The sequence below is a fragment of the Bidens hawaiensis genome, unplaced genomic scaffold (assembly GCF_021521415.1).
Source record: "Bidens hawaiensis isolate Kalapana, Puna unplaced genomic scaffold, B.hawaiensis_p1.1 tig00029788_1, whole genome shotgun sequence".
NCBI lineage: Eukaryota > Viridiplantae > Streptophyta > Magnoliopsida > Asterales > Asteraceae > Bidens > Bidens hawaiensis.
The window spans coordinates 5,935-78,023 of record NW_027494944.1 but is presented as its reverse complement, the minus strand read 5'-3'; the positions used below and the strand labels follow the sequence as shown (position 1 = coordinate 78,023).

The window sequence follows — 72,089 nt, the reverse complement described above, 5'->3', positions numbered from 1 at the left end:
ATTGCACAGAGAAAATATAATTGATCCAGACATAGCAGAAGTTGAATCTGTGAAGAATGCTATGAGATTGATAAATGAAGAGTTAGAATCTTTGGATCAAGAGGAGGAGGAGGAAATACCTCAGGATGTGCTTGAAGCACTTATAAACATGAAAGAAAAAGAAGAGGCACATGAGAGGAGGCTAAAAGAAGCAGATGAGGCAATAAAGGCAACAATTGATGCTCTGAGAGAAAGTATGAATGTTGATGAACCTGAAAAGGACAAAACTGAAGAATCTGTGACAAGTTACCACGAAGAGCATGTGGAAATTGAAAGTAAACTACCTAAAACAGAACCTGTAAATACTGATATGGAAACTAACAATGATCAAGAAACTGGTCTGGGCCTAAGGGATGAGCCTGAGAAGGATGAAGGACCAAAGATACCACGGAATGTATATGTCAAATTCATTGCACAATTGGTAATGCTCAGAACATATTATGATATTCTTCTACATCCTGAAGAATACAGTTCAGCAACTGTGGCTGTAGCCAGGAGGGCTCAAGAGGAGCAAAGACAAGAGCAGTGGGAGAAAAGCTAATTCTTGCTGACAGACACATCTGAACCAATCATAGAAGAATTTGGTAATGAAGATAACCATGAATCAGAAGAGTCTATGACCTCAGAATCAGTTGATGAGGAAATTATACTAGAAGGACCCGAAGTTGAAATACATCAGCGTAACACTCCCACTCCATCTCAATCAAATTTGAAAAGAAAAGATACATCTGAAATAGAAACACCAAAGTCCAAAAGACAGAAATCCGTAAAGAAAATGGTGTATAAATTACGATTGGAAAAAATGGAAGAAAGAAGGAGAACTCAATTTGAAAAAATTGAAGAACCAATGATTGAGGCTCTTCATAACCTTGAAGAAGTAATTGACATAGAAGATGAAAATGAAGATGAGGAGGGTTTAAAGGACACTAAAAAGGAAAATGAAGATAGAGCTTACCTGATAAACCTTGAATATGATGAAACGTATCTTCAAAGACTGACAAAAGAACAAATGGCCAAAGAAGCAGAAGGTTGGAGACAGAGAGACACACGAAGAGAATTTCTGATAAAGGCTGGGTATAAGCCTGCATTTTCGAATTTGCAGTCGTTTGACTCAATTGACAAGTTGTACAAAAAGGCTTTAGTAGATGATGTGGCAAGCATGGTTGAGAAAGTGAACAAAAGAAGAAAGTAAAATGAGGACAAGGACTATGAATCCATGAAAAAGAAACATAAAGATATTCAATTCCATCAAATTCATGGTTTTGAGTATGAGTCATTAATCAAACTCACTCTAGAGGAATTGAAGAAGAAAGTGAAAAATGTGAAAGACTCTCATGCAAGAAAACAGACAGCTGCAAATTTTGAAAGAGAGAAAAAGCAAAATAAGCATAAAGAAAAAGAGAGAATTGAATCTGAGAAGAAAGAAACTGAGGCAAAAGAATGGTTTGAAGACCCACAGAGAGTCCAAAATTTAAAAGATCTAGTAATGGACAACGGTATGACTGAAGAGGAAATAGAATGCCCCATGCTCAACTACTAGAGATATACAAAAGAGAGCAAAGAATGTATATGGAGACAGAAAGAAGGTTGTAGGAAGAAAGAAGGAAAATGGAAGAATTCGTCAGATAAATCAATCTGACGAAACCTTGAAGAGATGGTATGAAGAAGAGGGGCTCGACAAAGTCAAGAAAACTCAGCAAGGAAGCTCGAGTAGAACCCCAAGGTCTAAGAGTGTGAGGCCTGAGCCACCAAGGAACTTAAACTTGCCCACACATCTCTACTTCGACAAAAGATCAAAGACCTTGAGGGTTATAACTGAGGACAAAGAGAAAACTCTCATAATATTCAGAGATGACTTGAGGAAGTTTTCAGAAGAACAATTGATGAAGATGGCTGAACTGACACTGTATGACAATCAAATCAGAAGTTAGCCATCTGGTCAGCAAAGAAATGATCTCTCAAGATTTATTAAAGAACAAGCAGAAAGGGGGTTCCCATTCTTGCAACAAAAGAGAAGAGAAATACGAAGCGAAGCAGAGAGGGAGAAGAGGAAGAAGAGAATTAGTGAAGTGCACATCTAAGAACTCTCCCTCTTTGATTCCAAAAAACGAAAGTCTCAAGCAAGCCGCTCACACTATAAAAGGAAGACCTTGAAGGAGTGCTTGGCTATGAGAGAAGTGATGCAGGAACCAAACTCAATGGTGCAACAACTTGGAAGAATCACGTACATAACGTACAATCAGCATAATGATTCAATCACGTTGAGAAATGAGTCCGGAATACCCATTACTGTGATAAAACATGATGAAGATCTCAAGTTTATGCATCCACAGGACCTTCAGGACTTGATCACTGCCAAATTTTCGTTTGACTCCTCTGATTCCGTAGAGCTAGACATGATTAAACAAAAGGCAGCCTACATAAAGAAAATGAAAGAAAATGCCGATACAGGGAGGAGGAGAAGAAGATAGAAGAATGGAGTTCAAAGAGAATCAATTTGTTTCTGTTTATCTTTGTATTTTTGTTTAATTTGAACTTAATGTAAAAACTTTAATTTGTAAAGCTCTAGTAGCAGAATTCCTACTTATGTAATGAAATGACATGTTCTCAAATGATATATTTTTGATGTCTGATACATGTGTAACTCTATGCAGGTATATTTTGGTGCATCTGAGCTTGTTCCAATCTAGGGGGAGATTGTTGGGTCAGATTTATGATAAGGACGATTGGAATCTTCTCAACCTCCTCAGAAAATGGCTAAGAATGGACTTCGAGCAAGCCTAGACGATCGAGCATGGTTTTACTACTTCGAGCAAGGTCTTCAGAACCTTAAATGGTTAATTCTTCTAAGTGTTAAGGCTTCGAGCAAGCTACACTTCAATGAGCAAGAGCATTCTTCTATCGAGTATGGATTGCCAATCGAGCAAACAGCTTGATCATACAAGTTTTAACCAAGTGTTACAAGCACAGGATGATCGAGCACATGGGGACAAGCATAGATAAAATAAGAAGATGTCACGTGATCAAAGCAAGGACTTCGAGCACAGTTCAGTTCCCGAGCAAGATTTACATCCGCGCATGCTAAAGATTGCTGAATAAGTATAACTAAAGACATCAAGAAGAATGTCTTGCTCGATGGACTAGTTCGAGCAAAGCATGGACCAGTAAAGAAGGATGAAGTCTGCTGGAAGGGAATATCTTCACTGAAGATATTTTAAGTAAAGTATGCTCGAGGAGACTCATCGAGCATACCTAGTGTAGTGAGTTTGCTCGAGCAAGATTGTTACCTTACTCGAGGACTTAACACTTGTATTATTTTGTATTTCATTATGTAATGTTTAGGAACTTCTAGAAGGAATGTCAGGGTCTATAAATAGGGGTCCTAGGATACCTTTTAGGAAACGGATTTCCAGACGGAATTACAGGCTGGCACACACTGAATACAAAAAACATTCCAAAGAATATTCCCTTTGTTTTTCCCCCGTACAGCCGCCGCAGCTGTCACACGAAACCCTAGACATCCTTTCACTGTTCCATTAATGATATATTTAATACAGTGAATCTTTGTCTTTGAATGAGCTTTTACTGATTATCTATTGTTGTTTTGTGTTTGCTATTTTTTACTCCTTCGTTCCCACTCGTTGGATATCCTGATTTCGCCGGGATATTCAACAGGCCTTTTGGGTATTCGAGTCGGTGTGTTCTTGTCAACCTCTAGAGGGTTTCAACCGATTCACGGTCCTGACAGAGAACTTGTGATGACTGACTTGGTTTTGTATGCCAATTATCAGTTATGTATGGATCCATACACGTTTAATCGGTCTAAGTTGCTTTTTATTATCTATTTTGTATGTAACAATTTTAGAGATAACATCTCATGCAAACATTTACCAAACTCTTTGTAATAAACAACCCGTCTATTACAAGAGTAAAATCAGTTCAGACAGTAAAAGGTTAACGTGTTCACCTTGTATTATCAGTTGGTGATATCAGACTCCTTAGCTTCAGTATGCTATTAACTTATATATCATAATAGGTATGCATAAGTACCTAGTTGGTAATATTCAGCAGACTTTAAGTCTGTTTTAGTTCAGCAGACTCGAGGTCTGATCAGCAGACTCTTAGGACTGATTTAGTTCAGCAGACTCGAGGTCTGATCATCAGGCTCTTAGGTCTGACCTAACCTTAGTATAGTTATAGTCGTTTTATAAAAATACTTTGTATTTACATATGACGTTCGGAATGGCACACTTAGTCTTAATAAAGGATATCACGTTGGCAAAATTCTCCAGGTAAGCAAATGGGTCTCGCGGTTGATTGGGATTTGTACGAATTACTTTCCTTAGTCAAGAAGCGTCTACTAATGATATCCCCCTTACATTTACTACGTGCCCGTCAAAATAATAGTTTTGATAGCTTTACTTCACATGGAAGCAACGTCTTTACTTTGCAAAACATTTGTTTGGAAAACTTTTATAGTTTAACGACTATACCTTTAACTAGATTCTAATAACTATTTAGTAGAGTAACTTAACCATAATCCTACCTTAATCAGCTAGTCGTAAGTAAGAACTAAGAGAATCAGCAGCGGTTCAGCTTGTGCTTCGTTTATCAGCGCAACAGATTGTTTACAGTGTCTTAACACCTTGTTTCTTCACGGAATCGGACCTTCAGAACCCCGGAACACCCTAGCACATACTTCTAGGTTAACTATGTGAAGATGAGTGTGAAATTGAGATGAAGGAGGCTGAACCCGTAGCTGCCCTTTTATAGTTGAGTTTTGTAGACCTTCACGTAGCGCGATGGTCCTTTACCAGGGCCGTCGCGTAGCGCGACGCCGCAATTTACCAGAATCTGCCACGTGGTTGGCCACGTGTCCCGGGTTACTTAATATGGGCATCGCGTAGCGTGATGATCCCTTGGGTTTGGCCGTCGCGTAGCGCGGCGCCCCCTTTTTTCTTAAACTGTGTGGCACTCTGTGGCGTAGCGCGATGAGGTCTAACCGGAGACCATCGCGTAGTGCGATGAGTCTCAAAACTCAAAATTTTCATTTTAGTCCCTCAACTTTCAGATTTGACATTTTTAGCCAAAAATTAGATGGGGTATTTTCACGGTGTTACATCCTCCCCACCTTTAGAAAAATCTTGTCCTCGAGATTTATGTAAAGAGATGTGGATACTTTCTTTTCATTTCAGACTCCGGTTCCAAAGTGAATTCCGGACCGCGACGGAATTCCATCTAACTTTTACTAACTTCAATCTTTTACGCTTAAGGAATTTGGTCTGACTATCTTTGATTTGTATTGGTTCCTTTACAAACTTGAGTTTTTCATTTACTTGTACATCTTTTAAAGGCATTGTGAGTATTTCATCAGCTAATCATTTACGAAGATTTAACACATGAAATATGTCATGAATTCCTTACATTTCTTCAGGTAATTCTAATCGATAAGCTACAGGGCCTATTCTTTCAATAATCTTAAATGGTCCAACAAAACGTGGACTTAACTTACCCTTCTTTCCAAAACGAACAACACCTTTCCAATGTGATACTTTTAGCAACACTTTATAACCTTCTTTAAACTCTAGCGGTTTTCGTCTCACGTCAGCATAACTCTTTTGTCTATCTCGTGCTGCCCTCAGTCTTTCTCGAATTTGAATTACTTGGTCCGTTGTTCTTTGGACAATTTCGGGTCCTGATAACTGATTATCACCGATTTCTGACCAACATACGGGTGTTCTGCATTTCCATCCGTATAATGCTTCATATGGAGCCATTTGTATACTTGTGTGATAACTATTATTGTACAAAAATTCCATTAGAGATAGGTGAGTATCCCAACTTCCACCTAAGTCTATAACACAAGCACAAAGCATGTCTTCCAATGTTTGAATTGTCCTTTCACTTTGTCCGTCGGTTTGTGGGTAGTAAGGAATACTTAGATTCAAGCGCGTACCCATTGCCTTTTGAAAACTTCTCCAAAAATTGGAGGTGAAACGACTATCTCTATCTGATATAATGGATAATGGCACGCCGTCCAGTGAATACAATATTTTCCACATATAATTATGCCAACTTTTCCATGCTAAATGTTTCTTGAATAGGAATGAAGTGAGCAGAATTGGTCAGTCTATCAACAATAACCCATATAGCATCATTTTGCCGAGAAGTCCTAGGTAACTTCATAATGAAATCCATAGTGATCATATCCCATTTCCAGATAGGGATTTCTGGTTGCTGCAACAAACCTAACGGCTTTTGATGCTCAGCCTTAACCTTTGAACATGTCAAACACTTAGCCACATACAAGGCAATTTCTTTCTTCATTTCGATCCACCAGTATTCATCTTTAAAGTTATGATACATATTATCGCTTCCCGGATGCATCATATACTTTGACTTGTGAGCTTCTTCCAATATCTTTTCTCGTAAATTTCCAACCATTAGTACCCAGATTCTTTTCCCTAACCTGAGTATTTCATCATCACCTTTAACTAATTGATCTATTGTACCATTTTCTTTTTCAGCCTTTACATTATCTTGTTCTAGTGCCAACTTCTAGGCTTCTTTAATTTCAGTTAATAGATCAATCTTGAGTTCCAACCTCAGAGCTCTTACTCTTTTCGGCTTCTCGTCTTCTTTTCTACTTAAAGCGTCAGCCACCAAATTAGCTTTTCCTTCATGATAGACGATTTCGCATTCATAATCGTTAAGTGTTTCCATCCATATCCTTCGCCTCATGTTCAATTCTTTTTGATCAAATATGTGTTTTAAACTTTTATGATAAGTATAAACAGTAAATTTTACACCATACATATAGTGTCGCCATAACTTCAATACGAAAACTATAGCTCCCAACTCAAGATCATGTATGGTGTAATTCTTCTCACGAACTTTCAATTGCCTAGAAGCATATGGCAATTACCTTCTTATATTGCATTAAAACACACCCCATACCTATGTATGAAGAATCATAGTATACGGTAAATTTATCTTGACCTTCAGGTAAGGCTAAGATAGGTGCATTTGTCAATTTCTGCTTGAGAGTTTCAAAAGCTTCTTCTTGCTTTGGTCCCCATTCAAATTTAACAGATTTTCGGGTAAGTGAAGTCAACGGAATCGCTATTCTTGAAAAATTTTGAATAAATCTCAGGTAGTAACAAGCTAACCCTAGAAAACTTCTAACTTGCGTCGGGGTCTTGGGCTTTTCCCATTTCGTAATGGCTTTAATCTTTGCTGGATCAACTTGAATTCCTTTCTCGTTTACGATATGTCCAAGGAATTGTACTTCGAACAACCAGAACTCGCATTTTGAGAATTTGGCATAAAGCTTTTCTTTCCTTAATGTTTCCAATATGGTCTTTAAATGTGCTTAATGTTCTTTTGTCTTGGAATAGATAAGAATGTCATCAATGAAGACGATAACAAACTTGTCCAAATATGGCTTGCAGATTCGGTTCATCATATCCATGAAAGCTGTCGGAGCATTAGTGAGTCCAAAAGGCATAACAGTGAACTCATAATGTCTGTATCGGGTTCTGAATGCTGTCTTGGACATATCTTCTTCTTAAACCTTTAGTTGATGATACCCGGATCTTAGATTAATCTTGGAGAAGCAACTCGCCCCTTGTAGTTGATCGAAAATATCATCAATTCTTGGTAACGGATATTGGTTCTTGATCGTCACTTTATTCAATTCTCGGTAGTCAATACACATTCTCATTGACCCATCTTTCTTCTTTACAAACAAAATCGGAGCTCCCCATGGCGAAGAACTTGGTCGTATAAATTCTTTCTCTAATAGTTCATCCAATTGCTTCTTCAGCTCTTTCATTTCAGTTGGTGCTAGTCGATAAGGAGACTTAGTAATAGGAGTTGTTCCCGTAATCAGATCGATTCTAAACTCAACTTCTCGGTTAGGTGGGATTCCAGGCAATTCATTGGGAAATACATCCTTGAATTCAGAGACAATCGGAACTTCTTCAATATTTTTAGGTTCAGGTTCTTTAGTTACGTATGCCATAAAAGCTAAGCAACCTTTACCTACACAATGACTTGCCTTGATTTTGGAGATAATTCCAATTCTACCAGATTCTTTTTCTCCAGCTATTCGAATGACTTTCTTATTTGGAATCAGTAGGTCTATCGCTTTTTCATTACACAATATACGAGCTTAGTTGGCGGCTAGCCAATCCATTCCTAGTATAACATCAAATCCAGCTAACTCCATAGGTAATAGTTTTACTGGCATATCATGTCCGGCTAAAGAAATATAGCTACTTAATACTTCAGAGATTTTGATTAAATTTCCATTAGCCGTTTCTACTACATAATAGTTGTTCAGTTTAGCTAGACATTCATTTAACAGATTACAACACTTATAATCTATAAAACTTTGATTGGCTCCTGAATCGAATAAAACTCTGGCATAAACATTGTTAATAGGTAACGTACCAGTAATTGTCTGGTAATTCTCCTGCCTTCTGGGTGTTCAACATAAACGAGCGGGCATTTCCCTTTTTCCCATCATTTCTGGCACCACTACCACTGGCGCCTCCAGCTACCTATTTCTTCTTCATGCACTCAGCACTGAAGTGTCCTTTCTCACCACATTCAAAACAAACGATCAATTTCTTCCTACAATCTTCTTCTTTATGACCCAATCTCTTGCAAAAGTTGCAAGTTGAATATGGATCGAACTTGCGAACATCAACCTTGGGAGTAGGCTTTAAACATCTCCCATCATGTCGTTTTCCACAATTTTTACACAGTGGTTGATTAAACATACTCGACCTTTCCTTTCCCTTTTCAAACTTTCTCTTCTCATCCACCTCATGCTTTCTTTCAACCACAACCTTTCTCTCCTCCTCTCTATTCCTGAACATACTCTCCATCAAATACCCAGCAAGTTCAATAGCAGACTCAATGGTTGTTGGCATATGTGACCTCACATGATCACGGATCTCCTTAGGTAAACCATATATATACCGTGTCACCTTGTTATATTTTGGAGTAACAAGATGAGGCACGAGTCGACAATATTCAAGGAATTTGGTGTTGTATTTGTCACACCCCGACTAGCACAATGCGGAAGCATAAAACGGGAATGTAACAGACACCTCTGGTATCAACAACATTGTTTATAAAAAACATTACAAACTAATTTACATTATATTACATTGGTCCATCTTTGTTTACAAACTAGGTGTTACAACAAAATATGTTCGTTAAACTATTTTATTCATGTTAATAACCTTGCGTCTATTCACATAGCACCAAGCACGTTCCACAATAAATAGCACTAAATCATTTTACTCCAACTTTGGTAATCCCGAAAAGCAATTTAAAAATAGGTCAACTACTGGAGTTGGTGAGTTTCACGAGTTTCAAGAAAACAGTTATGAATATTCACAAGTTCACACTTGTAATTATGATATAAATATGTATGTATGTAGATGATATAATTATGCTAAGCTACAGTGAAGCCTTGACTGTATGTGCTGCGTGCATCCATTTCCCACACTCAATCAACCACTGTGGCTCCCCTTCCGCCCACAACATGCCCCGGTAGCTATGTCTAACACTACATAGCCTGTTTGTATAAATATGGTCATGTGCAAACGGCGCTATGTGACACGGCAACCAGGCCGATTCCGTTTGGGTTTGTCAAACCAATAGTGCTATTCACAAGCCACCGGCTCGAAGTTAATCCTTGTGATCGTGGGAACTTTCGTGTGTTAGCACTTAGATAATTCACATCGTTACAAGTTTCAGATATGTATACGTAATCAAACATGATTTTCACCCTAAAAGTTCGTAAAACAGTTCAGAAAGTGGGGTCATGAAACTCACTATTTAGTAGATAATCAGCACTGTGTCAGCTCGCGGTTTGTTCGATTCGCTATCACTATTTCCTATAATCAATATTATAATAATATTAATATTTTAATATTATTATAATCTCAATACTAAACTGGGCTGTATGTCTAATCAGGGTATAGCTGGAACGCCCAGAAAGTGTCAATAGGCTTAGGTTGTGATGTTGTAAATTGTCTAATACTTAAAACCAAATTGGCTCAGTTTCCCCGTTTTTCCAGCTGGGCCAAGTTGTTCGTTTATGCATTCAGAAAACAGTTGTGGGGAAGTAAGCTTGGTTAAATGTGTTGGTCGATAAAATGATTAAGTTATAAAGAAAGATCATACGCTGGGGTCCCGGATTAGCTACGGGGCCCATTTCCGTTTATTCAGTTTGATTTGAGAATAAACGCGCACAATCTATCCAGATTGTTCTGGTTTCTCATAAAAAGTTCGTTTTTACTTAATTCATCCAAAAATATGATTTTTGATCACCCTTGGTGTTCTGATATTCCCGCAGGTACGTTAATCGCGAACTTGCCGGTTTTTATCATAATTGAACTTGTTTAAATTTTCAAATTAGCATAATTAATTAAACGTTAATCATTAAATTATGGAAATTTAGCCACTTATCAATTAAAATATGTAGATTTATATAAAAATATTTATGGAATTATTTACTGATTAATTAATTTATAAAAATTTATTTTACATGCTATATTTAGCCTAAAAATTATCCGTTTATCCCAAACGATTTCCAAAAATTCCATAAAAATTCCTAGATGTTCAATTTATATCTCATAATCAGCTGTGTCAATTACATAATGTAAAAAGCTTGTTCAATATTCTTTTCGGCCTAAATTCGGCTATAAAAATTAATATGAACGCATATGCACAAAACATCCTTAGACTTTTCCAAATGATCCCAACTTTCATATGTGATCAAAATATACCAATTCTAAGTTCCCAACCAAATTTCATAATTTTTCAAGTATTTTAAATATTTTTCCCAATTAAACATCCCAATTCGGTAATAAATTCACCAAATATTCTCGGATTGTCGAAAAATTACCAAATTTGAACAGGGACTCAATGATATGGTCCCTGATGTTCCTGAGAATTTTTAAGACCTAAAAATATGCACATCACAACCTTAACCTAAACAGCCCGTAAACGAGTGTGTCGGTATTACCTTAGCGGGTTTGGTTCGTTTCCGCCTTTCTAATCAAGTTTTCAAGATCTTGTACTTCTATGCAGTCTAGGTACAAGTCCTATATCACAAACCAAGCTAGTTTCATCAACCGAACAGCCCCTTAACCTAGGGTTTCGGTTCGGGTACAAAACCGAACTTTTTAACTGTAAAAATGTCGTTTCAACCTTCTAATCCGTGTCTATGACCAAAAAACTGTCAAACCAGGTTCCTTACCATGTGTATGATCAAAACATGTTTATGGACTATTTTTAGGAGTTTTACATGGTTAGGAATGATTTTTGACAATTAATTCATATTTATATGGTATTAAACATCATTAAAACTAGTTAAAATTGATGAGTTTAGTAATCTTACTTAGGGTTTTTGGGGTTGAGCTGAAGAACATCAGATGCCTTGTTAATTTTCTAGAGAATTCTGGTCCTAAAATATCTATGAAGTTATTATATATTAAACCTACTAAATAATAATAATAATATGTAAATGGCGGCCGCAAGGGATGGGCCTCCCCTTGGGCCGCATTTTGGCCCAAAAATTTGATTTTTTAAGCCCAAACACGAAAGCACAAGTCCAAATTTGCATAGGGCTCGGTTTTTGGCGCGAAAAACGTATCGGGTTCGACAAACGGTGCGAAAACGAGTGTTTTTCGGCTAGTTTTGTGTAAATTTATAAAAACATATAACACGTTTGTAAAAATCGAAAATATTTTCACGGATCGCTTAAAACATTTCAAGTAAGTGTTTGGTAAGTCTTTTTTGGCTTAACGGATGATACAATGCTTGGTTTGTAACTATCTTTCGCGTTTAAATCTATAGCGGGTAGTTAAATGAGCATGTTTTCGTTTAACTTGTTTGCTATGGAACTAAGGCCATAATACTAGTATATTAGCTTATATTAAACGTATATCACTTATAGATGGCCCCCCGGGATATCTGGGTCATAACCCAACTTTTTTGGTTAATCGTTCGTTCGTTACGTAAAAAGCTTTTATTTGCTTAATCGATAAATACGCACTGAGGTGTACCTTGTTTTGGCTCAAATGTCACAGTATTCCTTGATATTTGTGCCAAAAAATTTATGATTCCACAGCTTGGTTTGAATTTGATCAATCTCATGAACAGGGCAGAATCTTTGCTTGATTAATTCCTTGAAAGTCTTCCATTCAAGATTATACAAATTCTTCCTGCCTTTTACCTCTATCAAAGTATTCCACCATTACAGCGCTTCTCCTTTAAACATCTGGGATGAATACTGGATACTTTCCTCTTCGGTACACTTGCTAATAATAACTATAGACTCTATTTCTTCCAACCAGCGAAGTGTAACAATCGCTCCTTTGTCTCCATAGAATTCTTTCGGTTTGTAAACTTGGAAGTCTTTAAATGTACAACTCGTATTAACCTTTCTTTTCTTTGTTTGACTTGGTTCATATTCAACAGTGGAGCTCTCGTAGCCTTTATCTTTTTGCTCCTTTGTTTTCTCATCTTTTGTTGTTTCTTTCCATTTAGAGTTCACAAACACACTATGACTTGGTTGCTTTATTGATTTTGACCTTGCCAAGCTTTTCGAATTTGTGGTGTGATCTTGAACTATTTTTATTAGAGGGGTTACAGCTTCCTTGATTAGCAGGGAAACTGTTTCCTTTATCATTTCACGAATGCCTCCAATGTATTCTTCAGGAATTGATTTATTATTATTTTCAAGGGTCTTTACCTTGTTAGCTTGACTCCCTTGACTTACTTGTTCTTTTTGTTCATACATTCTGTAATTCAAATAAATACACATATTCAAAACACAGTACACAGTTTTTTTTATTACTTTCACAAACACATTTCATAAGGACAGAAAGATAAAATATGCTTAAACAACAACATATATATAATACTAATCCTTAGCCCATTTCTTAACAAGACTCTTCATCTTGTCACACTTCTTGATGATCTTATCGCCTATCTTTTTCTTCTTAATTCTTTCATTCCTTAGTTCATCCATTACCGCATTGGGTTGATTAGGATACCCTAGTGGTGCGGATGCGGATGGAAAAAGATAACATGTTTCTCTTAGGTATAGTTGAGGATTTGCTACGTAAGCCTGCATTTTCTCATCGGGAATATTTGTTGTATAGAATTCCTCGACAAGATGGGCCTCCTCCCATATCTCGTTTGCTTGCTCAGCCTCAGTTGGTAAAGGACCTCGGTATTGTGGGAAACTAGGAACCTCAGAATAATGAATCGGTCCTTAACTTGGTCTAGCAATATTTTGGGCACCTGGTGGCGGTGATCCAAAATGCCACAAACTCTGATTGGAATGGCAGTTCATCCAGCTTGATGATTCAGTACTTGTCTCACGTTTTATTCTACTTTGAACTTCCACCTCGTCAGAATGATGGTAAGTTGGTATTTCAGATGGTTAGTATTGTAGGATGCTTTCAGAGGTGTCACTTGATATCTCTATGGGCATTTCAGGACTACTCGGAGCATACGGTAGTTGGCTTCCATAAGCCACATATGGATCTATATAATCGACAGGATACATCGGATTTGTTGGAAGCGAATCAGTTGGATTAATATACATCGGTTCAGTCGGATTCACCGATACAGTTGGCCATTTGTGACCAAAATTTGTACTAGACTTGTCAGACAGCTCAGACGAGGGTGCAGGGTTTGATCGTCTTGCTACCCGTCGTTTTTGTCCGTAGTAATTTGTATACGACATCTGCATATATATAAACTTAGGGATAGGTAGACTACCAATCATAGCTTATCCCTACTTATCAGATAAATAATTAAAGCTTAGGTACTAATTATGTTAATACCTAATTCGCTGAAACCGATGGCTCTGATACCAACTTGTCAGACCCCGGTTTAGAGCCTAGGTGTGACATCCCAGGTTGGTATCTGGTTTTGTAAATATATCAGAGTAGCGGGTTCATTTTGGCGAAAGTCTTTAAAATATTAAAATATTAATTTATATTATCAGAATTACTCGGGAAGTAAATACCCGAGTTTCAGTTTTACAAAACAGTGTTATACTATTATTACAAGGATTATATTTTCCAAAAATAGAGCCATCTTGAGCGATATTCTAATGACTCCAATCCTTGTATCATCTACCATCATCTAGTTACCTGCATGGGTGGGAAAAACACGTCAGCTATATGCTGGTGAAACGTTGACTTGATAAAACATTTATAACAGTCGTTAAATACAATCATAGTTTTCTGTTCACAAACTCATCAGGAATGCCTATCATTCCCCGGATTTGTACCACTGCCCTACACACACAATTCAAAGGTTCCCCGAGTACATAGCCCATGTTCAGAGACAGCCTTCCCCTAGGCTATGTAACCCAATTGGCGAACTGGTTGTGACTAACTTGGTTTTGTATGCCAATTATCAGTCATGTATGGATCCAGACACGTGTATTCGGTCTGAGTTTCTTTTTATTATCTATTTTGTATTGTAACGATTTTAGAGATAACATCTCATGCAAACATTTACCATACTCTTTCTAATAAACAACCCGTCTATTACAAGAGTAAAATCAGTTCAGACAGTAAAAGTTTAGCGTGTTCACCTTATATTATCAATTGGTGATATCAGACTCCTTAGCTTCAGTATGCTATTAACCTATATATCATAATAGGTATGCATAAGAACCTAGTTGGTAATATTCAGCAGACTTTAAGTCTATTTCAGTTCAGCAGACTCGAGGTCTGATCAGCAGACTCTTAGGTCTGATTCAGTTCAGCAGACTCTTAGGTCTGACCTAACCTTAGTATAGTTATAGTCATTTTATAAAAATACTTTGTATTTACATATGACGTTTGGAATGGCACGCTTTGGCTTAATAAAGGATATCACGTTGGCAAACTTCTCCAGGTAAGCAAACGAGTCCTGTGGTTGATTGGGATTTGTACGAATTACTTTCCTTAGGTAAGAAGAGTCTACTAATGATATCCCCCTTACAGTTACTACGTACCCGTCAAAATAATAGTTTTGGTAACATTACTTCACATGGAAGCAATGTCTTTACTTTGCAAAACATTTGTTTGGAAAACTTTTATAGTTTAATGACTATACATTTAACTAGATTCTAATAACTATATAGTAGAGTAAATTAACCATAATCCTACCTTAATCAGCTAGTCGGAAGTAAGAACTAAGAGAATCCACAGCAGTTCAGCTTGTGGTTCGTTTATCAGCACAACAGCTTGTTTACAGCGTCTTAACACCTCGTTTCTTCACGGAATCAGACCCTCAGAACCCCGGAACACCCTAGCACGTACTTCTAGGTTAACTATGTGAAGATGAGTGTGAAATTGGGATGAAGGAGGCTGAACCCGTAGCTGCCCTTTTATAGTTGAGTTTTGCAGACCATCGCGTAGCGCGATGGTCCTTTTACCAGGACCATCGCGTAGCGCGACGCCGCAATTTACCAGAATCTGCCACGTGGTTGGCCACGTGTCCCGGGTTACTTAGCATAGGCATCGCGTAACGCGATGATCCCTTGGGTTAGGCCGTCGCGTAGCGCGGCGCCTCCCTTTTTCTTGAACTGTGTGATACTTTGTGGCGTAGCGCGACGAAGGCTATCTGGAGACCATCGCGTAGCGAGATGAGTCTCAAAACTTAATTTTTCCATTTTAGTCCCTCAACTTTCAGATTTGGCATTTTTAGCCAAAAATTAGATGGGGTATTTTCACGGTGTTACAGTGACAGTCGTATGATCATACTATAATGTGATTATGATGGACCTATCCGAATGCGATAAAGTAAACACATAAGCAAGTAAAAGATAACATTTGATCGAATACACACAATTATACGTTTGCTAATTTGAGTATGTATGCAATAGGAAAGTAAGTATTAGTACGCATGCCCCCAAAACTTATGAAAATCAGTAAAATAGAGGCGAATGATAAATCTCACCTTATTGTTTAGGCGAGTGAACAAGAATAAGAATAAAACATGAGAAAATAAAACGGATCATCCTTTAACGCGTAGATTGAGGTAAATCGAATAGACCTGAAACTTTGAGACAAATAACTAATGTTAAAACTGAGAACACCGCCGCTTGAATCGTTCCAAACGGATGTCTAGAACTCCAGTTATGATAAAATAAACGTTTAAGCGAGCTGGTACTGACCAGAATCTGAACAGCGAGTTGGAAATCAGGTTTTGGTCAGTAGCCTTAAAATCTCGAAACAAAAATAAAAGTCTTCTGGCCCAAAATTCGGTTCTGACCAGAAATATGAGAAATTGATTAGTCAAAGTTATTGACCAATATGCCCTTAAACGGGTTTGAGTTAATTTGACCCGTCAATACCCCCTCAATCTCATAAATTGATTGAGGGTTATTGAAAAGTGAGTATTAGTGAGCAATTCATCCATTAAAAACTTTCCCGGAAAGTGCTTAAGTTGACGGGAAATCGAAGCCAAAAGTCAGAAAATCGTCAAACACTCTCTTTTTTGCTTGTTTACTTGAAGATTACACTCTCGTCAAAGTCAAACTGCAGTTTGTAATCTTTGAGTAAACAAGAAAAAAACGAGAGTGTAAACATCGGGTTAATGGACGTGACAGCTAGGAATTCAATATTTCAGTAATCTTTAGGTTTTTGAGTTGTGGTTTGTTTATATAATTAGTATAACAACTTGTAGAACAAGAAAACCGACTCGTTTTGGTAAACGAATAACGTATTGATGACGAAATAGAGTCTTGTAATCTTCGATATATCGATCAAAATTCAGAGAATGAACCTAGACACTATTCCATAATAGATTAAATAATATTTCGAGATTTAGGGTCGTTCAGGAAAGATTTAGCATTAAACGAGAATCGAACCCAAATCTAGCTGATCTAGATCTGCTTCGTGGCGCGCGAAGGGGGGTTGATTACCAGATTTTGGTTTTTTACAGTTTCAGTTCCTGAAGTTCCAAAAATGCATTTTTAAGACATTTTAAGCGATTTTAAGAGTTTCTAAGGGTTATTTGGCACAACTGAAAGTTAAGGAAGTAAATACTAAATTAAACATAATTAAGTTACTAATAAACTCATGATTTTATTGATAAGAAAGATCCGAATTATAATCCTGAATTGGGTAAACAAATACGAATATGGAAAAACTGAAATGTTACATATATTGTTCAAGAGGCTTTCATAATAAATTAACATTTATTATAATCAAAGTCTTCCACTAAATAACCCGCAACTCTAATATATTTATGAAACAGGTTCCAAGTATGAGTCACACGACTAGGCCCTAAGTCGGGGTGTGACAATTGCATTCCCTAATTGGGTAAACATATACAAATACGAATACGGAAAATCCAAAATGTTACAATATGCTTCATCATCTTACCCACCTTTCGAGACATCTCTAAGAATGAAAACTGTTGGTTCTTTAATATGATGTCGTGCTCAGCCAGTTTATGTTGTGTGTTATTATCTATGTCAAAAAGGTGAGAAAGCATGGTAGATTGCTTGGTTAGAAGCTCCTTAAGATCCGGATCCATACTGCTACTCTTTCCTGCAGTCAAACTCCCTACTGCCTCTAAGTATCAAACCTACCATTTCTCCTGCCTAGGCAGAAAGCCCTGAGCATTACCTCCCGATCTCCAACCATAGTTGGAGTTATTTCTCCATCCAGAGTTACCAAAGGCATTCATCCCTCAATTATGATTTCCCAAGTAGTCAACCTACTCTTGCGGATCGACCGAACAATCAACTGTATCGTTCCCTCCGTGGCAGATCTCGTATCTCTAAAATACCTTCTTCAAGTCTTTAATTTCTTTCTACATGTCCTCTAAGGCAGCCGTAATGCTATTATCATTTGAGACCTGATAGATACCTGATGGGTATACCCATTTGTAGCATTTCGTATTTTTTTAATATTCCTATCCATATTCGTTTACCTGACTCGGGAATATAATTAGGATATTTTTTATTGATAAAAACTTTTATTTAACTTGGTTTAACTTATTTTATAGTTTCATAACTTTCAAACATGCCAAATAGCCCTTAGAAACTCTTAAGATCGCTTAAAATGACTAAAATAAGCATTTTCGGGAACTGCAGGGACTAATTTTGCCAAAAAATAATATGATGGACTAATTTCAGGAAATTATTTTATAATCTACTATTGTACATTGTCTACATCCATTTCTTGTTCATCGCGCTAGGATATTTGAGTTAATAGAACAGATTTGGTCATCAATTGCTTATTCGCTCTTCTAATCGATTTGATTACTATATTAATAAGTAATATCTCTGTAGTCTTAACCAAAATACAACCATAAACCCTAAACCTACTGTTCTTGCTCGTCTTCATCTCAAAACCCACGAATTTCTCTTCCCCATTATCATATTCTTCTAGTTTAATCAAATTCTTTCAAGACTAGTTGACTTTGGTGTTCAAGGCTTCTTTGACCACGATTTTCTCATCCTTCTCTTCTTCTCCGGGGTAAGTTTTCTTCTTCAATATTGTAAATTTTTCATCTGTAGAACAAAATCCCTCAATAAATTTTGCTGATTGAGGGAGTCTCAGTGGTCAATTTGATCCCGACCCATTTAAGGGCATAACAGTCAAATTCTTTGACTATTCGATTATTCCACCTTCTGGTCAAAACTAGCGGTCGGACTAGAAGACTTTTAGATTTGTTTTGAGATTTTGAGTGTACTGACCAAAACTCGACTCCCGACTCACAGTTTAGATTATGATAGTACCAGCTCGCTTATTTACTGAAAATCTCATAACCGGAGTTCTATACATGCATTTGGGTTGATTCCAGCAGCTATGTTCTCGGTTTGACTATATTCATTTAGTATAAGTCTCAGGTCTGGTTGGATTGGAACACTCATCCCGTTAACTTTGCTCGTTTATTCTATCTCTGGGTTATTCGCTTAATCGTCAAGATAAGAAGTCGTTCCTCACATTTTACTGTTTTTAAACATTTTGGAGACATATGCGTACCAATTAGTATTTACATATTATATTATATATGCACTAGAAAACTGTGAATATTATATGTTTATCAATTGAATGACTAACTACTACTTGTTTAGTTGTTTTATTTTATCGCATTAGGTCCACCATAATCACATTATAATATGATCATACGACTGTCATAGTATCAACAACCCATGTTCGTGAGGAATGATCAATTTACACCCTTTATTTGCTCCTGGTTTAATTGATTTATACTCACAATATCAGTTTTGCTCTTTTATTATATATTACTATTATATCAAAAGTGGCGATTTTTCTTACTCAACCTCGTGTTGACAAACTATATTATTTTGTACGCATTTGTAGGTTATCATTTGGTTTGCAGCTAAGGTGAAGAAACACTTAGAGAGACCTTAGTTAACTTAATAAAGACATATATGTTTGAATGGTTGTTTAATTTGGATTGATTGGTAATTTGTTTAAACTTTGTGTGCTTGATTGAAATTTTGGAATTAATAAATAAATTAGTTATTGTCATATTTAATTTGTATAATTCTCTTGTTTTGTTTTTACTCACGCACCTTAAAACATGGGAGTATGACATGTTCTTATAGTAAATGGAATAGGGAGAGACCTTGTGAGCTGTGAACCAACGTTTCGCGCCCCGGCAATTCCGCCATAAGTATTGGTATCAGAGCCGAAGATTGTAAGATATGTCGTTAGAAATGCCTAATAACATGCTTAGGACCCTATACGTGCTTACTTGACAACCTTATGTGTCCTATTTTATGTGTTTACAACTTATTTAAATTATTTATTTATTATATTATTTTAATCTTGTGCACACACAAAATCCAAGGCTATGCCTCACTCTCAAAAGATTTTTAATTCTTTTATAAATTTAGTTGATTGTTTTTATTTGGGAAATTCCTTAATAATTCCCTTGTTTTGTTTTTACTCACGCACCTTAAAGCATGGGAGTATGACATGTTCTTATAGTAAATGGAATAGGGAGAGAACTGTGAGTTGGGCCTTGGTAAAACGATTCCGAGAATCAAAGGTAAGACGATATTCCTTACCTGGAGGATAATCAGACCACGATAGTCAATCTTATAGGCCAAAGCGAAACAAATGTCATACGACCGGAACTTTAAGTGGTCAACGTGACCGGTTAAACAGTTACATTCTTTATATAAAAAAAACAAATTCACGGTGGTTCATGGCTAAATTCAGAAAATTTTCCAATATTTATATTATTATTTTTTAAAGTGTTTAATTGGGTGAAAAATCCATATTAACCCATGGGCACTCCAACTATCCATTTCTCAATCCGTTTTTGACTTGATATTTGGTTGGAACTTATAGTCCGTGGTGGTTCACAAGATACTCTAACTGCTCATATTTGGATCCGTTAATTCGTTATTTAGTTGGGTCAGTTAAAATTCCATGTAACGCTCATGGGCCGACCAACTCGAATGATTTGATAATTCGTTATTTAGTTGGGTTAGTTAAAATGCCACGTAACCCTCATGAGCCAACCAACTCAATTGCTTTGATAACTCGTTAATTTGGTGGGCCATTTAAAATGCCATGGAACGCTCATAGAAGGCCCAACTCACGAATCAATGCTATGTTATTTTAATTGGGCCATTTAAAATGCCATGAAACGCTTATGGGAGACCCAATTCACAAATTTATGTTGTGTTATTTAGTTGGGCTCTATAAATTGTCATGAAAAGTTCATGGAATGCCCAACCTAACAAAATTTCATTTTGAATTTTACTTTTTAAAGAAACCTTATTTATTTATTTAGATATCTCAAAAAAAAATAATTGTTCGCATTATTTTAAATTTCGACTCATTCCCAAGTTATGATAAGTCACTAGCACAATGTTATTTGGAATTCATTCCTCGATTATTTAACATCAACTCATTTACACAACTTACCCTTCATCTTATAGAATTTCATCTTTGGTTCTCGCAGAATGTCTTCCCTAAGAATCAATCGTCGTACTCAACATCATTCATCTGGTTCTCATAATCGTCGTCTAGCTGCTAGAATCACCTAGTTATTTACTGTTGCTATGCCTACTATTGTGACTCAGATCCAGAGCCTCAATTCGAATGGTTCCGCTACTTTGGCTGCCCCAAACAACTTCTAATTCAAGAACTTCACTAGTGCTAAACCACCCCAGTACCTTGGAGAGGAGCATGCCACTAAACTCCTCCAATGGTTTGAGAAAATGGAGAACATATTCATCCGTTAAGAATGTCCAGATGAAAAATGGATTAAGTTCGCTCTTTGACGAACAGGCTCTCACTTGGTGGAACACTTTCAAAGCCATCCAAGGAACCGAGTTGGTTATGTCCATGCCTTGGGATGAACTCAAAGAGGCTATGAAGAAAGAGTTTTGCCCTGAACATGAACTACAAAGGCTTGAGGCTAAGTTTTGGGAACTCAAGCAAATTGGTGGTGATAACTCTACCTACTCCAACCGTTTCAAGGAGCTTAGCCTGCTAGTACCCCACCTCGTAACACATATGACTAGGGCTGTTCACGAGTAGAGCCCGAGTCAAGCCAGGCTGGTTTCGAGATTGGGCTCGAAATTAAACACGACAACTTAGCTAGGATCTAGCTTGATTTTGAAGTTAAACAAGCTTAAGATCGAGCCAACGAGTTGAGCCATGACTCGAGCCGAGCAAGGGCCAATTTTGGCTCGGTTACAAAAATGATCCAGATCAGCTCAGGATGTTTCAAATCAACTTTTTATAGCTAGTTTTATTCGAGCTTTTTTTTAGCGAGCCACGAGTCCGAGCTTTTTGAACAGCCTACATATGGCTCGTCGTATTCAGAAATATATTCATGAGTTACCAACGATCTTCCGTGATGTTGTGGTTAGTCGTGACCCTCTCTTCATTGGAGAAGCTATTACCCTTGTTGCGCCCTTTCGGATGATCATGTTAGGGATGGGACCTTGTCCCAAAAGGATTCCAAACCTACCCCTGACATGCAAGTTCATTTACAAACATTAATTTACGTTAGGAAAGTATCTATGATCCAAGTCTAGAAGTTAAATCATGCTAGCAATATGTTAACTAAATGACATAAAAAATGAAGTGTATAAGTGAAGGGGATGATTCATACAAGAAGACATCTTAATGTGAGAAATCATTATATATAATTTGTTTTATTTGAAATCATAAATGTTTAAATATAAATTAAAATAATTTAATTGCAACAGCAAATACATTCTCATTTCCATTAATACAACTAATAAAACAATTAATTTTCTTTTTGCAATTATCGTAACTAATCAAACTTAATATTAAAAAAACAAAAGAATTTATCTATTTTTGTAACTTAGTTTTCTTCTATGTTTGTTTTTTTATCTTGCACAAATACAAATTATTCATACATTGTTAGTTCTTGTGATAAATACATAATTTTTCTCAATTAATATACAAATTATTCATACATAGTTACGTTGTGATGAATGATACAAAAAAAAAGTCGTACAAATGTTTGCATTATAATATAACAAAAAATATTCAACCTAGAGTCATACACAAAGAATATATAAACTACACGTGTTTTAAGCATAAGAAAACATATCAATATCAATAAAAATATACGACCTATACAAAAAAAACATAAAGCCACACTTGTATATCAGCATTAACATTCATAATATAACATACACGAAAATGCGCATAACCTACAGTTGTTTATTTAATATTAACAAAAACATTTGAAGATTGTATTTTAAATACACATGCATAGGTTGTATATATTTCAACTTATATAAGTTGTTAGATAAAAAAAATTGTAAAAATAAATTATATGTTTTTATCTTTTTAATAATAGTATAGTTACTTATATTAACTAGAGAGAGAATTATTACAATAGTTTTATCTCTATATCAATATTTTTAATTATTGGAGTTTGATTAGTTATGTTAACTGGATAGAGAAATTAATGGTTTAATTAGTTTTATTAATTGAAGAGCAAATGCATTTAAGGTTGTAAATAAAACCTTTTTATTTATTTTTAAACATATAAAAACTTATAATTAAATTAGTGGTCAATATTAATTTCTCACACTAAGATCACTTCTCACATGAACTTAAGCCTATAAGCGAAAGCATAGAGATATTCGCTCCGTTTTATTAACAAAGGAGATAGTAACAGTTACAAGACATGTCTCTTTATATTCGTCTTTATTGACAAGTATAATTAGAAAAAATATATAATTAATGACCTAATGGTCTATTGATATGATGCTCATTCTTTCAAAATAGAAGTGATGAGTTCAAATCTTTTTGCAAGTGCAAAATTAGGGGACTCTAGATAGAAATAAAATATGTTGTTCAAAAAATAATAATAATAATAATAATAAGGAAAATAACAATAAAGTTAATGTGGTCATTTTTTTTGAAGACGGGATTTTTATACAATCACGACTAGCAAGACGGGACAAACCAAGCTTACAAATACATAATCGGGTCATTGGTGGCCCTGAAAACTCACGTACCTAGGCCTTATTGAACTTAGTAATGTAAACTAAATATTTTAAAACGCGATTACAGTTATAGTAATAAACATAACAATTAGCAAAATCATTATTTTATAATGAATTTTGTGCACTCACCTGGCGCCAACATCACCCCTCCTTGGGCTGCCCTTGTCGGGTTTGTTAACCACTTTCCCAATAAAATTTTTTCTTTCAATATTTTATTGGCTCAACTCATTTAACTGAGAAGCTGTGATTACTAAAATGTATATATTTTGTTTATAACAAGAACACTATCATAAAAATTTACATTAATTAACTAAAAAAGGATTACAAACAAAGAACACTTCGAGCATGTTTGGATTTGAGTTTGAAAAATGCTTATTGATTTATTGGTGTTTTCAAAAGGCTAATAAGTTGTTTGACAATCATAAGAATCTTTTTCATCTTAGTTTTTTGAAAAGGTTAAAAAACAATTTTCCAAAAGGCTCAAATCCTAATTTAAACTTTTTAAAAAAACCAATAAGCATTTTCTAAAACGCATTTTTTAAACTCAATCAAAAACATATATCACACACAAATAATAACGATATCCGAAACGAAAGTGGTAGATTAATGTATCTACAATTTGTATATCCCTATCATATTTAATATTACAGCTCTCATACGAATCCTTTTATAACTTTATTATAAGCTTGTGGATGCCAAAGGTCAAGATAACTGATGGCCGTCTATTTCTGGAGTCGGTGCTGTTGCTTAACTGATAAAGATGGTTGTCTGTTTCGCATGTCGTATATCATTGGTAACTTCAATCCGTCTTCTAAGACTTATCCTATAAATAACATATGCATATACGTGAGCAATGATGTAATGCAACATTTTAACTCAACAGTCGTAATAAAAAATTTGTATTTCTATATATACTTAGTAGTATTGTGTTGTAAAAATCACTAGACGCTAGTCGGGCATGGGGTAGGGACCAACGATTAATAGGGATTAATCGAGACTAGTCTGATTGGAATTGTAATGTCACACCACGATTTAGGGCCTAGGTGTGACACCCGTGGTTGATACCTGTTTTGTAAATTCATCAGAGTTGCGGGTTATTTGCGGAAGTCTTTGATAATAATTTGTTTTGAAAATCTCTTGGATATTTAATATCCAAGTATTTGGTTTACAAACCTTGTTTATTTTTATTTACAATATTTTATTTATTTAAAACTAAGTCATCACCATCTGCGAGCATCTAACTCCATAAATGACTCTTTATGCCTTGCTATCTGTACTATGCTTGCTTTCCTGTAATGTGGGGAAAAATACGTTAGCTATGTGCTGGTGAATCGTTGACTCTAAAACCATTTAAATAACAATAATAATACAAATATAGATTTCTTAACATCTCTCAACAGATATATTGTTATACCCGGTATTTGTAACACTGCCTTACACACAAACAAGTCTCCGAGCCACATAGCCTATTCCGGAGGACAAGATATGACTGTTAGCCCGCGGCCACATAGCCTTTGATTGTTTAGGCTGAATAATTATGTTTGGATCTAGACACATGTGTATTTGGTCTGAGTTGCTCTTACTCTTTAATTTGTATTATAACGTTTTAGAGATCACGTAAGCTCATGTAAACGTTTGACTGACTGTTTAGATAAACAACCCGTTTATCTGACTGAAAAATATATAATTAATGACCTAATGGTCTATTGATATGATGCTCATTCTTTCAAAATAGAAGTGATGAGTTCAAATCTTTTTGCAAGTGCAAAATTAGGGGACTCTAAATAGAAATAAAATATGTTGTTCAAAAAATAATAATAATAATAATAATAATAATAAGGAAAATAACAATAAAGTTAATGTGGTTATTTTTTTGAAGACGGGATTTTTATACAATCACGACTAGCAAGACGAGACAAACCAAGCTTACAAATACATAATCGGGTCATTGGTGGCCCTGAAAACTCACGTACCTAGGCCTTATTGAACTTAGTAATGTAAACTAAATATTTTAAAACGCGATTACAGTTATAGTAATAAACATAACAATTAGCAAAATCATTATTTTATACTGAACTTTGTGCACTCACCTGGCGCCAACATCACCCTTCCTTGGGCTGCCCTTGTCGGGTTTGTTAACCACTTTCCCAATAAAATTTTTTCTTTCAATATTTTATTGGCTCAACTCATTTAACTGAGAAGCTGTGATTACTAAAATGTATATATTTTGTTTATAACAAGAACACTATCATAAAAATTTACATTAATTAACTAAAAAAGGATTACAAACAAAGAACACTTCGAGCATGTTTGGATTTGAGTTTGAAAAATGCTTATTGATTTATTGGTGTTTTCAAAAGGCTAATAAGTTGTTTGACAATCATAAGAATCTTTTTCATCTTAGTTTTTTGAAAAGGTTAAAAAACAATTTTCCAAAAGGCTCAAATCCTAATTTACACTTTTTAAAAAAACCAATAAGCATTTTCTAAAAAGCATTTTTTAAACTCAATCAAAAACATATATCACACACAAATAATAACGATATCCGAAACGAAAGTGGTAGATTAATGTATCTACAATTTGTATATCCCTATCATATTTAATATTACAGCTCTCATACGAATCCTTTTATAACTTTATTATAAGCTTGTGGATGCCAAAGGTCAAGATAACTGATGGCCGTCTATTTCTGGAGTCGGTGCTGTTGCTTAACTGATAAAGATGGTTGTCTGTTTCGCATGTCGTATATCATTGGTAACTTCAATCCGTCTTCTAAGACTTATCCTATAAATAACATATGCATATACGTGAGCAATGATGTAATGCAACATTTTAACTCAACAGTCGTAATAAAAAATTTGTATTTCTATATATACTTAGTAGTATTGTGTTGTAAAAATCACTAGACGCTAGTCGGGCATGGGGTAGGGACCAACGATTAATAGGGATTAATCGAGACTAGTCTGATTGGAATTGTAATGTCACACCACGATTTAGGGCCTAGGTGTGACACCCGTGGTTGATACCTGTTTTGTAAATTCATCAGAGTTGCGGGTTATTTGCGGAAGTCTTTGATAATAATTTGTTTTGAAAATCTCTTGGATATTTAATATCCAAGTATTTGGTTTACAAACCTTGTTTATTTTTATTTACAATATTTTATTTATTTAAAACTAAGTTATCACCATCTGCGAGCATCTAACTCCATAAATGACTCTTTATGCCTTGCTATCTGTACTATGCTTGCTTTCCTGTAATGTGGGGAAAAATACGTTAGCTATGTGCTGGTGAATCGTTGACTCTAAAACCATTTAAATAACAATAATAATACAAATATAGATTTCTTAACATCTCTCAACAGATATATTGTTATACCCGGTATTTGTAACACTGCCTTACACACAAACAAGTCTCCGAGCCACATAGCCTATTCCGGAGGACAAGATATGACTGTTAGCCCGCGGCCACATAGCCTTTGATTGTTTAGGCTGAATAATTATGTTTGGATCTAGACACATGTGTATTTGGTCTGAGTTGCTCTTACTCTTTAATTTGTATTATAACGTTTTAGAGATCACGTAAGCTCATGTAAACATTTGACTGACTGTTTAGATAAACAACCCGTTTATCTGACTGAAAAATATATAATTAATGACCTAATGGTCTATTGATATGATGCTCATTCTTTCAAAATAGAAGTGATGAGTTCAAATCTTTTTGCAAGTGCAAAATTAGGGGACTCTAAATAGAAATAATATATGTTGTTCAAAAAATAATAATAATAATAATAATAAGGAAAATAACAATAAAGTTAATGTGGTTATTTTTTTGAAGACGGGATTTTTATACAATCACGACTAGCAAGACGAGACAAACCAAGCTTACAAATACATAATCGGGTCATTGGTGGCCCTGAAAACTCACGTACCTAGGCCTTATTGAACTTAGTAATGTAAACTAAATATTTTAAAACGCGATTACAGTTATAGTAATAAACATAACAATTAGCAAAATCATTATTTTATAATGAATTTTGTGCACTCACCTGGCGCCAACATCACCCCTCCTTGGGCTGCCCTTGTCAGGTTTGTTAACTACTTTCCCAATAAAATTTTTTCTTTCAATATTTTATTGGCTCAACTCATTTAACTGAGAAGCTGTGATTACTAAAATGTATATATTTTGTTTATAACAAGAACACTATCATAAAAATTTACATTAATTAACTAAAAAAGAATTACAAACAAAGAACACTTCGAGCATGTTTGGATTTGAGTTTGAAAAATGTTTATTGATTTATTGGTGTTTTCAAAAAGCTAATAAGTTGTTTGACAATCATAAGAATCTTTTTCATCTTAGTTTTTTGAAAAGGTTAAAAAACAATTTTCCAAAAGGCTCAAATCCTAATTTAGACTTTTTAAAAAAACCAATAAGCATTTTCTAAAAAGCATTTTTTAAACTCAATCAAAAACATATATCACACAGATATAATAACGATATCCGAAACGAAAGTGGTAGATTAATGTATCTACAATTTGTATATCCCTATCATATTTAATATTACAGCTCTCATACGAATCCTTTTATAACTTTATTATAAGCTTGTGGATGCCAAAGGTCAAGATAACTGATGGCCGTCTATTTCTGGACTCGGTGCTGTTGCTTAACTGATAAAGATGGTTGTCTGTTTCGCATGTCGTATATCATTGGTAACTTCAATCCGTCTTCTAAGACTTATCCTATAAATAACATATGCATATGCGTGAGCAATGATGTAATGCAACATTTTAACTCAACTGTCGTAATAAAAAATTTGTATTTCTATATATACTTAGTAGTATTGTGTTGTAAAAATCACTAGACGCTAGTCGGGCATGAGGTAGGGACCAACGATTAATAGGGATTAATCGAGACTAGTCTGATTGGAATTGTAATGTCACACCACGATTTAGGGCCTAGGTGTGACACCCGTGGTTGATCCTGTTTTGTAAATTCATCAGAGTTGCGGGTTATTTGCGGAAGTCTTTGATAATAATTTGTTTTGAAAATCTCTTGGATATTAAATATCCAAGTATTTGGTTTACAAACCTTGTTTATTTTTATTTACAATATTTTATTTATTTAAAACTGAGTCATCACCATCTGCGAGCATCTAACTTCATAAATGACTCTTTATGCCTTGCTATCTGTACTATGCTTGCTTTCCTGTAATGTGGGGAAAAATACGTTAGCTATGTGCTGGTGAATTGTTGACTCTAAAACCATTTAAATAACAATAATAATACAAATATAGATTTCTTAACATCTCTCAACAGATATATTGTTATACCCGGTATTTGTAACACTGCCTTACACACAAACAAGTCTCCGAGCCACATAGCCTATTCCGGAGGACAAGATATGACTGTTAGCCCGCGGCCACATAGCCTTTGATTGTTTAGGCTGAATAATTATGTTTGGATCTAGACACATGTGTATTTGGTCTGAGTTGCTCTTACTCTTTAATTTGTATTATAACGTTTTAGAGATCACGTAAGCTCAGGTAAACGTTTGACTGACTGTTTAGATAAACAACCCGTTTATCTGACTGAAAAAGGTTTAACGTATTCACCTATGATTGTCTGTCTGAATGATGTGGTGATCTCGTTTGAAAACCTTTGTGAATGAATGATAATTGACCTATCATAAAGTAGGTTTATATAAATACCTGAACCGTCTCTTGATCCAGCTACAGACCTTTAATCTTACATTGAATGACTACAATCTTTATATGTAAAATCTTATGTTTCTTAATTCATCAAAGTGCGCCATCAAAACGCCACATTACGCCCATCGCCCGAGTCCGAGTCCGAGTCCGAGTCCGTGCGTGTGCGCGTGTGCGTCGGGTGCTTCGCACCCTCCGCTAGAACTATGGAGAGTGGTTAGTCACATTAAAACATATTATGGAAACTTGCTTCCTTATAAAAAGCTTCTATTTCTTTTCTTGTTTCTATGTAGGATGAAAATTCACTTCCTTATTTATACTTATGTGGAATACTTTCACTTTCTTCCATCTTTCCATGTGGGATGGAATTTCCTACTTCCTTAACATAAGATGCTTTGTTTTTCTTATCTCTTTTCTTTCTCTTACTTGTTATAAGAATATTTTTAATCCTTCAACTTTCAAAGTTGACATTTTTAGTCCAAAATAGTTATGGGATTTTCTAGGATGTTACATCCTCCCCACCTTGGAATGAATCTCGTCCTCGAGATTCGTTGACTTAAGTTTGGATGATTAGATTCTCTCGAATCTGATTCTCAAATTTTACTTCGTGTTTGATGAATAGTTGGAAATCTTGATTCGTTGCATCTTAATTGATATTATCAGTCAATGATTCAGAATATCATAAGTAATTATAAATTGCTAAACATAGTGGCCAGTTGTGTTTAATTATTTATCTTACTTTTTGTATTTTAAATATTTACTGATGTTAACTCTGTTTGTTCCTTGGATTCAGTCTGTTGAATCTACTCCATCTTTGATCATGATCATTGATTTTCTTGTATTCTGACAGTGATGTCGCGTTAATGATCAATCATGTTTAAATTTCAAATTCCTTGAATACTTTTGACTTTTTGATCAACCATAGCTGATATCCTATCAGCTGTATTTCCTACAGATCTTGTAGATAAAAATTTATCTCAATGGTATACTGTCCTGACATATTTGATGTCTCCAGACATTTAATTTGTCTTTTCCTTTCTCATTATGATGAATTAATTCAATATGGTTATGTTCTGAGTGTCGGAAAACTTTCCATTTTTATACATTTGATTATCTTCCTTTAGGAATAATAAATATGAGCATTCTTGGGTATCACAACGATCTCTATGCTAATATCTTTCTTTATTTACATTAGAGATTTAAAGATCCTGTTATTGTTACAAAACTTCTCGTTTTAAAACGAGTTTACAAGCAGTTTATAAGGGTTTAACTAAACTATTAGTTATTTCAAATTCCTTGGATTCTTGAACATTCCCTTTAGCATACTCTTATTCTCCTTTATTCTTGATTGTCAAATATGTATACCAAATTTAATATATAAAATTTTCAGTTTTGACCAAAACTGATCAAATAAGGATTAAACAACGACGTGGGATAACGACCAGCGATTAATAAGAGATTAATCGGCACCTTTGCGGGATTTTTACATCCATGCTCGGTAGTATATAAATTCAAATAATAAATTTCAAGCAATCGCATGTTTGATACGCGTCTTTTATAAAAATTTACTCAATAGAGCTTGTATGATCTCTTAATAGTACCGATGAAATTATGTAAATCTAACAAAATAGATCATTTTAAGAGTTTGCTAATAAAATTATATAAACATATAAGATATTGTTTTGAGCTAAAAATAACTATCAGATGTTTTTAATGGTGAGTCAAAGTTAAGTTAGATCTTCTCCTCGATCGATATCTAGGTATGAGTAACTATTTGACTAACCCAATATGCCTACAATCGGTTCACGACCTTGGTCTTTGATCTTTACACTATTCAGTTTTGGGTTAGTTCGGTCCCATACCCCACGGTTACCTTGTTGATTAGTTCTTCATGTAAGTAATAGAAAACATGATAAATATTAAACCTATAAACCTGCTACAACTGGGAGAGTAGTAGCCGCAGTAGAGAAGGATGTAGATGACATGCTTGTCAGTCTGGTTGAGTTCCCCTTTAGGATGTATAGTTAAGGATGGAGATTAGGGCTATTGAGATGAATCCGATTTTAGGAGAGATGATGCACACAAAATTGTTATGTGTGTGTGATTAAGTTACAATGTTAATTTTTTCTCTCTATATATACACTAAAGTGGAAACTCTTTATTAGCTAGCAAGAATAATATGACACATCAACAATTACCAAACTATTATATGATAAGATATAATTAATTATTTTAATCTATTATTATATAAATAAATGATAATAATGTCACATAAACAAATATATAATATATATTTATTCTTACATACCAATTTAAACCCGATATTAATTTAGTATGGTGTGCGTAATAACCGAAAAACCAACCAAACAAAAGAAAGAGTCCTTGGTTCTTCATATAAAATGATGATTAAAACAAGACTAAAGAAAAGGTTCCAGTGAGAAATTAACAAATGCAAACGTTTATATGATGCGTATGGTACATATGGATCAATTTAACATCAGTGGATGAATGGGATAGACAAGTACAATGCGCCGATTTGGGCTAACATATGCTATCGGATCTAACCCCACCCAAATGCAAACTCGACCTGAAATACCTGATGAACCCGAGACTGATCAGACCATAAACACTACTACAAAAGGCGGTATTTGTTACGACCAAACCGTAGCAAATTGGCAGCAAACACCCGGTTTGCTACGGACTTTCTACGGATTTAGTTCATAGTTATAAGTCTCATAGCTAACTTACTTGCTACAGATTTTTGCAACAGAATCAGAATTTGGTAAATATTTTAGCTACAAAAAGAGATGCTGCTATTTTAGCTACATTAGCTACGGATTATGCTATAGAAATGTTTGCTACAAATGTTTAGCTGCAAATTATTAGCTTTGTAACTTTGCTACGTTTTTAGCTACAAACATTTAGCAAAAAAATTACAACTTTATAATTACGTAATTTAGCTATGGATTTTTTAGCTACGAAGTTTGCTACCGAGTTTTAGCTACAACTCTTGCTACGAATTTGATCCAAAGATTTTTCAATTTGACTACGAAAATTTGCTATGGTTTTTGTTATGAAAGTTAGCTACAGATTTTGGGTTATTTTTGCTACAAACTTAGCTACATAAATTCTTTCACTACTAATTTTGCCATAGATTTTGATGGAGTTTATCGATAATTTTTTTAATATTCTTTTCTACTTTTTTCTTGGAAATAAATTATATTCTAATTTTATAAAATATCATGCCAAAGAAAATATCCAAATCAAATAGCATAAAATATTCAAATGCAATATAAAATGATCCAAATAATCCATAAAGTAATACAATAAAAACTGTAATTTAGTTTACCAACATAAACACATATATCTTAATTTGATGGAAAGTTTTGTAGTTGGTTTCATGCTAATAACTGAAGTTTCTCGTCCATTTCGGCATACAATCTCGTATTTTCTTCAATTTTCTCCAACATAGCCTTACTATCTACCTTTCGTCATTCCAATTCCGCTATTTTTTCTCGTTACAACTCAACTATTTTTTCCTTCAACTGTTGCACCTGTAATGATATTAAATTCACACATCATTCTTAAGAACAGATAAATGCTCAATGTTTTATACAAAATTAAAAAAGCTTCTTGTACATAAAGAATTTGCTACTTTGTAAATGTCTATAAGTAGTTTGTAAGTTAGTCATTTTGTTTAGTATTAAGCTCGATATAAATTATATGACCCTCAATGTTCTGTTTCATTTTATACGACCAGCTTTCGGTATAAATGGCAAATCAAACCGTTCGTCAAAGTTTGTAGTTTTTAACAAACCAGTGAAACCCATGAGTTCGTCCCATGTGTAGTAGGTCCGGTTCCGAGTTCGAGTCCGATTCCGGGTTGTACCCGGTGCACACTTTAATTGGGGCGAAAAGAAGACCAAACTCTGTTTTCTTTTTATTTCTAAATAAGAAACCTTATTACTTATCCCAGATTGAAAGGAACTGCCGGAACGTACTTGGTTATGATGGTGCATCCATCAACACTACGTACAGGTCGATGATGTTGCTAGTCTCGTCCAACCGACACTTTATCTTTCCCCTCCAAATACTTGACCATAATTCCATATCAAATTCCCATGCTTCTTTACAACCAGTTTCTTATATGATTCCTAAAATGAGAACGTTAAAAATTCGTACATTTTATAATTAAGCAATAAAAAAAACATGCATTTACAAAGTAATGATATTTACATAAGCCTTATGATCGTTGGGTGAGGGGAACGATTGAGAAGAGACTGCGAAGGGAAGAAGAAATGGCGGTTTTGGGGTAGATTGGGGTTTTACTAGTTTACGAGAGATGAATGAGCGGGCTAAGACCATCCACAATAATAGGTCTTTACGGGGTGTTTTTGGATGTTTGTCCACATCACCAATTCTTATCTATTGTGGGTGTGGTTTTTGGTATGTTCTTTTTAAAGGTGTTTTTTCACAAGAACAACAACAAACCTTACCTTTTGTAGGTGGTGTGGCCATGAGGTGTTTTTGGGTGTAAAGGTGGTGATGATGTGACAATGTTTTTAAGATTTTTTATTGGGTGAGTTTTGTGTGTTTTTAAAAAATAGTGTTTTTTTGATGTAACAGCTGAATAAACATGTTTTTTAGTGTTTTTGAACATTGTTATTGTGGATGCTTTAATTGTTTGAGCGGGGGTTTTTTACTTTGATCCTCAAAATGATAAATGACTCCAATTATATAAAAGAGGGTTTTTACTTTGACCCTCAAATGATAAATGACTCCAATTGTATAAAAGAAAAATGTATGTGACGTAAAAAAAATTCTTTTTTTTGGGTTTATACTCGGCCAGTATTTTTCAAATTATTTATCTTAAAATATAGTTAACTTTTCCTCTTTTATATTATGTTTCAACTATTTTAAAATGTAAATCCTTCATTATATTAAATATATATTCATTAAATCCTTTGTAGTATATTTATATATCTATTTTTGTATTATTTATGACATCATCCAGTTCTAAAATCCACTCTGACTTATGACTCAGTTATACCACTAGTTCGATGTCCGGTCCGATTCTAAAAACATTACTCACTACATATAGTTGTATAAGCCTTTTAAATGGTTCAGTCATTTTTCACCTTACTCAGTTTCGGTCCAGGGCTGATTTAGTTGGTTCCTTGACCCATGACTACCCTTTATCAGTATTTATTATCAAAACTAATAATATGTTAGAAACTATAGGAATTCTTTTAACCCTAATTATACCATTTATTATATATAAATCAACTAGTTTGTAGGTGGATATCAATAATTTCTTAGATTTATTTTAAAAAGTATAGTGTTGATAACATTCAGCTAAATGCATAGATATATCATATATATATGAGATAAAAGAAAAGAGGTAGAGTGAGAAGAGAAAGAATAAACTTTTCTTCAGAACTTATTAATTAAATTAAGTATTGTGTGTGTTTATATTAACGTGGCAAAGGATAATGGTGGCTCGGGGTGGCCTCGTTCTTTGTATCGAATCCCTTTTTGTGTTTTCTTTTAAGCTTTGTCATTGTTTAAATAGTTATCGACATTTCTTGATATAATATTGGCTAGGAGCAGGGGTGGCTCGTGAGACTGCGAAAACAAGTTAGGGTCTTAGGCCCATACTTAAGGTCTCCAAGTCCAAAAAAATATTATCTATAGATATATTATAATAAGTAAAGTAAACTTAAAGTAACGTATTGGTGTTGTGGTAGGCTAGGTTGTTATTAAAGTATATAGACTATGAGTTCAAAACTTTTAATAAGCAAAATTTTTTTCTTAACAATTGTCATAAAAAGACCTCTAAATCTTGTTTCGATTTAAGCCTTCACATTCGTTGAGCCGGCCCTGACTAGGAGATAAAGGTGTCCGGTTACATGTTTCTCCTTATATATATGGGACATTATACATTGAGAGAACATGACCACACACACAACATGGATGAAACTCATCTTTTCTTCATTTATGTTTTATCGTTATTCTCTCTCGTTTATCTTTTTAAATTGCTTATACACAAGAAGGGTAGAAATATTCCACCAAGTCCACCATCTCTCCCAATAATCGGTCATCTTCATCTAATCAATGGACCAATTCATAGGGTCTTGCAACACCTAGCGTCTAAGTATGGTCCTTTAATGGCTCTTCGGTTCGGCTCACGCCCGGTCCTAGTCATATCCTCACCATCAGCGGTTGAAGAATGCTTCACCAAAAACGACATCATTTTAGCCAACAGACCAAATCTTTTAAGTGGCAGATATCTTAACTATAACCGCACCGCACTTGGTTCCGCACCCTATGGTCCACTATGGAGAGAGATGCGTCGCATTATGACACTTGAACTTTTTTCAACAGCCCGACTAAAACACTACATGGGTGTCCGACAAGATGAAGTTAGGTTGTTAATCAAAGATCTTTTAATGGGTTTGTTTCAAGATTTTTCAACGGTGGAGATGAGGTCAAGAATCCAAGGGTTGACTTTTAACATAATCATGAATATCATTGCTGACAAACGGATTTATGGGACTGAGGTTGAGGATTTTAAGGAGGCCAAGGTCTTTAAGGACGTAATTAGAGAGATATTTGAAGTCAGTGGGACATCAAACCCTGCTGACTTCATTTCGTGCTTACGATTGATTGACTTTCAGGGTTTTGAGAAGAGGCTTTTGGATTTACATAAGAAATCTGATAACTTTACACGGAACCTGATAGAAAAATGTAAGCGCAAACGTATTGGTGCAGACACAAAAAAAGAAAAGGCGAAGACCTTTATCGATGCAATGCTTTCTTTGCAGGAATCAGAACCGGGATATTACACGAATGATTTAATCAAGGCCAATGTACTGGTAAATGTGTTCTTGCCTAATCAATATTTGTAACTAAACATGAAAAAAAAATTACTTTACTTTGTTATAACATTTTGACAAATATTTTATAAAATAAAATATTGAGAAACAAGAATATATAGAATTTTGCTACAAATTTGTAGCACGTATTGTAAATCTGTTGCTAAAGTGTTCGTCACAAGTTTGTCGAAGTAAAACTTCAACTTAAAAAGTGAAATAATCAAATTTAGATTACCAAATTGACTTTTGTGCATAAATTTGATATTCAAACAATCAAATTTAGATTACCAAACTGAATATTTCATAATCACCCCGAATTTTTTATATCCATTCATTTAACAGTCATAAGTTTATATAGGTGTTGTATAATATCTCTCGTATTACTATTTATGTGATTCTTTATAACACTAGTGCCTAACATTTGTGTATAGACATTGCTACTTGCAGGGACTGACACATCATCGGTGACAATAGAGTGGGCCATGTCGCTACTTCTAAATCATCCCAACGTTTTGGAGAAAGCTAGATCACATATCGATGAATATGTTGGAAATGAACGTTTAGTGCAAGAGACCGATATTCCAAGTCTGCCATACATCCAATGCATTGTCAACGAAACCTTAAGACTATTTCCATCTGTACCATTATTGGTGCCACATGAGCCTTCAGAAGACTGCACCATTGGAGGGTTCGATGTGGCTCGTGGCACCATAGTGTTGGTGAATGCATGGGCCATCCATAGGGACCCAAGTGTTTGGGACGACCCGTTAAGTTTCAAGCCAGAGAGGTTTGAGAAAGTGGCTAATGAGGGGTATCGGTTCGTACCATTTGGAATGGGACGTCGGCAGTGTCCTGGGGCCGGCATGGCAAACCGAGTAATTTGGTTAGCTTTGGCATCATTGATTCAATGCTTTGAATGGGAAAGAGTCGGTGAAGAAATGGTGGGTTTATCGGAAGGGAAAGGTCTTACCATGCCCAAAGACGAGCCATTAAAGGCAATGTGTAGAGCACGTCAAAAAATGAGTCATGTTCTTATGGACCTATGAGAACATGTGCTAAAAATAATAATGTCTTTTACACCATAATTCAACATTTTAGTGGTTCGTGTATTGTTGTACTTTTTATTGTTCCGTAAATTATATATATATATATAATATGATATTAACAATTTTAACGATGTTAACATTTTGAACAAAACTCAAAACAGGTTCATTTGAAATCATGGTTGCAATATTAATTGCAGAAATCACAGACGCACAACCTAGTGGTGGGGCATGAGATGATGTGAAATGCATTGGCGTGATACGTTTGGGTGTAAGTCAAAACATGTTTAATTAAACTAGATTTTGGTCAAACCCAAATCAAAAGTAAGTTTGCATTGAAACATATTGTTATTAAGAAAATATCGCATTGGTTCATAGAGATGTTCAAAACGGTTCCGGACTAGGAACCGGAACCGGTTCCTATATTCAAAACCACATTTTAAACCGGTTCCAGGCTCGAACCGGTTAGGGAACCGAACCGGTTCTCCCACCCTCGGACCCCTAACCTATCTAACCGGTTCTTACCGGTTCCTAACCCGGTTCCTGTACCGTACCCGGTCAAAAAACGGCTATTTTTGACCCCAACGGTCAAAAAACGGCCAAAAAACGGTTAGGAACCGGTTCCGGTTCCAGAACCGGTTCCGGTTCGGTTCCGGTTCCGGTTCCTACCCGCCCCCACTCAGAAATGCAAGAACCGGTCACGGATCATCGGGTTGAATCAGATAGGGTCCGGTTCCTACAAAAAACGGGTAGGAACCGGTTCGAGTCCGGTTCGGGTCCACCGGTTCGGTTCCAGGAACCGGTTTTGTTGATCATCTCTATTGGTTCATGTGAAAACATATTCTTGCAAAAATGAGATTTGCTTGAAATGAGTTATTTTGGAAAGAAAAACATTGAAGCATTTTCACTCACCATCTAATTGTGACTAGTGATAAAAGGTAATAATGGCTGAGAAGTGGTTTTGTTGACAATGAAAGCAGTTGCAATTGAGACAATGGAGTTAACTACGATCATAGTGTAGACGACATCACTGTAGTTGCGATAGTGATGGTTGCATAGACGGTGGCGATAGTGGTGGTGGCGGAGGCATGATGTTGGCGCCAAATAATGGTCACTAGTGTACTTATCCATTTAAATTCATTTAAGTTAGCGCGCAAACGCTATAAGAGTGACACATTTTTGAAACACCCGTCAAAATTTTGTTTCTAAATGCCAGCTTTTAAAAGTTGAAGGGGCGAAGTTTAAATACTCAACAAAGGAAGTTGGTGTAAACCTTCAAGTTCTAACTTGTCTATGTTGTCGTTAAAGTTACAATAACTAATTAGTTGAAATTATAAAAATAAGATGGAGTTTACTTTGTTGTTTTGAAAATGTATTTGCTATAAGGGGGTGTTTGGTAGAGGGATTTGATTGGGGAGAAATGGAATTAGAAATATTTCTTTTATTTGTTTTCCACTTTTCATTTCTATTTCTCTTTCTATTTCTCTAAAACTAGAGAATTCCATTTCTCTTTAAAACAAAGAGAAATCCATTTCTCAGCAGCCTCCTCATAGCATGTCACCACCTCGTCTCCGGCCACCACCCCGTCTCCGGCCACCACCTCGTCTCCAAGTCTGCAACCGCCACCTCGTCTCCAAGTTTGCAACCACCACCCCGTCTCCGCCGTTCGCAGTGGTGAACACAGAGATGATAACCGGTTGTAGGTTGCAGGTGGTACGGGTGAACGGAGATTAGGGTTTCAAGTGGTGGTTCGTGGTAGGTTAGGGTTTTCAGATGGTCGGGTGATTGTGGTCGCAGGTGGGTGACAGTGGTGGTGGAAATCGGCGGTGGTCGCAGGTGGCTTCTGATTATCATCATCATCATCGCCACCACAACCACCACCACAAAATCTCCAAAGAGGCATTTTCTATATCTTATGTTCCAAAAATTTGAATCTTTTTAATTTCTTGTGTACTGTGGTTGAAGAAGGGGATTTGGTGGCGGCAGCCGGTGGTAGTGGGCTGTGGTTGAAGAAAGGGCTGTGGTGGTGGGGCTGGTGGTGGGGCTGCGGTGGTGAGTGGTGTCAGGTTGGGTGGAGGTGGGGTTGGGTATGGTAGAGTTCTCTGTTTATTTTCTCGTGTGCCAAACAAGAGAAATGATTCTCATTCTCCATACCAATTCTCTTTCTCTACAATTCCATTTCCATTTCTATTTTCTCACCTTTTCCATTCTCTGTACCAAACACTCCCTAAATGGTGAGTTATTTGAGAAGGTAGTTAATTCCGGAAAAAAAGTACACAAATGTGATAATTTGTATTCTTAAAACAAAAATAGTTTTTATAACTTATTAAAGAGAGAGGAAAGTATTATTTATTGTTAAATGAACTGAATTGAAGTTTAGCGGATGAATTGAAATAAAAAAAATTCGTTTCCTTGGATTTGGGGAACCCTGTTTTTATAACCCTCTCTCAAACCCTTCATTCAACCAATTCGCTCTGGATAGTATTCATTCAAATACAAATACAAATTAGGGGTTCATGTTATGATTAAGATGAATTCACAGGAGTTGAATTACCTTATCTACCGTTATCTTCACGAATCAGGTCTCTTCTTACCTAACTTCATTATCCTTGCTCAGTTTCACTTTGCTTGATTTTAGTATGTCTAATTTGGTTTCTAGGGCCACGTTCATGAGCTAGCTTGAATTACTTTTCAAATTAATTTTTATATTATATTGACTAATATTTGGCTTCGGTCATCTCACCAATTTTTTCTAGGTTTTGAATTGTTGGCCTATTATATAAACACTATTATTATTATTATTATTATATAGGTTTTAGTATTTTATGTTATATATTTATAATGCATTTGTAGATTCCGCATTATATTAAAATTACCGATATCTCAAATATCGAAAATTGACCGATGTTCGATTTTTGACCACATTAACTGCATAGGATTTAACAAGAAATGCATAATAAGAATGGTCATAAGCATGTGAATTCTGATTAAAACTGGTTTAAACGTCTCAAAATATTAGTTAAAGTTGGATGTTAGTTTGCTAATTAGACAAATTTCCACGTGATTTAGCATTTCCAAATGGAGTTTCTGTTTTAGAAACAAAAAATATTTGTGTTTAACAGAGACTAAATCACATAATTGCTCGACTGCTTATAACTTTATGCATTTTACTTTAAGCTTGAAATGCTAACTATGATATTCATGAACATAGATTACCTTTCTTCTGTACTTTCTTTACAGAGGCTTGAATTGAGAACATTTACTTTAATGACATAAATCACTTTCTTTAAAAAGAATATACATCACGTAATAAGAGATAGTGAACCTTTTTTCAGGTTTCATGCATACTGCATACACGTTAGGATACAGATTTTACAGAGGATTGAAATGAGAACCGTTACTTCAATGTACATATATCAGTTTCCTTAAAATGAACTTAAGTTACTTGTAATAAAGAGATTGTGAACGCTTTGTTTTAATCAGGCTACCATTTTTTGAAATTATTGATGCTAACTTCCTAGGATATTACAGGTTTCACACATACTGCCTTCACATTAGGATATAGATTTTATACAGGCTTGAAATGAGAGCAATTACTTTAATGGCCACATATCAGTTTCCTTAAATTGAATATATGCTACATAATAAGAGATTCTTAACCTTATTTTAATTAGGCTATCAATTTCTGTAACTTTTTATGTTAACATTCTAGGATATCACAGGTTTCACACATACTGCCTTCACATTATAGGTGGATGTGTGGGCACCCAAGGTTAGATGAGATAAGAAATGAGGTTCTTAGGCAAAGGTTATGAGTGACTAGTATTTCGGATAAGATAAAGGAGCGGAGATTGAGATGGTTTGGGCATGTGAAGAGGAGGCAGCGAGCAGCCTATAACGCCAGTTAGAGCAGTGGAACCCTTAAGCGTTGAAGGGAGGAGTAGAGGTAGGCCCAAAATGACTTGGGATGAACGGATTAGGTAGGATTTGCTAGAGTTGCACCTCTCTAAGGACATGATCCAGGATAACTAGAATGAATGAGAGAAGAGATTAGGAATTTAGGAAGAAAATTAAGGCCAGGAATGAATATAGGCTTGACACCTAAGCACCAACATTTTCTTTTATTGTAAGAAGTAGAGGATAGGATTACGTTTAAAACATATTTTAATTTAATGTAATGTTTGTTTTCTAGATGATAATTTAACAAATAAAATTAATTAATTTTCTTTTGCCCCATTTGGATTTTGGGAACCTTCTGCCCCCCTTTTTATAACCCTCTCTCAAAACAATCCGCCCCCCTTTTTATAACCCTCTCTCAAAACCCTCGCCGTACCTCTGGGAATCCGTCTAAATTCATCGTTAATTCAACCAAATCGCTACGGATATTCAAATTAGGGCTTTATGCTCATAATCACCTGATGATTAACATGAATTCACAGGAGTTGAATTACCTTGTCTATCATTATCTTCACGAATCAGGTCTCTTCTTACTTCAATTTCATTTGAGATTATTGTTTTATTTCGATTTTTGTGTTGCAAAGTTGTGAGGATTGTAATCCTTGCTCGATTTCAGTTTGCTTGATTTTGATGTGTATCGAACCAGTATAATTTGATTTTTAGGGCTAGGTCACTCAAATTTATTAATAAACAGTTCTTCTAAAACTGGATTTTATTTAGGTTTTAGCAATTCATGAGCTAGTTAGGTTGAATTACTTATTGATGATAATTATTAACATGAAATTTTATTATTAAGAATGATTTTATGATTAGGGCTTTTTTTGCCCCCTTTTGTTTGATTGTTTTAGGGTTGTTGCATAATTAAGAGAATTTGGTTATTCTTATTTTGTTTCTATATGCTTGTAGTCTGTTAAGTTGCTGATAATTGGATTCTCTGTTTGGGGGCTAATTTGCAGAAAATTAATCAAATTTATGATATTTTGAGGACTTTCTCTGTTTGGGGGCTAATTTGCAGAAAATTAACCGAATTTTATGATATTTTCAGGACTTCTTTTTGGTCTAATGGTTGCTTTAAATTTCTGATTCATCTTGAATTGCATAGTAAGAATGGTCATAACTCAAGCATGTGATTTTCGATTAAAATTGGTCTAAACGTCTCAAAATATTAATTAAAATTGAATGTTAGTTTTCTAATTAGACAAATTTCTAAGTGATGAAATGGAGTTTTTGGTTTAGAAAAAACTGTTGTGTGTTTTTCATAGGCTAAATCACATAATTGCTCAATTGTTCATAAGTTTATGCATTTTACTTTAGACTTGAAATGCAAACTATGATATCATGAACATAAATCAATTTCCTTCTGCACTTTCTTTGCGGAGGCTTGAAATGAGAACAATTACTTTAATGACGTAAATCATAAAAGAATATAAGTAACGTAATAAGAGTTTGTGAGCCTTTGTTAGGATATAGATTTTGCAGAGGCTTGAAATGAGAACAGTTACTTCAATGTACGTATATCAGTTTCCTTAAGTGAACTTAAGTTACTTGTAATAACTAATAAAGAGATTGTGAACCTTTGTTTTAATCAGGCTACAATTTTTTGAAATTATTGATGTTAACTTCTAGGATATTACAGTTTTCACACATACTGCCTTCACATTAGGATATAGATTTTATAACAGTTTCTCAAAGGATATAGATTTTATATCAGTTTCTCAAAATTAGTTTAAGTTATATAATAAGATATTATGAGCCTTTGTTTTAATTTGGCTATCATTTTTCTTTAAATTATTGATGTTAACTTTCTAGTAAATTGCTGGTTTCGCACATATTGCATTAACGGTAGGATATAGAATTTGCAGAGGTTTGAAATGAAAACAGTTATTTTAATGGGCATGTATCAATTTCCTTAAAATGCATTCAAGCTACATAATAACAAATTATGGACCTTTGTTACAGGTTTTACACATACTGCTTTCACATTAGGATATGAAGCTGCATTGAATAAAAGTACGTTAGATGGAAATGTAATTCCACCTGGTGCTCTTGTTACATTTGTGCAAAAGGGAATTCAGTATCTCGAACTAGAAGCAAATCTATCATGTGTAAGCACAGTTACAATCTTTATTACGTTTACTTAATATAATGAATCGATGATTTAGTTTATATGATTATTTGACTTGTTGGGTCTTCAGAATGATTCTGATATCGATGAAGATTTCTCGTTTATACAACCAATTGATCTCATCACAAAAGATGTTTACGAGTTGCAACAAATGATAAAAGAGAAGAAGCAAACTGCTCAAAAAAGTGAAAACCGAGAAAAAAGCAGAGACCATAGGGAGCATGAGCAAGAACATTCTAGAGAGAAGGAAAAAGAACATCCTAGAGAGAAGGATAAAGAACTTTCTAGAGAGAGAGAGAAAGAAGTTGAGCTTGAACATTCTAGAGAGAGAGAAAAGGAAAGGCATCATGTTAGAGAACGAGAAAAGAAAATGGAAATTGAAAATCACCGAGAAAAAGAAGAAAAGGAAAAACAAATGAGGGATAAAGAACGTGAATTGGAGAGAGTGGAGAGGGAGAAAGATAATGCTAAACAAAAAGAAAAGAAAAACGAGGATCTTGCTGATGTTAGACGTGACGAGGATAAGATGCGTGTCCAACATGAAGAAAATGTGACAACCGAAGGTAATGCACTTTATTTTATTTAATAAAAAAGTATTGGTGCGTGGCTCACCGTGCCTGTATAATTTGCTGTTATTTTACAGCATATTACATAAAAACATAACTAACTTTGGTCACGTTTTTGTTTGGAGTAACCATTAGGCATATAAACAAACTGTGCGGGCAGTTAACCGGTCGGTGGAAAGTTAGTTTATGCTCATTTCTTTAATAACGAAAAAACATGAACAAAAATTTAAGTGAACGAGCATGAACACATGTCTCATTTGATCTTCACGTTACTTTTAGCTGGCTTTGGCTCAATTTTGTTTGTTCGTTACCTGCGTGAACTGTTCGTTTGTACTGTTAGCGAATGAACATAAATCGATCTGTACAATCTAAGTTAAAGCAGGTAGAAAACGTTTGTTATCTCCAGTAACAGGCTGGTAAATCAATCTGTAATTAGTTTAATTTTTTATATTATTACTCATCAATGCATTTCTGATTGTATAATAGGACCGGATCCAATGGAAATCGACAACAATTTGGCATCTATGTCTACAACTATTCCCAACTCTGACGTGACCGTTTTAAAAGGTCATACTTCCGAGGTATGTAATCCCCAATCTCTGAATCTTAGTTTAACGTTTTCGTATCCGTTTAATTATAATAACGATAATGGAAAAAAAAATTACCGAGTGATTAACCGACAACGAACCTGCAGGTTTTTGTATGTGCTTGGAGTCCAGCTGGATCTCTTTTGGCATCCGGGTATGTATATATTCAGTTTAAATCAACTGCTAGATTCTCATTTAAGTTTTATTTAGTTTTTAATTTACAAATTTTTAGATCTGGAGATTCGACTGCTAGAATCTGGACGGTTCGTGATGGACCGTGTAGATCTAATTCACAATACGGGCCATCAAATGTTGCGGTTTTAAAGCACTACAGAGGCAGAACAAATGATAAGAGTAAAGATGTGACCACACTCGATTGGAATGTGAGTGTTTATATCAAGATTGGATTTGTAACTCGCGTTCCAGAACGTTCTACTTAAGTTTGGGTTTTTGTGGTGCGGTGTTTTGTGTAGGGTGAGGGTACACTACTTGCAACGGGCTCTTACGATGGTCAGGCCAGAATATGGAATCAAGATGGTGAGTATATGTTTTCATTTTGGTCAACTCAAATTAGACAATCGGTCAATTTGGGACAACTCAAGTTGGACAACAGGTCAATTTGGGTAACTGGTCAATTTGGTTTGTCTCAAATTAGACCACAGGTCAATTTGGTTAGACTCAGAATCTCAGATTAGACAATGGGTTATTTTGGTCAACTCAAACCAGACAACGGGCCAAATGCGGGTAACGGCACAATTTGGGTCAACTCAAGTTAGAAAATGTCAATTTGGGTCAACTCAATTTAGACAACGGGTCAATTTGTGTGACGAGTCAATTTTGTGTACGGGTCGATTTTGGTAATAGATCAACTTTGGCCAACTCAAATTGGACAACTACTCGATTTTGGTCAACTCAAGTTAGAAAACGGGTCATTTTTCAACTCAAATTAGACAACAGGTCAATTTTGGTCAACTCAAGTTAGACAATGGGTCAATTTCAGTCAACTCAAATTAGACATCTATATTTTTTTATAGAATTTCTTTTACAAACTGTATATTTATTTATTTATGTATTTATATAGGAGATCTGGTAAATACATTAGCAAAACATAAAGGGCCAATATTCTCTTTAAAATGGAACAAAAAAGGAGATTATCTTCTAAGTGGCAGTGTGGACAAAACCGCAATCGTTTGGGACATTAAAACTGGAGAATGGAAACAACAGTTTGAGTTTCACGCTGGTAATATATGATTTTTAATAATATTATAACATTTTTTCTAATTATTATATTACATGTGATTCTAATAGTTTAGTCATTGCAGCACCGACTCTCGATGTTGATTGGCGCAATAATGTCTCGTTTGCAACGTGCTCAACCGACAACATGATTTATGTTTGTAAAGTTGGAGATAACAGACCTGTAAAAACCTTTGCGGGCCATCGGGTATGTTTATTATATTTTTATACAAAAAAAATGAATAGGTATGTAAAAGGTTTTTGAATGTTGATTTAGGGTGAAGTTAATGCTATCAAATGGGATCCTACTGGTTCATTTCTGGCTTCATGTTCAGATGATTCTACTGCTAAGGTGATTGTCTTAGGGGCATAATAGTCTTTACAATTTACTTGAATTGCATGTTTTTTATGTTTTGTTTGTTGGTTAATTAGTTAATTAATGATGGTGTAGATATGGAGCTTGAAGCAGGATACCTGCTTGCATGATTTGAAGGAGCACACAAAGGTACAAACTAATGACATATTAAATAATATTATAAGTGGGATTATTGGTAACATTGCTATTGTTATTATATTAATTGGCAGGAAATATATACCATCAGATGGAGCCCTACAGGTCCTGGAACTAATAACCCTAACCAGCAATTAGTGTTGGCAAGGTAAATAAACACCATTTTTAGCTTTATCTATTTTTTTAATTATTAGTTTATTTACATTTTTGAATATTTAACAGTGCATCATTTGACTCTACTATAAAGCTATGGGACGTTGAAACTGGGAGCCTTCTTCACAGTTTAGTTGCTCATGGGTACGATACTTATATTATTTACATTTTTGCTTTTTAATTAATTCCCAGTATATTAATTGTGCTTGTAGCCACTTATATAACTTGAAAGAATAATTTATCCACTGTTAAGTGCGAAGTCTGTAAAGTTGTTTAAAAGTTAGTTAATCACCTTAAATATTTTGGGACTTGATCTAAAAAGTTCAGTTAAAGTTGGTATTAACAAACTAATTTTCAATATTTTAGCGGTTTCGTCCCTTATGTTTTTAAATAGTTATATCCCTGAACTTTTTCAAAATACCATTTTAACCGGTTGAACAGCTTTTGATGCAGGTTAGTAAAAGTAAAACTAACCAACTTTCAACATTTTAACTGTTTTATCTCTTAACCTTTTGTTTCTGGATACTTGATATGCACACGTTAACCGCTTTTTGTTATTGAATGAAGGGATCCTGTATATTCTGTCGCATTTAGCCCGAACGGTGAATACTTAGCAAGCGGATCATTGGACAAATGTATGCATATTTGGTCTGTTAAAGAAGCTAGAGTAGTTAAAACATATGAGGGAAGTGGCGGGATCTTTGAAGTTTGTTGGAATAAAGAAGGCGATAAGATTGGGGCCTGTTTCTCAAACAATGTGGTTTGTGTCTTGGATTTCCGTATGTAAACTGTTTTTTTGTTTTTTTTTTTTTAAGTTTTCAGTGAGATTGGATTTTATAGGGAATTTGGTATGGTGATTTAGTAGCCTGAACTTGTAGTTTGGCCTGGTATAACATTACATGCCTGATATTTAGAGTTAACAAGAGGTAGCTTTTATCTCTGGGTGTTATTGGCCCTATAGATTAAAAAATTTCTTTCTTTTTATTTATTTATTTTTTTTGTTATTGGCCCAATAGTTTTAATAATTTCTTTCTTTTTATTCTTTTTATTTTTTGAAATTTATCTGTAATTTGATAGAATCTTTAAATCTGTAAGGTGTTTTATAAATTGATTAATCAATCTTCTTTTTACATATAAATTATTATAAATTACTTAAAAAAACAAAATAAAAAATGATAATCTGTAAGCTTGGTTCTGTTCGGTTTTTAAATGACATGTAAAACCGAAACCAAACCGCGGTTAATTTCATATATTTTGAGCCAATATTTCGTTTAAACCAAAGTCCAAGGACCTATTGTGCAAAATCTAAATTCTGAATATCCGATCTCGTCGTGTAGCGCCACGGACGTAAGCTAAGTTTGTCTCATAGAGCGACGGAGTCAGAAAAATCTGCGAGTTCTTAATCTGGCTGCCGCGATACGCGATCAGGGCATCTGTTACGAGTTTTTGGTTCAACACTTAATTTTAATGTCTTTTAACACCAATCAAGCACATTCAAACGATTTTTAACTCATATTACTGTTGTAAAACATGTTTCAACTCAAAATGCTCTGTTTCAACTCAATTGATTGAGTCTAATGGTCAATTCGAAGGTTTTATGAACTCTTTTAACTATTTTGACTAATTCAAATTATGTTTGCAACCTCCTTGACCTTGTTCAACTATAAATGGACCCTCATATCCCTGCATTAAACTTTTCCACATCTCAATCCATGAAAATTATTGTGTTCTTCAAGCTAATTTTTCATTATTATCAAGTTTGACTTACAAAAGTCAAACCGTGAAGTTTAAGACTTTTTCTCTTTTCTTCTTGTTCTTCCTCCAGATATGTTATACATTGTTTTTCAATGTGTTTGGTTTCCAAATATGTTATACTTTGTTGACCTCAACTTGTCATAAGTGGTTATTCATCAATGCACTTATTCGTTTCCAGTTTAGTTATTTTTATTACTTAAACATCTAAAACAAATTCTTTTCTTCACAACTTCTGAAAATAATATTTTTATCAGGTCAGAAACGAGCCCAGCATAAAAATTTGTGTTCGGGTCTGACCAAAAACGAACTACTCGCTTAAACTCGTTTTGGGCCCGTTTAGGATTCTTTTTGAAATAAGCCCAGCTTAATAAAGTGACTAACCATTTTTATAACCCAAATTTTTATAAATAATTTAAACTAAACTCACTTATATATTTTATGACAAAAAGTCTAAAAATGGGTAATTATAAAGAAAATGCATATTCTTCTTTCAAAGGCATAAACACTAAACCGACAACTGAATTTATCTAAGTCTTATGTTCCATTTCATTTTCTTGAATCTTATTTGAGATAATTTCTAGGGGCAATCATTGAACCGAACTCGTCCGGTTCAGCTCGCTTAAACGTATGGTTCGCTTTTACTTGCTTAATTAACAAGTGAGTTCTTCATAACCCCTTTTTAACACTTTTAATATTTTTTTGCTGTAGCACATAACCAATTTTTATCTCGTTAGTTATGCACTTGTTTGCAAACCGATTCGCATTATATCATTCATGTTGAATACTATTCTTACATCTTATTTATGATTTATACGTGAATTATGTACGACGTGTTTACTGTTTTTATAGTGGAAGATACACAAACGTAAATGCATATACATAGTGGGAGGGTCCAACAGGACGTACCCGCGCCTCTTAACACTCCAACTTCGATTGTTATGCTTAGTGGTTCTCATTTCCCTATTACTATGGCTTCGGCTAAAGGAACGGGAGGACGACGCTATTTGTTTTTATTTACTTTATGTCAGAATATATTGCATGATGATTGTCGAATCGCACGTTATACACACACACACACACACACACACAAAAGTTTTATGAAAAATGTTAGTTATTAACAGTTCATTCAAGTTCTTAAATAATTTAGGAGTTCTGTAATTATACTCATCCTATACACACACAACTCGCGCGCGCAAAACTTATGATAGCTCACCAACATATTTTGTTGACAAATGTTATTATTTTAAACGTGCTACAAGTTAATACGATGAAGTGCAAGGAGAAGAAAACTAGTTCAACCTTAGGGTTATTTAAATGAATAATATTTGTTTCATTTCGATAAAATGTTATTTGTCTTATTACAAAACTATTTGTGTACTTTATTGAATAAAATAATTATATTGTCACTATTAATAGTGTTACAAACTTACGAGTTGATCTGTGCGTTGCATCCGGGCGTATTCCGGTTTATAGTTGAAAAAATTGGTTATTTATAGTTGAAAAAATTTATAACCGTTTTATAGCGGCTATATATATATTATGTATAGATATAAAAATAATTTTGTAAGTAATAGAATAAATGAGATATAAATGACAGGTTATTAAATAAGATGTAAAATTAGTGTGTATAATAATAATAATAATAATAATAATAATAAATCCATAAATAAGTGTTAGTACATTAATGAGAGTTAGCGTGCATAAACAAATGTTAGTTTGCATAAATAAAATTTAGTTGACATAAAATAAAATTTAGATGCATAATTAAAAGTTAGGTGCATAATTAAATGTTAGATGCATAAATAAAAATTAGAGACATAAATAAATATTAGATACATAAATAAAAGTTAAAGAGTTAGTAGTCCCATAATTAGTAAAATTCCATAATGAGATATCTTTTAAATTTGTTTTGTTTATCATAATAATTATCTTTTCAATATATATTGTTAATCCTTATTAATAATGTGTTTACCTTGTTTACTATTGATGTCTTCTTACTTGGTTGGTCTTCTTGATTAAAACATAAGTGAGTCAATCACGTGTTATAATTTTACCACAATTATAACAAGATTAAATGTGTGATAAAAGAAAATTGTAGATAGTTGAAAAAGATAGTAATAAACCTTCATAAAAGCACACTTTATGGGGGTGAAAGTGGATTGGAATTTGGTTCAATCAATGGCTGTAGTTTTATTACAAATCTGGCAAATTAATTTTTTTTCATTTCGGTTTAACGGTTGGAGAAAGCATGGGCTTAACAAGAAATTGGCAACCTATCCTAGATAAGTTTGATACAAAACTATCAAAATGGAAGGCAAAAATGATATCTTTTAGAGGCCGACTAACATTACTCAAATCAGTCCTTGACAGTTTTGGGGTTTATTATTTTCCAATCTTTCGTGCCCCGGTTAAAGTGCTAAAACAATTGGAGTCCAGCCGCCGAAAGTTCTTATGGGGTACAGATGATGGAAAGGATAAAATCAGTTGGGTCACATGGTAAAAAAAATAATACGATATAAAACTACAGCCATTGATTGAACCAAATTCCAATCCACTTTCACCCCCATTAAGTGTGCTTTTATGAAGGTTTATTACTATCTTTTTCAACTATCTACAATTTTCTTTTATCACACATTTAATCTTGTTATAATTGTGGTAAAATTATAACACGTGATCAGCACGACTCACTTATGTTTTAATCAAGAAGACCAACCAAGTAAGAAGACATCAATCATAAACAAGGTAAACACATTATTAATAAGGATTAACAATATATATTGAAAAGATAATTATTATGATAAACTAAACAAATTTAAAAGATATCTCATTATGGAATTTTACTAATTATGGGACTACTAACTCTTTGACTTTTATTTATGTATCTAATATTTATTTATGTCTCTAATTTTTATTTATGCATCTAACTTTTTTGAATGCAACCAACTTTGCTCTACTTGCTAAATGGTGGGCTCGATATAAAAACCGTCAGCCCTCTGTGTGGGTTAAAATTATATCTGTTGTTCATACGAATGTTTAGTCTTGGGGATCAATTCCGGTTAAAATATCTCTTGAGGGAACCCGGAAAGCTATGCATAAATTGGATCAGGATGAACTGATGAGTAAGCAAAATATGTTGGAAAGGATACAATAAAAAACGGGTATGGGAGATAAATTCTTGTTTTGGCTTGCCAATTGGATAAGTGGCAGGTCGTTAAAAATCATCTTCCCCTCGTTATTTGCCTTGGAGAAACAGAAAAATATTTTTGTTAGAGATTGTTATGTGCAGTCTAATAATAATGTTAGCTGGGTATGGAGATGGTCCAGGATACTGAAATAACATTTAATATACATAATTCCCGTGTATTTTTTATTTAATATTTTATTAGTTTATCTTTGGTTTTTATTAGGAATTGTATACTACTAACTTATTTGAATAAATGTAGGTCCCGAAACTTGTTCGTGGTTAAAGAGGGCGAAAAACGATCAAAAACAAGCCAAACCGGAGAACCGAACCATCAGGAAATGAACCGGACCAGACCAGGAAGAGAACCGGACCGGCTATCCCCCCCCCCCCCTTCAGATGCCGAAGCGTCGCGCGATCAGGGAGGCCAAGCCCGCCGCGCGGCGCTATGGACCCGTCTCCAGAAGATTCCAACCGACTTTGTTATTTTAAGCCACATGTTTCCTATATAAAGACCCCTAAACTCACCCTTAAGCATACCTGAAAGTTCCAGCCAATTTTGGGGAGTTCCGGGGCTTACGAGATCAGCTTTTGCCAGCTTTGGAGTAGAAGAATCATCCGGTGGTGCGTGTATTAGTTGAAGACGAAGAACACGGGTTTTATCTTTTGTTTCTTTCGTTTTCGTTTATTTACTGCCATGAATTCTTCTTTGTTTGTTTTATTTAAACCTAAGATGTTAGGCTAAATTGCATGAACTACTTAGGCTTATGATGAACCTACTTTGATGTTTTGTTTTGACTTGGGATTGTTTATCGTTATGGTTTTTATGGTTTAGTAAAAGATTTACTTATAATTAATTGATGCATATGGATACTTAGGATTGTTTGATGAGTTTTATTTCATAGCTTTTCTTGATTATTGTTTATCATATGATAGGGTGCTATTAGATCAATTACTTTGTGTTCTTGATTATTTTATGGTTGATTTCATGATAAGATCATAGGAATAATATTGTCAAATAAACCTAAGTGTACTACTAACCTAAAAACTGTAAAGTGCTAGGTTATTGATAAGTCTTTACTATTTAATCTTGCTAGATTTAGTTCTTCGTAAGGAGTCCGTCTAGGATTCATTATTTATTATTGTTTATCAAATCAATTAAATATAGTAAATTGCTTTTGATTTCCACGCTGTAAGGTAGGATTTCGTATAAAGGAACTAAATCATAAATAATTAGGTGACCGTAAGGGAACTTGATTTTCAATACTGGTGTGCGTTAAAACTTGTTAGAAATCTATAGATGTCTCTTGAGAAGGGTCAGGGGTCCCGTTAGGGTTTTCTTTTAAGTATCTATTTTACGATCCCAGTCCATAATTAAATACTTTCCCGGGTTAATTCATTACTGAAATTTAGGGGATTCTAGCCTAGGTAGTTTTCTCATCATCATCTTATTTTAATTAACAAACTTTTGCTTTCGTTTAAATTACTTATTCTCTTAATTAGTTTTTAATTATAGTATTAAATTAGTATTTTAAATAAAAACCCCCCAAACAAATATAAATTAATAAGTCGTGTTTGTAGTCAAGTCTAATTAACTAATAAACGTAATTTAGAGAGTATCGTGGGTTCGATATCTGGACTTACTTAGCTTTACTAAAGTCGATCGGTTCACTTGCCGGTTAGTAGTTTAGTCGAGTTTTAGAGAGTCTAGAGTATTACTTAGTGTTTATTTTTAGTTCATTTAGTTAATAATTATTAAACTACTTTTAGCACATCAGATACCTAGATCGGCCCAATTTCATGTTGAATTTCAAAATTGTTTGGACTTGATATCGTCAGCAGTAGTGACTATGGATCGCGATAAGTGGATGTGGGAAGGTTTGGATGGTTCGATTGACGAGTTCCTGGTCAAGAACTTAAAGTGGGAACCAGATAACAAGGTGCATCAGGTCATGGTAGTTCCTTTTGGCTGAAATGCATTCCCATTAACGTAAATTGTTTCCTTTGGAGGTTACTTTTAGATCATATTTCTACGAAATTAGCACTCTTAACGAGAGGTGTTGATGTTGGAAACGATACGTGTGTTTTGTGCAATATGAATCAGGAGTCGTCGGTACATCTTAGGATTCATTGTCGGGTGGCTAAATGGGTTTGGCCGATTATCCATGATTAGGTAAAGTTACCAAAGTCCACTGTTTTGATACCATAAGGGATCTTTGAAGTATCCTAATAAGCATAAAAATAATGTGGTAGAACAGGAAGCGACCCAAGCAATTTTATTAGTCACATATTGGATGATTTGAAAGGGTTGAAATGATAACAATTCTCAGTAAACAATTTGGTGTATGGCATTAAGACAACTTTGGTGCATGCTTAGTTGCGTTATTTAAATGGATGTAAAAGGTTTTTTGTTGGTGTTTTTATTATTTTCATTTCTTATATGTTTTAGGCCTCTTGTCACTTTTAAATGTTTCTCTTTTCTTATAATTTCTTTTTGTAATGGTGAGCCTTTTAAAAAAAATTAATAAACACATGTGAGTGTAAATTATTTGGATGGATTTTACTCTTACATTTACGTAAACTTTAGAGCATTCTCATCCCATCTTCTATCTTCAAACCAAAAATTCTACTAAAACTCACTTTATTTTCTCTTTCCATTTTAATTAAATAATACTTTTTATACCTTTTATCATTATCTTTTCTCTTTCCTTCACTCACAACCACTTTCAAAATATATTAAAAAATTATAGGAGATAAACAGTAACTTTTTAAATATATAAAAAAATCACTACTTTTTCTAAAATGTAAAAACCCTTCACTCACAACACCCTAAATCACTCTCTAAATTATAAAATCACCTCTCACATAATATGAGAGGTTGGATGAGAATGCTCTTATACTACAACATGACAACTGTTCAGCAAACATTTTTTTTGAAAAATGTATCCATCCATTATTGGTGCTTTCACTCTATTATTACAACAAATTTCAATTTTTTTTTAACTCCAACATAATTATAAACCAAATCTATGAAATCTTTATATTGTATTTTATGATAAAAACCAAGTTTTTTCAATATCACCACTCTAACACAAACTTATCACAAAAGGAATATGAAAAATAAATGCAGTTTGTTCAAAATATATTTTAAGAAAAACTACAGGTATGTATAAAATGCACTTCTTTGCTCAATCTATAAGCTTGTTTTATTACATGTTGCTAACTGTCTAACAACATAATTATAATGTATTCTTTTATCTAAACAACTAATCAACCTCTATGTTTTAATCCTAAATTTTCACCAATTTGGTGTATACAGTCAACAGATTCCACCCAACTACGCTGTCTAGACGTCTTCGAAAAAGGTAGCAGGAATCACCGAAGGAGAAGATAACCCAGACACACATTTGAACTGCAATAAAATCACAAATTCTAGTCAGATTTTATTACAATAACAAGAACACAAAAATCATGCACACTTATTATAATAATGTAACACAAACCTTATGTTGATTGTACTTTTCTCTAATTGCCACCAAATTCCCACATCTTCGACTTGATTGCAAATCATGTAAAATCTCAACACATTCTTTTAAATCAGATGCCTTGTATCCAGAGAGTTGTTCAAGAGGCAAATTCTGCAGAACAGTTATTAAACACAGTTAAGAATTGATCTTTTGCGTATAAAAATCAAATCTTTTACAATTCGTTAGCTTCTTACCCAAGGATGTGACTCGGGTTTAATCATAAATCTTGAAAGAAATGTAACCGATGCAGCCACCAAAGAAGGCAAAAACTTGACGCAGCTGTATTCCAACAAACTCAATTCCGCTAAATAATAACTCAAAAACTCCAACTGCAAATTGGGTGTCTGTCAAATACAAAAAAGAACACATGAGCGAACAATTACTTGATAAATAACCAAGATTAGACCTAAGGGTGCAGCAGTGCTTACTTTATAATCTTCTTGAGCTAATCTAGCGAATCTTCTAACAAATGTTTTGACTGTGGGACTTCCCATTTCAAATTTAAGTGTTTTAAGCACGTCAGCTTCCATCTTTACAACGTCTTGCTTTGTGTATGTGTTATCAGTTATGTAACAGAAATCTTCCGTATGTGGAGGGCTAATTTCTTCATATTTTCTGTTAATCACCAAATCCAAATTAGATTTAAAAAAAAAAAAGACAAAAGCACTAAGAATAATAATAATAATAATAATAATAATAATAATAATAATAACATAAAGTGATACTTACGATGCAATGAGCATTGAAGAAACACCAAGAAGTTGAAGTCGTTGTCGACTAATAACATTTAGTGACAAATATCTATCAATGTACGAAACGGTGAGATATAAAGCGTCTGGGAGAAGCTTATATTCTTCTGCAACTTCAACCAACCAATCAACCAATACACTCCTCATATTCACACTCACATCTCTTTGCACCTTCTCAATGTAATCTGCTAATGGCCTCCTCTTTACCTCCATCTGAATTTAAAAAAAAAAATAATCAAAACTTCATATTCCAATAAAAACCCATTAATTAAACACTACAGATAGATTAAAAATACAAATTAGACTCAAAACCGTAATCCAAATAAGATCAATTTATTAAACTCAAATGAAGAAAAATATTAATATTGAATGTTTCAAAATAGAATCTGTTTTATTAGGTGGGAAACATGTTATGAAATTTCATCAAAATAGAAGACAAGCATGCAACAAGTTGCGCCGCTACCCCTTTTTGAATTGCAAAACCTAATTTTTTAAAGACTATGTTTGCAGACCTTGAAGTCATAACATTACTATGCATGACCCGTTGAACACGGATAAGTAGCTCCGCAACTTCAAGCACGAGAAAACCAAAAGTAACTCAAATGAACCCTAAATTGAAAACTAACTACAATTTCCAAATAAACCCATCAATTAAACACTACAAATTAATCAAAACCCTAATTTAAATAAGATCAATTTATTAAACTCAATTTCCTAAACCGAAATTTCAAAACTTCAATTCCCAAACAAACCCATCAATTAAACACTTCAAATCAATTAAACCCCAAATTAGATTCAAAACCCTAATTGAGATCCCTAAATTCAAAAATAAAAAATAAAATTTCAATCCCCAAATAATCCCATCAATTAAACACTACAAATTGATCAAAACCCAATTTACCAAACTGAACCTTAATTCAAATGAAAAACCAAAAGTGGGTTATTTTATTTACAAACCTCCATCTGACGAAGATACTCAAGAATATCATCCGCATACTCTTGACACATTTGGGGATCATTTCCCGTATTATCAAACCCATCAATCCCACGTTCTTTAGCCACCGGTTTCACATATTTCTTCGCCTTCTTCGACTTACCCACCTTCTGATTATTCGAAATCTCACCCAGCACGACCCGTTTCTTGTTTGCGGGTAGGAGTTGAGACCCGATTGCTTCGATGGCTCTCTTCTTCGCTAATCGGGTGGTGGTGTTGTCAGCCATTGAAGAGTGGGTAAATCGTTAGAAGCAACGAAACCCAGGTGAGAGATTGGTGGTGTGGAAATGGTGGAGAGTGTGAGTGATTTAAGAGATGAAGATGCCGCCATTTTTAAAATAATTTGAGGGTTTGAGGATGAAATGTTTTGGATGGCGGGTTTTCGAAGTTAAAACTGAAACTTGGTTTTGGATTGTGATTTCAAATTAAAATTAAAGGCTCACGCGCCATTTGAAAATGTTGCATAAAATGTTTAGTGACTTTTAAAGCATCTTGCAAATTATAGGTCGAGTTATGAGTAGGTTTGAGTGTAATTTATAAGGTGAATAGAAAAATATAGTGTTTTTTTGTAACTTTTGAGAGATTTTGTCTGTCCTATTTATTTTTTAATATTTGTTGAATTAGGTGTGAGTAAAGAAGAGAAAAAACTGTAACGAAAGATATAAAAAAATATTATTTAATTAAAAACGAGAGAGAAGTATAGTAATTTTTATTGTAATTATAAAGATACGGATGGGTACCTGTTGGGAATGCTCTTATACTTTTGGCTCCGTGATTTGATTATTTTTATTATATAATAAATGACAAGTTTGGTGTTGTTAAGCCGCCATTGGGCCACTTTGCGACATCTTACTTATCCATAGCGTTTTGTTTTTTTTTCCGTTCTAGGGTCCCGTAACGAACATAATGGAAGCTGACCGAATGACAATTTTGCCTTTTCTTTTGTTTGTTACAATTCTAATATCATAACGAACGTGATGAAACCAAACGAATTCGCATAGACTCAATGTCTCAACGCCCGAGTCCGACCACGCTCGGTTTTGCCAACGGCCGAGTTTGCCGACCGACACCACCCCATTGGTCCCCTCAACTTTTATATTTTGTCCCCTTTTTTAGCTCCGGAACCGTAACAAACGTAGCCGAAACTGACCAAATTCGTGTCCAATTACCACCTCAATGCCCAGGACCAACAACGCTTGAATTTTACCACCGCCTGGGTTTACTGACCAAACAAACATCGTTTTAAATAATTTATTTTTTTATATGTTAATTTGACGAATATATATTTTTGGACGTTAAGGTTTTACCAATGGTTTCTATACCGTAAAGAACAAAAACAATACTAATTGAATTCGCGTCAACTCACCGACGTAACCCTCGGGTGAGAATCCATTTTGATTCTATACGATTTGATGTAATCTATTGATATGATCTGTTGAATTACTTTATTAGACTTAACTATGTGTTAGTATAGGGCTGTCATTTTTACCCGAAACCCATCCCGAAAAAACCTGAATCCGAACTAACCCGAACCCGAGAAAAGACTAACCCGAACCTAAACCAAAGTACTTTGAGTTGGTTCTCGAGTTTGATTTATAAGTTTCGGGTCAACCCGAATAAACTTTTTGTTTTGAAATTAAATATATTTTTTAGGTATAATAAGCTAAGTCTTAGACACTAAAGTTATCATAATCTGGCTCTAATCGACTGTTGTAATTCTAACTATTATGGATTGATTGTTTATTATTAATTTATGTTTTCTGTTTATTTCTAATAGCAACCGAAATCGAACATCCAAATCATGCTCGATTGAATACGATCAAGGCTCGAGTTAGTTTTACTCTTCTTTTGAATTGTTTTATCAAGTTATGCTGGTTTGTTATTTGATTATTTGTGTATAAGCCAAGATGCAAGACCCCGAAACCCGGGAGTCCCATAGTTGGTCATCATACCAAAATATTCTTATGTAAAGGACAAAATCGGTTTAAGTTTATTAAAAACAACTCTAGAGTTACATGTAGCGGAAAATAATCATGTACCAAATCCCAAAACCGGGAAATATGCCGAAAAATCAAAATTTAAATACGTGTAATAATAAATGAAAAGAAAACAGTTTGCATTATTAATTCTCCGACTAGATATGCCTTCAACCATCCGGTTAGTCTCAAGCACGTCCAATCGGTAGTCCCCAACTTAACTTGAAAATCAATCAAACATACACACAAAGTCAGCTTAAGCTGAGTGAGTTCATGTTTTTATAAATGATATTTATAAATCAATTTAATAAATAAAAACAAAAATTTTGGAGGAAATCAAAAGTAGATAAATAAATAATTTTCCTTGGTCAAACGCGCAACACGAGCCTCCTCGCCTCGAGTCTTCCTCGAGTAATATATTTGACCCGATCGCGGTTTAACAAAACAAAATCACGTAACACGAACCTCCTCACCCTGAGTCTCCCTCGAGTAATATATTTGACTCGGTCACAGTTTAACAAAACAAAATCACGTAACACGAGCCTCCTCACCCCGAGTCTTCCTCGAGTAATATATTTGAGTCGGTCACGGTTAACAAAACATGATTATGCAACACGAGCCTCCTCACCCCCGAGTCTTACTCGAGTAATATATTTGACTCGGTCACGGTCTCACAAAACGGCGGGCCTCCTCACCCCAAGTCATGAGACACGAAGTCAAGGACTCAAGTAATATATTTGACCCGCCTTAACATAAACATGCAACACGGGCCTCCTCACCCCGAGTCTTTCTCGAGTAATATATTTGACCCGGTCACAGTTTATCAGAAACATTCACATCAATAGACACGCCTATATACATCTTAACCAATCAATCAACTAAATAACATCATTAAGCATAGCCTGTATATAATTTCGGGAACATATAATTATAGAGGAGTCTATTATTATCCTCAAGCATAATCTATCAATAATATATAGCTTTCGGAAATATATAATATAAACAAGTCCAATAATGTTCTCGAACATAGACTATCAATAATATAAAATTTTCTGAAATATATATAATTATAAACAAGTGTAATAATGTCCTTAAACATAGACTATTAATAATATAAATCTTAGCCAATCGATTAACCAAACAACATCATCACGTGTAAACTATAAATAATGAGTAGTCTAGGAATTAATACAAGGCCCAATAAGATCCTCAAGCCTAGACTATAGATAATATATATAATTTTCAGGAATATAAGATCATAAACGGGTTTAAAAATATCCTAAGGCATAGGATATAATCTATACATAATCATAGAAATATACAAATACCAGTAAAACTATACAATATCGTCCAGAACGTTTAAATGGGTAAAATCGTACGAAGGTATGTGTGCTAGACAAAGGGGCATCATGAAACTCACTTGGTGTCGCGTGTAATAGAATTTTCTTAAAAGTCAAAAGAATGTACTTGACTCGTTAACAGATACCTAGTACAAGTGTTTATGTTATGAGAGTGTGTTCAACAACACAATACTCTAAGACTCACGTATGGACTCACACACAAACACAAAATTGACCCGACAACTCGTTGGTGATTTCAATTAACGTTGGCAGTTCCAAGTTGTTCTAACATGCATCCTATGTCACACCATGATCAAAACATCAAGCAATTGTCATATTATTCAAATTCTGATCAGGCGGTTTGCAAGACAGATTATAGCATGTACAAACGGATTTTATTTAGTAAGTAAAACTTAGAAATAAATTCTACAAAATTTACCACATTAGAATATATGAATTATGTTTCTCAAAATTGTTTTATTATATTTTAATCATGCATATAAAACTCACAATAATTCATTCATTGCAGATATGTACCAACAGTTCAGCAGATTGCGCAATAAAAAGTATTTTAATGGTTCTCTCAACTCATTTATCAAAATTATGCAAGGCCAATTGGGTTGTCTCCTAAACGCATAATACTAAGTTCTAGAAGTGGAACCAACCCATTTGGCTTTGTCATTAGGGAGTAATGGTGTTGGAAAGACAAACCAGAATATAATTCCCCGAATCAGCTTTGACCTATGTTTTTATAAAATCATAACAACCATTTAAATCTGATCCAAAAATTACAAATTATACCTTTCTGGAAACTAGACTCAAATTATAACATCATGGAAATAAGAATCAATCAAAAACAATCAATTATCATCGAGTTACATACCAAACAATAAACGAGTTTGAATCTGTCAGCAAACTGTTATAATCAAAACTCAAACCCTAACATGTTTATGACATCTCTAGGGTTCTAATTCATCAATTAACATAATAATCATAAAATTTACAGCACTTTGGGCATTTAGGATTTATCAAGAACTTATTAAAACAGGAAATTGATACATAATACATACCAATTAGTATTAGGAATGATGAGAATCAATCAAATACACCACCAATTGCAAGAACCAATGTTGAGTTGAAGATGAATTAGGGATGGGAGGTGCTTGTGGTCGTGAAAGAGAGCAGGGGAAAGGATCAATGGTTTTGTGTGGGGAATTTAGGGTTTTAATTTTATTAGTATTATTATTAATCCTATTTACAAGTATGGCCCTTTTACAATGAGCTTTGGCTTGAACAAACCTTTTTAACTTCAAACCGGGTTATAACAAATCATTATGACTAACATAATAACCTAAGTCTATAAAAAAAATATCGTTATTTCATAAAATATTACTCTTGTAAAAAGTTGAAATCATATGAGTTAACGCACAATTGATCGAAATTCCACACAACAAGCTACGAACTAAACACCTAATTCTTTAACGTTTAATTTCACATAGATGATTTAATAAACATATGCTCGAGATGTTATTTTTATATAATAACTAATAACATGTTAAGCGAGCATAATGTACTAAATCGTGCAACACATAAAATCATCTAGCACATAACAATTATATCCAAATTATTAAACATATATTAATCGACATTAACCACCAACACGTTACTGACAGACTCATGTGTTTGACTCATTATTGTCTAGTGTAAATGTTAAACATGACGTGTAAGATAACGGAGTTTGGGTTAACGGAGTTAATGTGACAATTCGGGGTGTCACAGAGGTGATGTCTTGAGCAAAATGATGGATAAATGGACTTATAAAACGTATTACAAGGCTCCTAAATTAGAAAGATGAAACCCCGTCTTTTAAACAAACTTTAATAGCGATCAAGCCGATTAACGAAATTTTCGGGAGTTACACAAGAAGATATGTTTTAATTTTAGCATTGTAGTTTTTAATTTTTTTTTGTTTTTGTGCTTTTCTTTCTTTTGTTTATTTGTTTTCTAGGATACTCGAAACCCGACTAACCCAACCCGAAAAAACCCGAACCCGAATTACCCGAACCCGAAAAACCCGTGAGAGATTTGGGTTGGGTTTTGGGTCAAGATTTAAAACTTACCCAATACCTGAAAAACAAACCCGAAGAACACCCCTATGTTAGTGTGTATGTGTGTGTGTGTGTGTGTGTTGAGAGTAGATTTTGACAACATAACGAGAGGGTTTCGATAAAATAAGTACCGTTATAATTGAAATAATTACAGTGGGTATTTATAGGAGACGGTGAACACATTAGCTATACATGCATAGTGAATGAACCACATTCGCTACACCATTCACTAAACATCCTTAGCGAATGGTCCTTACACTTTAAACCTCATTCGTTAAACATTCCTTAACGAATGAACTACAAAATTGTTCTCATTCGCTATACAAGCCATAACGAATGAGCTTTACATTATTACAAATAGCCCATATACATTAAGTCTATTACAAATATGATAAAAAAAAAAGAACGAGACGACTTCTGATGTATCAACAAACTCCCCCTCGTCTCGAGCTTTATCACATCCTGAATCTTCTGGTCTTCCAATCGGCACAACTATGAATTCCAAAAGCATGACAAACGCGAACAACACGTTGGAATTGCATAGCCAGCTCATGGTCTTTGTTGTGCGCCCATCTGTTCTGATTATTGAATAACACGTCATTATCAGATTCAGACAGGTTGACTAGCCACATCGGATCCAATATCCGAATAAACTCTAATCTAGCACCCGAACCCAAAACAATCACAGCTTCACTTATTCGATCATCATAATACCACCTGTTGAAGCTCTTGCAAAGTCTTTAAAGGAACTTTTTTTTAACATCCACGGTGTCACACCCCAACCTAAGACGGAAATGCCATGGTGCGAGCCGTTGGTTCACAGCTCACGAGGTACTATCATACGTTATAAAATATGACAATATCTATTTAATTTATTTATTTCAAATTTCAAATATGTGCACAAATTACAAACATGACAATAATTATCCAAAACGAAATAACATTTAAATATTATTTATTTTTTTATGTCTAAAGTCTCTCTATGTGTTCTTCACCTTAACTTTAAATGAACCGATAACCTGCATATGCGTACAAAATAAACAGAGATTTGCCAACAACACATGTTGAGTGAGATAATCATCAGTTTGACACTAATAATAATATATAAAAATGATAAGCAAACCTAAAATAATGTGAGTATAAATAAATCAAACCATGAGCAAATACTGGTGTCAGTTGACCGTTGTCTTGCGAATTGGGCACTGGCTACTATGACTAGCATACAAATGTGAGTGTCAGTTGGCCATCTCCATGCGAATCGGGCTTTGGCTACTAAGACGGCGTATGATCATACTATAATGTAATTATGATGGACCTCTTCAAATGCGATAAAATAAACACTAAAACAAGTAGCAATTGGCATTTAATTGAAATACACACAATATATAAGTTTGTGAGTTTGTGTATATATAGAATATAAAAATATAAATTAGATACACATATGTCCCCAAAACGTTTGAAAATAGTAAAATAAAATGGGAATGATATCTCATTTTATTGCTTAGGCGAGTGTTCTAGAAATAAGAATAAAAACACGATTAAACGAACGAACCATCCTTTAACGTGCTGACTAAAATAAATCCAAACAGACCTAAAACTTAGAGATAATAAACTATGATTAAAAGCGAGAACATAGCCGTTGGAATCGATCCAAACGGATGTCTAGAACTTCAGTTATGAGATATTTACCGTTTAAGCGAGCTGGTACTGACCAGAATCCGAACAGCGAGTCGAAAGTCGAGCCTTGAAATCTCAAAACAAAAATAAAAGTCTTCTCGACCGAAAGTCGGTTCCGAACAGAAGTGATAGAAAACGATTGGTTAAAGTTGTTGACCAATATGCCCTTAAACATATTGGAGTCAAATTGACCCGTCAATTCCTTTCAATCTCAGAAATTTATTGAGGGTTATAGACTAATGAATAATAGTTAACAACTATCATAAGACAACTTATCCGAATAATGTTTGAATCGATGGGAAACGAAAGTCAAAGGCTAAGAATGCTTGAAAGCCAACACGAACACTAAAAATCTTGCGTGAAATAGCAAAAAACGAAGGTGGAATCGTATGTTTAAAGCGGGTGACGACTAAGAGAGGTATTATTAGGGTTTAGGGAAGTGTGGTTTGATTATATAGGCAGAGGTACAACTTGTAGAACAAGAAATCGACTCATTTTGGTAACCGAATAATATATTGATGACGAAATCGGGTCTTGTGATCTCCAATATATCAATCAAATCACAAGGAATGAACCTAGACACTTTTCAATAGCAGATTAACTAACTTGTAGCTTAATTTTCGTGATTTAGGGTCGTTTAGGGAAATACTTAGCATTAAACGAGAATCGAAAACCAATTTAGCTAAAACTGCGCTGCTTCGCGCTACGCGAACCTGCAGGGTTCCTCCTTCGTGCTACGCGAAGGAAGGGATGTTTACCAGATTTTGATTTTTTTAACAGTTTTAGTCCCTGAAGTTCCAGAAATGCATATTTAAGCCATTTTAAACGATTTTAAGAGTTTCTAAGTGCTATTTGGTATAATTGAAAGTTAAGGAATTATACACTAAGTTAAACACAATTAATTTACTAGTAAATGCATAATTTTATTGATAAGAAAGATCCGAATTACGTTCCCGAATCGGGTAAACAAATACGAATACGAATACGAAAAATCCGAAATATTACAGCCTCACCTAATTTAGGGAATTTCGTCCCGATATTAAGGAAAACTAAAACACAATCCTGTTAAACTTTAAGGAAAATATTTTTTTTTAAATAAAATTTAAAATTTACCATAACATAGAACTTCTAATAGCAAGAGCAACGCTCAAATGAAAATCCGATAAGGGCACTTATATATAGTATGTACCATCGGCGTATCCACCATGTCCTTATCATCTTAACATTTGTACCGTTCCTCAAACTACTTTCGGTTCTAGATTATGACACACAATTGTACGTATTATGATTTCCATGCGAAGACTTGGATAATTACGTTCGCGACCATAATTACTTTTATCGTCAGATGGTCCGCATAATCCGTCCCATCATGTGGGTTACAAAACATTAAAAGACATAATTTTGAGTGAAAGCAAAAGTTTTGATAATTAAATAAAGAGTCATTACAATGCATAGCTTGAAAAGACAAAATAACTAAAGATAGAAGCAACAAAAGTCTTCAAAGTCCTTGAGAAGCTTTACGGTTGACTTGATAACCACTTGAAGAAGTTGGATCCATAAGAACTTGAGCAGTCGAGGTAGATTGATTTGGAATATCTTGAATAGGTTGAGCTTGAACAGGTTGCAAGAGTGGGGTTTGATTGGTGTAAGTTTGCTAAAATTGAGCTTGCAGGCACGGGATTTGATAGGTTTGGTTTAAGTAAGAATGATCTTGATTGAGAGGAGCTTGAAGAATGTATGGTTGATAGGTTTGGACTTGATGAGCATGGGTAGTATAGTAGGGTGCATGTATAGCTTGAGCTTGGTGAGCATGGATAAATTGAGGACACAAATTACGGAGATGATTAGGGTCTCCACAATTGTAGCAAGCACGGGTAGTAGCGGGCCTAGGAATAGGTAACACAGACCGTTGCAGGACGGCTGGCGCACTAGGTGGCGTACGACAAACATTAGAAAGGTGGCCGTAACGATTGCATTGGGTGCAAAGACGGCACAGGAATTGAGCTAGGTGATGATAGTTGCAAGTGGAGCATAACGGGTTTGGACCAGTATAAGATTTCTTGTTCGGCGCATTTTAGTTTTATTGATGTTGATGGTTTTGGTTAACGACATAGTTTTGGTCTAATCAGAATAGCACGCAATTCAAAAATGTTTTGGAGAGAGAAGATGAGGAATTGTACAATACAGGAAGCCAAGGGTACAACATCCAAAGCTGTCAAGAGTTGCAAATTAATATATAGGATAATGTAAGTAAATATAGCTTAGTACTTTGGTTTAAGGTATTGGTTTGTAATTAATTTACCTTTTTATATGAAACTAATTCAAGAAGTTGAATATAATTAAACTAGTTTAATAAAAAAAATCAAAATCATTAGTAGCAAAAATGAACTAGTTTTATACCCATTCAGTGAACAGGTAGTTCAATGTCATAAAGACATAAATATTTTTCCTATGCATTCTAAAGAAAAACAAAATAACTAATATATGCAAAAATTTAACTATAAGCATGTAACAAAATATGGACATTGTCCTGAACACCACATTATGCCAGCATATTTGTTCGGATCTCCCAACCAATACAATACTGCGAACAAAGTTGTTTCCAGAATAGTCACATTTCAGTAATGGTAGTAAAATGAGCTGGTTAATATGTGCTTGGATTAAAAATGATCTTTTTACTAAATTTCAAAAGTTTCGGGTTTGATTAATGGGTGACTTGAAAAACAGTTTTGCCCATTATGAGAAACTAATTTGTTAATATGATTACATAAAATACATCAAAATAGTACTGATGCATATTTGTTCATTTTGCATAACCCATGTTACCCATATAATTTTAATTAGTTATTATTCTTTCCAATAAACCCATTACGATTGAAACATAATGAAGAAACACTAAGTGACCCAGGGCAGATTACGGATAATCTGTGGGTTAAGTAATGTTTCCCACGAGGATGAAGTCCAGCAGAGAAGGTTGTTCTTCAGGTGACCTGCAAAACAGACACCGTAAGCTCGTCACTGAGAAGGGGGGGGTTCCTCCTTGTGACCACCCTCCGGCGTGAGAATCAGACTAGATTGCTCTGAATATAAGTGTATATTAAGAGATTGCTAGATAAGATAACGAGATATCAGATGATGTCCTTACCATTCCAAGGTGTTGGAGTATTTATAGCCGAAGGTAGGTTTCCTAGAAGGTACAGCCGGCTGAATAGTATTCCTGTTCTACCAACAGTGGGTTACGCACGAGCCATGCTGGTTGGTGAATAGGCTACGGCCGACAGTGACAAGGTCGGCTGTATACTGTTCCTTTACTGCCGGCTATGCACTGTTCCACCAACTGTAGGCTGCGCACGTCCCACAGTAAGGGTTGGTGAGTAGGCAGCGGCTAATAGTGAAACAGTACTAGAGGGTGCTCCTCCTCGTACTGTTGTCGGTGAGCTGTCACCCTGTGATTGGTTCATGGGCTGCTCTGGTCAGATCGTCTGTTTTGCCCATACCTTGGTAGGTATAGTACAAAAGATCTTCCAGAAGCATACGGACTAGCTCATTTGGGCGGGAGTATTCCCGTTTTGCTCATTCCTTCAGGTGACAACTGTATTTGAGAGCTAAGTGCCTTGTACGTGTAGCCTTGCTGCGCGGGTGGCCTTCCCTGATGGCTTGTATCCGCAGCTGCGGGAACAGGCAGAGTACTTCACCATTGGGAGGCATTTCCTGCGGGAACAGCTTGCGTACTGCGCGTAAGGACGTCACGTCTCTGAGCATGGTGGGTCCTGCGGATCCAGTTGGTTTCTGCGCAGACGTCTCTTTTCAGGGTGAGTCTTGCGGGTCCAACTGGGCTCTGCTGGGACCTACCTCTTCAAGTCCCCCCAGTCCAATGTTCTTCTCATGAATGTTTAATAAAGTGAGGTGAACTTTTGGACTTAAGCAAAGGGTTTAGAAAAGGGTTTAGTTTTAAGGTTTTCCATGGGGATTCTTCCCGCGGAAGTCCTTGTCACTTGCAGAAATCCCGACTTTCCTGCTTGATCTTTGGGTATGATGCGGGTAGGTCTATAACCTCCTCGCAAGTCAGGAGCGTTGAGTCCCACGTGTGGATTCTCCATGAGGTTTTGGTAGTTTTAAACATAGTGATCAATTATGTTAAAACCACCAATTCTATCCTGGAGCTTCAAACAATGTAGTTCTCGACGTTCCCGCTATGCGGGGATGTTATTCCCGTTTCCGCAAGCATTGCCCAGAAGATCCTTCTTGGTTTCAATTCCCTGCGGAGCGCTAGGTAAGTGAAGGGTTTTGCCTTAACACTGTACCCGCACTCGTCTTACGGTTACTTTACTTCCAAGGTGTTCCTGGCGTCAATTCCCTGCGGGTGTTAAGTATGTGAAGGGTTTTGCCTTAACACTGTACCCGCACCCGTCTTATAGTTACTTGGTTGCCAAGGTAAGGGGTATTTTCCCGTTTACTTTTGAATATTTTTGAAATTTTTTGAAATTCGAAGAGTTGGTGAAAGGATAAGAACAGTCCAAACTGCTGAAACGTCGTGCGACGGTTTCTTCTGACTGTGTCAGGACGTGCAGGAAGTTATGGTGACGTGACAGTACCTGGTCATTCCAGACGCTTTTTCAGGCGCGTGGGCGCAATTTTTCGGGCGCGTGGCCGCGAAATTAATGGACGCGTCCTTTCAACAGCTGTTGCCAGCTTGCTTTTTGCCACGTGTCATAGTTTCATTGCACCTGCGATTTCTCTCTCTTCCGCATTAAATTCATCGCATTAATTGCGATTAGTATATAAAGGGGGAGAGGGTTCTTTGTAATCCACACTTTCACTTTTCTCTTCATCTTCAAAACGATTTCCGGCGAATACTCATCTTTTCAGTCGAGCATTCTCTTAAAATCGTTTTCTTCTTTCATATCTGCAAGATGTCGTCTCACGATCTTGAGGCTACAGCCCAGGAGGCTGGGGTGTACGCCGATGACAAGAGTACTGCTGGCGAGTGCCAGTGTGCTCTGCCTGTCGATCTATATCAGTACATCGTCAGGAAGTTCATGCTCGAGTCTCTTGAGCCTGAGTTTCCTGAACCCCATCAGACGGTGTATGATGCCCCCAGAGGCAAGATCGGGGTATATACTGCATTCTTTGTCTATGGGAATCTTAGGTTCCCATTGACAAAGTTTGTGTACCGTGTCCTAGAGAGGCACGGTGTACACCTGACCGAGGTGCACCCGATGGCGATCGCGAAGATTCGCCACTTCGAGTGGGTGTGCCGGATTCTGGGCATTGAGCCCTTCGTCGACCGCCTGATGACCTTCTACTCTTGGAAGTGCATCCAGGGGTGGTATACTCTGATAACCCGTATAAAGGGTTTGAAGATTTGCGCAACCGAGCGCAGTCTTCGCTCGTGGAAGCGGGAGTTCTTTTTCATCTCTGCTCGCGCCATCCCCCTTGCCATGAAATTTAAGAATGGGCAAGCTCTCCCCAGCCTTCACGCCTCCAACTACCAGGAGGCGGAATGGTTTTCAAAGATTTCCCGAGTCCAATCTCCGGTTTACCGGTTTGCGGAGTCCGGGATGGTGATGCTCGGGATGAGCCGGGTGTGGAAAGATGCGGATGCGCAAAAGATCCCGATCGTCCTCGAATACGGTTTGAACTCTGTTCCTTACGGTATGCTCTGTTTACTTTGTTTATATAGGCTTGTCTTCTAACTGCTTTTCTTTTATTTCAGAGGGGAACGACTTGCAGTCGCTCCTGTATCCGCGGGAGGCTGACAGTCCCGCTCGGATGGGTACTCGTGCTCTAGATGAGAACGAGTTGCCCATCCTAGAACAAACGGCGGATCGGTTCGTTGAGGTCTACCCGCTAGGCCACGAGATCCTGAGCGCCAGGCGGCCAGGTAAGGCGTTATTCAACCCTCGACCCCTCAATGCTGAAACCTCTGCTGGAATTCCTCTAATCTTATGTTCTGATGAGGAATCCGCAGATGGTCCTCCGTTGGTGCGGAAGAAGAAGGCTGCCGGCGGGAAGGGGAAGGAAAAGGTGGCCTCCACTGCCGATCCGGCGCCTCGGTCTGACTCAGAGGCCGAGAGCGAGGTGGTGGCGGGGAACCCCGGTGGTGATAAGACCACCGCTCCGGAGGCTGCGACGACTGTCACCTCCGGAGAGCCCAGGATGACAACGGTGAGCGGCGTGAAGAGGCCGGCTCCATCGGGTTCATCCCCGCCTGTCCGCACTTTTAGGCTCAAGAAAACCCGTAAGTACGAACTTTATTTTTAACTTCATAGCTTTCCATCATTAATACTTATCTTCTTTGTGCAGGCGTGGATGTTGACGCATTCCAGGGTGGAGCGGGGAGGAGTACCTCCCCGCCCATGACGGTAGGCTTGGTCAGCCTACCTGAGGCGACGACCCAGGCGGCTGCACCTTCGCCTGCTTCCGCTGGTTCAGTTGCTCACTCCGTTGAGCCAACTGTTCCAGCTGTGATGACATCACCGCCGGCTGTCAATGTCATATTTACCGCATCTTTCACTGAGCCGGCGGTTATTTTTGCTGCGGTCTCCGCAGCGGCGACCGCGGCGGCCTCCACCATGCCACCTCCGTCATCGGCAACGACGGCCGATCCTTCAGGTATGCATGGGGCTTCCCGCCAACCTGTGCCTCCTTCCCATCTACCTGACCTTTTGGACGGATTTCCCTTGGGTTCTGGTGATGGGTTTGGCGGCTATCGGCCTGTTATTGACCCTACAGGTGCGTAGGGTTCTTTTGGCCTATTTTTTTTTTTTTTATATCATCTTTTCCTAACTGCTTTTTGTTTTTTGCAGTGTCGAATTCCAATGAAGTGTATTTTCCACGATGGAACATCCGCCGAGGAACAACCCTTCGCACACCTGTGGAGTGCGTGGAGTGGGCTCGTCACGCAGCTCCCAGTGGTGCGTTGGGGGAAGCCATGGCTAGCTACCAGGAGGGTAGGCTAACCAATGAGCTTCGGGTTCTCCTGGCCCGGATGCAGCCGCGCGTCGAGCTGCTTTGTCGTGAAAACGACAAGTTAAAAGCAGCTCGCATACCAGAAGTAGCTCAGGCGCGGGCTGTCCGGGAGGAGAATAGGAGGCTCTCCGCCGCGGCTGCGAAGAAGGAGAAGGCGTTCAAGGCCCTTGAAGTTGAGGTTCAGGCCCGTCTCGAGGCCCGTTCCAAGGCTGCCCAAGCTGTTAACGAACAGCTTCGGCTAGCTAAGGAAACTGCTAGGAACGCAACTGAAAGGGCCACCAAGGCTGAAGCTGTTGCTGAGCCTCTACGCCTCGAGAATGAGGAACTTAAAGCTAAATTAGAGGCGCTCCAACAGGCTCATGATGCCTTGGCGATGGAGGACGCGAAGAAGCTCCAAGAGATCCTGGACCAGAGGGGCGTGCTTGACCACACTGAGCGGAAGCTAAAGGGCGTCGAAGAGGCTGCTGCAAAGGAAGTGTTGCTTGCCAACCTCAATAAAAGTGAAGCCGAACGCGCCTGTAATCAAGCTCAAGCCACCCTCCAAGAAGCTCTGGTTGCCAAGGAATGGCTTCTTCGAGAAGCGTTGTCTCAGGTAAGCTTTTCATGTCTTTACGCTTTTCTTTGTAAATAGAAAAGGTTTTGATACTTGCATTTTTTTTTCTTTTTGTAGGTTGTGCATCGGGTCTTCACGGAGACGTCTTATGACGATGCTATGAGCACAGCCCTCAACGCTTCTCATGAGGATGGGGAAAAGGCCGGCTTCCTACTTGGTCTAGGGTTTGTTGAGAAAGGCATCCCGCCTTCCAACTTCCCTTTGTATGATGTGGATACTGAAGCTGTTTATGACCAAGCAGTGAATCAGTATGCCGCCTTCCCGCATCCGGTGGTGGAGAAGGTAAACGAAGTCGCTGCTGCTGATGATGGGCTAGCTATTCTTAAAGCTTTCCTTGAACCGCCACGCTCTACTGATGGTGCGGGTCCAAGTGGAAGTGGTCCTGAAGCATGATCCTGAAGATCCCTTTCCACCATTAGCGTAGATTTTTGTTTTTGTATAGCTTCTTTTGTATGCGGGTATGCACCCAGCAATCTTTGTAATATTTGAATTTTGATGGAATAAAGATTGTGTTAATTCTTTGCCTTGTTTATTTTACGCATGTTTTGATCTAACTTAGCAATTTCTTTAGTACTTAGATAAGTTAACTTTTCAACGTAGCAAATTATAAGTTTGTTTCGCTTCCTCTTTCATGATTGTGCGGGTATGACCGTCACTTACACTTAGTAGGATGGCTTAACTTTACTTATATCTGACCTGCGTGGAAGTTTTCCTCATCTTTTCCTTTGAAATTTTCTAAGTGTTCAGAATAAGTTAACCTTTGGACGTGGTAGATAATAGGTTGAAGTTTTGCCTCCTTGTTCGTGATTGTGCGGGTAAGACCGTCACTTGCACTTACAAGGATGGCTAAACTTTACTTACACCTGACCTG

The 72,089-nt window shown here is 35.7% G+C and overlaps 3 protein-coding genes across 4 annotated transcripts; 2 read left to right on the top strand and 1 right to left on the bottom strand.

Annotated features, from left to right (window-relative positions):
• The first annotated feature begins 35,200 nt into the window (after positions 1-35,200).
• On the top strand, positions 35,201-37,242 carry LOC143579449 (cytochrome P450 81Q32-like). Its single transcript, XM_077062759.1, has 2 exons — positions 35,201-36,148; positions 36,580-37,242. Exons 1-2 carry the CDS (start codon positions 35,201-35,203, stop codon positions 37,192-37,194), a joined length of 1,563 nt encoding a protein of 520 aa, XP_076918874.1. The 3' UTR covers positions 37,195-37,242.
• Positions 37,243-39,712: 2,470 nt separating this feature from the next.
• On the top strand, positions 39,713-47,241 carry LOC143579446 (WD40 repeat-containing protein HOS15-like). Of its 2 annotated transcripts, none has more exons than XM_077062755.1 (14): positions 39,713-39,773; positions 43,108-43,253; positions 43,344-43,836; positions 44,326-44,420; positions 44,534-44,580; positions 44,659-44,809; positions 44,900-44,963; positions 45,508-45,666; positions 45,749-45,870; positions 45,940-46,014; positions 46,114-46,167; positions 46,248-46,321; positions 46,396-46,470; positions 46,894-47,241. In XM_077062755.1, the coding sequence occupies exons 1-14, from the start codon at positions 39,713-39,715 to the stop codon at positions 47,111-47,113; spliced, it is 1,836 nt and encodes a 611-aa protein (XP_076918870.1). In that variant the 3' UTR covers positions 47,114-47,241. The 2 variants fall into 2 exon arrangements, with proteins under 2 accessions (XP_076918870.1, XP_076918869.1); XM_077062754.1 differs by lacking the exon at positions 39,713-39,773 and adding an exon at positions 41,487-41,670 and having other exon boundaries at positions 46,894-47,233.
• Positions 47,242-54,547: 7,306 nt separating this feature from the next.
• On the bottom strand, positions 54,548-56,593 carry LOC143579448 (putative cyclin-A3-1). The gene is made up of 6 exons (XM_077062758.1): positions 56,496-56,593; positions 55,519-55,751; positions 55,218-55,404; positions 54,984-55,133; positions 54,766-54,900; positions 54,548-54,674 (listed from the first exon to the last, which is right to left on the bottom strand). The coding sequence occupies exons 1-6, from the start codon at positions 56,544-56,546 to the stop codon at positions 54,609-54,611; spliced, it is 822 nt and encodes a 273-aa protein (XP_076918873.1). The 5' UTR covers positions 56,547-56,593; the 3' UTR covers positions 54,548-54,608.
• Between the last annotated feature and the right edge of the window lie 15,496 nt (positions 56,594-72,089).

Bases quoted from the DNA above. Each gene is read 5' to 3' on its own strand.
- LOC143579449 (XM_077062759.1), top strand. From the start codon at position 35,201: ATGGGACATTATACATTGAGAGAACATGACCACACACACAACATGGAT. The intron at 36,149-36,579 runs GTAAATGTGTTC...ATTTGTGTATAG, and splicing joins TAATCAAGGCCAATGTACTG to ACATTGCTACTTGCAGGGAC.
- LOC143579446 (XM_077062755.1), top strand. From the start codon at position 39,713: ATGATTAAGATGAATTCACAGGAGTTGAATTACCTTATCTACCGTTAT. The intron at 39,774-43,107 runs GTCTCTTCTTAC...CCTTTGTTACAG, and splicing joins CCGTTATCTTCACGAATCAG to GTTTTACACATACTGCTTTC. The intron at 46,015-46,113 runs GTGATTGTCTTA...ATGATGGTGTAG, and splicing joins CAGATGATTCTACTGCTAAG to ATATGGAGCTTGAAGCAGGA.
- LOC143579448 (XM_077062758.1), bottom strand. From the start codon at position 56,546: ATGTGTCAAGAGTATGCGGATGATATTCTTGAGTATCTTCGTCAGATG. The intron at 55,134-55,217 runs GTAAGCACTGCT...TGTATTTGACAG, and splicing joins TAGCTCAAGAAGATTATAAA to ACACCCAATTTGCAGTTGGA. The intron at 54,675-54,765 runs GTTTGTGTTACA...ATTTTATTGCAG, and splicing joins AAAAGTACAATCAACATAAG to TTCAAATGTGTGTCTGGGTT.